Source organism: Heterodontus francisci, chromosome 5, assembly GCF_036365525.1.
Source record: "Heterodontus francisci isolate sHetFra1 chromosome 5, sHetFra1.hap1, whole genome shotgun sequence".
Lineage (NCBI taxonomy): Eukaryota > Metazoa > Chordata > Chondrichthyes > Heterodontiformes > Heterodontidae > Heterodontus > Heterodontus francisci.
Window position 1 is genome coordinate 12385479 of NC_090375.1, and position 72089 is coordinate 12457567.

Consider the following 72089-nt stretch of genomic DNA (forward strand, 5'->3'; position numbering starts at 1 on the left):
TTGAATTCAAATTCCACCTTCTGCTGTGGTGGGATTTGAACCCATATCCCCAGAGCAATACCTGGGTCTCTGGGTTACTAGTCCAGTGACAATACCAGTACGCCACTGCCTCCCCCCCCCCACCAATGTAGGAGTCTTCTCTCTTAAGGTTTAAGTGTCTTCAGTGGATCTGGAAATCAGTGAGAAAGCAAGAGAGAGGCTCTCTTCTTCCAAGTTCAGTTGCAATCTGCAGTCTGACCCAAGCTTGCTTGTGAGCAGTTCAAAACCAGACCTGAACCAGCAGGTTAGTCATGTGACTCACTTTAACGAATTCCTGCATTTACGGATTTCAAAGCTCTCGGAGGGGGCGGGTGTAATGCTGTCTCTTACACCGACAAGATGTGGATCACCATTGCCTGTGAGGAGTTTGCATATTCTCCCTGTGACCGCGTGGGTTTCTGCCGGGTGCTCCGGTTTCCTCCCACAGCCAAAGACTTGCAGGTTGATAGGTAAATTGGCCATTGTAAACTGCCCCTAGTGTAGGTAGGTGGTAGGAGGACGGTGGGAATGTGGTAGAGAATATGGGATTAATGTAGGATTAGTATAAATGGGTGGTTGTTGGTCGGCACAGACTCAGTGGGCCGAAGGGCCTGTTTCAGTGCTGTATCTCTATGACTCTATGACCATTGCCCAGCCCAATCTTTTAACTGAATCAGTGAGCAGTTCTCATTGTCTTTTCCTAGGCGACTGTCTTTTAGAATGTAAATTTTTTCCCAGCCGGTGCTGATCTCTTTAAACAAGTCATCTCCTCTTTCCAGCAACAGTTTAAAATTAATGTTCATGTGACAAAATTAATATGCCTCATTCTTGGCAGGTTGGGGGTGGGGGGTCTTCATGACAAGTAGAGAAATAATGAAAAAGGCTAATGGAATGCTGGCCGTTTTATCCAGAGGACTAGAATACAAGGGGATCAAAGTCATGCTTCAGCTATACAAAGCTCAGGTTAGACCACACCTGGAGTCACTGTTTTGGGCACTTTAGGAAGGATATATTGGACTTGGAGGGAGTGAAGCACAGATTAACCAGAATGATACCTGGATCCCAAGGGTTAAATTGGGAGCAGAGATTACACAAACTAGGAGTGCATTCCCCGAAATTTAAAAGGTTATTGGGTGATTCAATCGAAATTTTCAAGATATTAAGGAGAACAGATAGGTTAGATAGAGAGAAACTATATCCACTGGTTGAGTAGTCTAGAACAAGAGGGTCATAGTCTAGAAATTAGGACTGAATTTAGTAACCACTTCTACACATAATTTTCTAGTGGGAAGTAATTCCTGCATGATGTCTTAGACTGATGAATCATTATGCTGAATTAAAAAAAAAGATTTTTCCATGCAGATATACATTGAATAAGATTTTTTCCCATGAATCCATTTCTTGTTTCATCCCTTGGCAACTATACACTGAGTGGGTGTAAAATCTGCTTCTGGGCAGTTGGTAATAACCCTGTGGGAGGCTGCCAGGAACTGCCCAGACACAAGTGGGAGTTATTGTGATGAAAGGGTGTAAACAGGAGCTAAATGGGCGCTGTGCTAGTAAAACATGCCCGTTAGAAAGTCTGGTTTTAGCATGCAATTTTGGTCCTAATTGCTGATTAGCATAATTTGAACTTGCCTGGAGGTGGTAAAATAGACACCAGCAAGTGCTGATTAGACACAATTTTCATGGCGCAGTATACATGGTCATGCAGGCCCCACCTGCCAAGAATGAGGCACATTAATTTCGCCACATGGACATTAAATTTCAAATTGTTGCTGAGAAGAGAAGGCCGGTGACAAGGGGTGGCCAGGCCCCTGGCTGGAAAGACATTTTTGCATATTAACAGACAGTGTTTGGAACAAAGGAGCTATACCCTGCTCCAATGCAATCCACAAACAGACATGGTCAAATCAGTTAGTCACATGACTAACCTGCGTGGCAGTCTGGGTTTTTTTCTGAATTGTACAGTTTGAACTGAGAGTCGGCAGAAAGCTGTTTGCTCCTGGATTGAAAAGACCTCTCCTGGCTGGCTCACCACAGCCTCTAAAATAAAAACAAGATACTGCGGATGCTGGAAATCTGAAATAAAAACAAGAAATGCTGGAACCACTCAGCAGGTCTGGCAGCATCTGTGGAAAGAGAAGCAGAGTTAACGTTTCGGGTCAGTGACCCTTCATCGATGAAGGGTCACTGACCCGAAACATTAACTCTGCTTCTCTTTCCACAGATGCTGCCAGACCTGCTGAGTGGTTCCAGCATTTCTTGTTTTTATATCACCACAGCCTCTCCTGTCTGCTCCCATCTTTTTCACGGAATTCCAAAACCCACTGAAGACACAACCTCCAAGAGAGAAAAGTCTCCTACATTGAACAAGGTTTAAGAAGAATACTGGGCCCCAACGAAAAGCAAGATCTACCTACAATCAAAGACTCTACAGTAGAGGCCTGCTACCCGAACCCGACGGAACCCGACGACATGTGTCGGCTTCGGGTCGGGTCGGGCCCATCTTCCGGGGCCGGCTTTCGGGCTCGGGTCGGGTCTGTCCGAGTCCAGATGGAGTCGGGTAGGCTCGGGCCAGACACACACGGTAAGTGCTCTGCTGGTAAGTATTAAAATTTTTTTTTAAAACTTATCATTGCTGGGAGTCCGGGACGAAACTGAGTCTGCGCAGTGAGTGAGTGACGTCGCTATGACATCTCATGCATGCGCTGCAGCTTCTTGCAGGTTCGATGTCAGGAAGGCAAGTAAATGGATGGTCGGGTTGGGCTTGGGTCGGATCGAGTTGTGGCGGGTTCAGGTCGGGCCGGGCTCGGTGCAAAATCGGAGGGACTCGGGCTGGGTCGGGCTCGGGTCCGCTGTGGTTCGGTCAGGTTCGGTTCGGGTTCTTTTTCCCGACCTAAAGCAGGCCTCTACTCTACAGCGAGCTCTAAGCACAGTTACAAAAAACCCTCATCAGAGATTGCCTCAAACTCTTGCACTTTATTTTTTCTTCTGCTCTTTCTGTCCCTATCTGCATGTGTGTATCGCATTTGCATGCTAGCGTGGGCATGTCGTGTATCCGTAGGCATTAAACGAATTAGAGTTTAAGTTTAATAAATTTCCATCAGTCATCTTTAAACCTAAGAAAACCTGTTTGTGCTGATTTCTTTGCCTTATAATTGGAAAGTGGTGAACAAGGATTCACCAAGGGGGAGCTAAAAACAGTGTATTTAAAATTAAACCCTGTTACAGTAAGAGCAGGTGAAGGCTGAAAAGGAACCCTCGGCCTCTTTCTCACCCGGTCGTAACAGGAAATTTGGGGACTCATCTGGGAATGACCCACAGACAAATGAGGGAAATTGGAAGTGGGAAATCAAATTGTTCCAAAGCAAAAAAAAAAGCAAGATTTCAATACAGGTTTTCTTGTGGTTGTGTGTGCTTGAATACTAACATGTCTGCAGCTAAAGCTGGTAGCTCTCCAAGCCAGTGTGAAGTAACTTGGGATAAGTTAAAAGCACTGTCTATGGAGGAGCTGAGAAGAATGGCTGAGGACTGTGGGATCACTGTACTTGGCAAGGCTAGGAAGTCTGAACTCCTAAGGCTAATGGCCAACCATTTTTCCCTTGAATCTGAAGAAGCAGAAACAGGGTTAGAAGCAGACCCAGACAGGGTATTGCTAGCAAAGATACAATTGGAACAGAGGAAACTTGAATTTGAGAAGAGGGAGAGAGAAAGAATATTCCGGAAGGGATGTGAAGAGAGAGAGTTGAAGCGGCTTGAGTTAACTAGGGGGTGACAGAGTAACCCCCGTGAAAGCATGGCCAATATGGAGGAACGTAATTCAGGGCTGGGTACAGAATTGTTAAAACTAGCTCAATTCATTCCAAGATTCAATGAGGAAGATGTAGAAATATTTTTTGTGTCCTTTGAGAAACTGGCAAAGCAGCTAAAATGGCGAGCTAAGACCTGGCCTCTTTTACTACAAAGCAAGCTAACTGCAAAGGCCCATGAGGTTTATTCCCTGTTGCCAGATGAGAGTTCATCAAATTATGAATTGACAAAAATGCTATCCTCGGGGCATATGAATTAGTACCCAAAGCCTATTGCCAAAAGTTCAGAATCCTCAAGAAGCAAGCTCATCAAACTTGTCTGGAGTTTGAAAAAAGTAAGCAGCTGACTTTTGACCAGTGGCTGAGGGCTCTTAAAGTACAGTTCAGCTGTGAGAATCTCAGGGAAGTAGTTCTGTTAGAGGAATTTAAAAACTCTCTCCCACTCTCCACAAAGACCCATGTAGAGGAGCAGTGGGTCCAGAGAGCCCGGCAAGCGGCCGTTCTAGCTGATGAGTTTGCTTTAATATATAAGTTGGTTTCCCAGAGAATAACCTTTCCTAATCACCCCCAACAAATCCAAAAAGGACAAAGGGTGAGAAGGTGATAGAAGCCAAAGCAGTCCTGGGAGAGAAAGGAAAGCAGGAGACACAGGGGGCCCTCCTTCAGCCAAAACGGAAGGTGCTGTGAGCGAGAGGGAGACCCAGAGGCCTGTGTGCTTCCATTGTAATAAAGCAGGGCATTTAAAAGTTGACTGCTTGAAACTAAAGGGAAAACCTCTAGGGTTAATCAGGGCACCCCGCTCAGTGAAGACAGGACCCTGATGGAAAGCACAGCAGAACAAGCTGAGGCTTTAACTACAGTAAGAGTGAGACCCAGGAAGCTTATGGCTGAAAGTGCAGGAAAAGCTAACAGGATTCCTGAGGGTTATCAGGGTTTTGTGTCTGAAGGGAGAGTAACTCCATGCCCTTCGAGTGGGGCAAGCAAGCCCAAAGTAATTGTCAGGGACACATGGGCCACTAGATTCCTTTTACTGGGAAAAGGCCTGACCTTTCCCCCAGAGAGTGCAGTGAACACCAAAATGGTGGTGAATGGCATTGTGGGGCAGTGTATGCCTGTACCTGTACACCGGGTGCACCTGGAGTGCGACCTAGTTTCGGGACCGGTGACCATAGGAATGGTCCCTAGTTTGCCTGTGGACGGGGTTGACCTGCTCCTAGGTAATGATCTGGCGGGGTTGAAGGTGGTAGCCTCCTCAGTAGCGAAAGAAAGACTGCGGGAGGTCAGAGAGAGACAGGGCAGTGGCAGGAGAAGGACCCCTGCAGTTTGTCTGAATGTGTAATGGCTCAGGCCATGATCAAACCAGCTCCCCCAGAGGAGACTGAATTGGCACTGCAGGCAGATGACCATGAGGTCTGCCTGTCCAAGACTTTCTTTGGAAAGTTAGGAGATCCAGGGAATTAATAAAATGGATTTTCCCTAGCTAAGGCACAGCAAGCCGACCTAGTATTGTGAGAGTTAGCACAGGCTGCTCAGTCTGAAAGTGAAGCAGAGGGAGTCCCTGATTGCTACTATTTAAAGAATGAGGTACTGATGAGGAAATGGAGTTCTCCTCACAGACCTGAGAGCAAGGAGTGTGCAGTAGTTCACCAGTTAGTGGTGCCGCAGAGATCCCGGAGAGAAATATTAAGAAGGGCCCACAAGACTACAAGTGGCTGTTTTTGCCGGTATACGAAAGACCAAAGCCTACATAAGACAGCAGTTTGACTGGCCAAAACTCCACAAAGATGTGGTGGAGTACTGCAGGAGTTGCCACATGTGCCAGGTTGAGGGGAATCTACAGTGAAACCTGCATCCCTAAGTCCTGTACCGGTGTTAGGAGGACCCTCCAGCAGAGGGCTGGTGAACTGCAAGGGACCCCCGCTGAGAACAATGGGGGCAGACAGGAACAAGGCTGGCAAAAGTTTAGAAAGAGAAGTGGAAAAGGTGACCAAGAGGGCAGGTTAAAGGACGATGAATCCCGGATGAAAACCCCTGCTGTTTGGTCAGTCAACCCCAAAAATTGTGAAAAGTTAGACCCCACATCCGTCTACGTAAATGCAGACACTAGAAGCACCCCACCAGAGTTGCTAACAGCATTTACAGGAACCTGCAAAGACAAAGAAAGACCTCTAAGGGGCAGAGAAACAGTGAGGGTAATGCCTCACCTAGTTGAAGTACCACAGGGGACTGCAGTAGAGTCTGCGCAAATACCTGCAGGTAGGAGTGTCCTCTGGTACAAAGGGGAGATTAGCAAAGAATCCCCCCTGCCCCACAGTCAGAAAAAAAAGCAAACCACCCATCCCCTGAAGTTAAAAGCCTTTGCATGACTCAGCAAAGCACTGAAAAAGAGTTCAGGATAGGCCCGCCCACTATTGACTCTTTTTTTTAAAAATTACTTCAGCAGGAACAAAGACCCTAGGTAGCCATGTAAATGGGCAAAGGAAGAGAAACATCCCCTCCAAAAATAGAACCACATGTTTATTGGGATGCCAAACAGGGGGCAATTAAAGCAGCACTGGCACCAAGAGAAGACAGACTGTTGGATTAAAGAATGAATGGGAATGAATGAGAGAAATGCATGGTGTTTTCTGTATCTTACATTTTTCTCGACCCTTTTAATGAAATGCGCCTTTTCTCAAATTGCATTTCATTTCCCTGGGTGTGGAGGTGTCATGCAGGCCCCCACCTGTTAAGAATGAGGCACATTAATTTCGCCACATGGACATTAAATTTCAAATTGTTGTTGGGAAGACGAGAAGGCCTGTGGCAAGGGATGGCCAGGCCCCTGGCTGGAAAGACATTTTTGCATATTAACAGACAGTGTTTGGGAACAAAGGAGCTGCTCCAATGCAATCCATAAACAGACATGGTCAGAGCAGTTAGTCACTGCATGGCAGTCTGGGTTTTTTTCTGAATTGTACAGTTTGAACTGAGACTCTGCAGAAAGCTGTTTGCTCCTGGATTGAAAAGACATCTCCTGGCTGGCTCAGCACAGCCTCTCCTGTCTGCTCCCATCTCTTTCTCACAGAACTCCAAGACCCACTGAAGACACATGAACCCCAAGAGAGAAAAGTGTCCGACAGTGAACAAGGTTTAAAAAGAATATCGGGCCCCAACGAAAAGCAAGATCTACCTATAATCAAGAACCCTACGGCAAGCTCGAAGCACAGTAACAAAAAACCTCTTCAGATATTGGCCCAAATTTTTCCACTTTTATTTTTTCTTCTGCTCTTTTCTGTCTCTATTTGCATGCGTGTATCGCGTATGCATGCTAGCGTGGGCGTGTCGTATATCCGTAGGCGCCAATCAAATTAGAGTTCAAGTTTAAGTTCAATAAATTTCAACTTTTCTTCTTTAAACCTAAGAAAGCCTGTTTGTGCTGGTTTCTTTGCCTTATAATTGGAAAGCGGTGAACAAGGATTCACCAAGGGGGAGCTAAAAACACGGTGTGTTTAAACTTAAACCTTGTTACAGTAAGACCAGGTGAAGGCTGATAGGGACCCCCAGTCCTCTTTCTCACCTGGTCGTAACACAAGAGAATATTTGTCTTTTTATATTTTTCTATATATAATAGTTATATATAAAAAATATGTTATATAAAAAAAAGAGGTATTTCCAGCATTTTCTATTTATTACGGAGGTGGAAGTAGGTGAGCTTGGTGATGGAGAGATTATGGTCCCTATAATATTTATTGTTGCAGGGAGTTAAACTGTGACCCAGCATATAAACATTCTCATCAGCTCACAGCATTGGTTTTATGAAGGGCCTCTAAAGCAGATGGTACTGTTCTCCACAGTGCTTAGGACAAGGCCATTTAATCCTCAAGAATGTTCCACCATTCAATGAGATCATGGGCTGATCCACGACCTAGCTCCATATACCCGCCTTTGTCCCATATCCCTTAAATCTCTTTGGTTAACAAAAATCTGTCATTCTCAGATTTAAAATTATCAATTGTTGTTTGCAGAAGGAAATTCCAAAGTTCTACCACCCTTGTGTGTGAAGTGTTTCTTAATTTCACTCCTGAAAGGTCTGGCTCTAATTTTTAGACTCTACCCCCTAGTCCTAGATTCCCCAACCAGCAGAAATAGTTTCTCTCTATCTACCTTATCAGTTCCCCTTAATATCTTGAAAAATTTGATCAAATCAGCCCTTAACCTTCCAAAGTTCAGGGAATCCAACCCTAGTTTGTTTAAACTCTCCTGGTAAATTAACCCTTGGAGTACTGGTATAATTCTGGTAAATCTACACTGCACTCCCTCCAAGGCCAATATATCCTTCCTAAGATGTAGTGCCCAGAACCGCTCACAGTAACTCCAGGTGTGGTCTAACCAGGACTTCGTATAGCTGAAGCATGACTTCTACCCCCTTTGGTTCTAGCCCTCGAGATACAAAGGCCAGTCTAGACTAAAAAGATTGTGTTCATCTGGGGCCTGTAAAGTTTTTTGATACCTTGATGCGGCTTGCCTGATCCTTCTTGTCTCAGCTTCCTTAATGTCCCCTTGCAACTCAGAAGCTTAATTCCGAATAGCAGTCCAGTTACCCTCCTCTATATTCCCTCCAAAACCATTGTTGCTGCTTAGAGCTCATACCAGTCGTTCTTTTGTTTTTTATTAATGCATTTGCACCAATAACTGGTGCAAAGACTGACAGGAACAGGAGGAGGCAATTCAGCTTTGTCAGCCTGTTCTGCCATTCAATTAGATTATGAATGCACTGACTTAACTCTTATCTATCTTCCTTGGTTCCGCAGCCTTTGGTCTAACCTTGCTGAACAAAAATCTACCAATCTCAGTTTTGAAATTTTCAACTGACCCCCAGCCTCAACAGCTTTTTTGGGGGAAGAGAGTTCCAGATCTTCACTACCTTGATGCCAGGTATATAAAACAAAGACAATTTGTGAAATGCAATAAACTTCCACATCCACAAATTGATTAAGTTCAGTTCAGTTTTGGGCACTGGAGTCTGAAGCCTTAAGCTATGGGTTTGAAACCTGGCTATGTCAGGGACTCATCAAAGTAAATTAAATCATTAGAGTAAATGATGCAGAAGGAATAGTTCAGAGACTGATGGACTGAATTAATATGTCACTGAACAATTACAGTTATGCTTTATTGTGAGGAAAGCATGTTGAGAAACATTTCACATTAACAGAATTTAAACCATAGACTCGTACAACATAGGAGGAGGCCATTCTTCCCATTGTGATTGTGCAAGCTCTTTGAAAGAGCTATCCAATTAGTCCCACTCCCCTCCTCTTTCCCCTCTGTCCCTTGATGCAGAGCTCGATACACACATAAGGAAAGCAGCTACCACCTTTGGCCGACTCGCAAAACATGTATGGGAAAACACCAAGCTGACCCTTAGGACCGAGCTGATGGTTTATAAGGCCTGTGCTCTCAGCACCTTGCTGTATGGCTGTGAAACACGGGCGATTTACAGCTACCAGGAAAAGAAGCTCAATAATTTCCGTCTTCGCTGTCTGTGGTGCATTATGGGTATATCCTGGCAGGACAAAATCACAAATGCGGCAGTCCGCACAAAGGCAGAGCTCCCAAGTGTGTTGGCACTAATCAAACAGAGGCGGCTTCGATGGATCAGGCACGTCCACAGGATGGAGGACGGTCACATACCCAAGGACTTTCTGTATGGTGAGGTAGCCGGGGCCAGACGACCAGTGGGGCGGCGAAAGCTCTGCTTCAAGGATGCTTGCAAGTGTGACACGAAGGCCCTAAATGTCGACTATCGCACCCGGGAGTTATTAACTGGCGAAAGAGGGAAATGGCGACTCATCCTGTGGACTGGTGTGCACTACCACGATGACCAGTTGCTGCAGCAGTTTGGCAACAGATGCCAACGTCAAAAACAACAACTCACGGCGTCACTTGTCAGCTTCATGTGCGGTACTTATGGCAGAACCTGCCTCTCAAGGATTGGCCTTCACAGCCATCAGCAAAGGTGGACCAAGAGAAGACATCCCACCGAAATGGATTGTTTGCTGCGTGTCCGTCATCTTTCATAGATGGAAGGATGCCAACCTGCTGTTTCCTGAAAATTTCTCCTTTTCAAGTATTTATCTAAATCCCTTTTGAAAGTTACGACTGAATCTCTTTCCACTGCCTTTTCAATTAATAATTGAAATCATTAGGTTTCTACAACACACTCCAGATCTGTGATGCCACCACTGGTGGAAACAGTTCATTTTCTAACATCTCGGTATTTGCATGATACTACAATAACAGGGTTGGTGACCAATCATGGCAATTGGTCTCTTATTAAATTAGTCTAAAACTGAAAGATTTGGGAGCCATCGGCCCAAAGTCACATGTTCCTCTTAATGCACTTACCATATGTTATATCTCCTGAAATGTGGTGTTACAGCTATGAGCTAGCAATTGGTTTCATCAAAATTCTTTTCAAAGTTTTACTTTTTGTTTTATTTTTCTCTTCTCTCAGAGATGTTGCACCAAGATCCATACTGAAACTTTGGAACCTTTCCCTTAGTTAAGCTCACTAATGCTGGATACCACCCAGAGATAAAAGCTTTACACTTTAACTATGCACTGACATTCTGCACATCTTCATCATTAATAAATCTTATGATGGCCCAACAAATAGACAAAGAACAGTACAGCACAGGAACAGGCCATTCGGCCCTCCAAGCCTGCGCCGATCTTGATGCCTGCTTAAACTAAAACCTTCTGCACTTCCGGGGACCGTTTCCCTCTATTCCCATCCTACTCATGTATTTGTCAAGATGCCTCTTAAACTTCGCTATCGTACCTGCTTCCACCACCTCCCCCGGCAGCAAGTTCCAGGCACTCACCACCCTCTGTGTAAAGAACTAGCCTCGCACATCCCCTCTAAACTTTGCCCCTCTCATCTTAAACCTATGTCCCCTAGTAACTGACTCTTCCACCCTGGGCGGTGGGGGGGGGGGGGGGGGGGAAAAGAGAGACAGAAGGTAAGAGAGGGAGATCCTCGCTCATAGATCCCCACAGGAGGTGAGGAGTGGAAAGAACTACTGAGCCTTCCAAGAGAGACTCCCTCTCCCACCACTCCCCAACCTGTATATCCCCACTGAAGGGAGACTCCCATGAAGGGGAGATACGGTACTTTCCGAAAGAGACCCCCATTGGTGGGGGCAGGTCTGACATCTGGATAGCCCAGTCTCCCCGAGGGGTCCTAAATCAGGCGCCCTAAATCAACCGTCCATGCAAGGAGCTGTACGCCCTTCATAGGCAACCACTCTGAATGCCTGAAAAATGGCTTGACTCAATCTTGGGTCAGACATTCTTTAGGTGCACTTGGGAGATTGGTTGATGAAATTGGGCCTCGCTTTTTTTTATTCATTCATGGGATGTGGGCGTCGATGGCTAGGCCAGCATTTATTGCCCATCCCTAATTGCCCTTGAGTTAGTGGTAGTGAGCTGCCTTCTTGAACCGCTGCAGTCCATGTGCATTAGGTACATCCACAGTGCTGTTAGGAAGGGAGTTCCAGGATTTTGACCCAGTAACAGTGAAGGAACGGCGATATAGTTCCAAGTCAGGATGGTATGTGACTTGGAGGGGAACTTGCAGGTGTTGGTGTTTCCATGCATCTGCTGCCCTTGTCCTTCTAGTTGGTCGAGGTCGCGGGTTTGGAAGGTGCTGTCTAATGAGCCTTGGTGCTTTACTGTAGTGCATCTTGTAGATGGTACACACTGCTGCCACTGTGTGTTGGTGGTGGAGGGAGTGAATGTTTGTAGATGGGGTGCCAATCAAGCGGGCTGCTTTGTTCTGGATGGTGTCGAGCTTCTTGAGTGTTGTTGGAGCGGCACCCATCCAGGCAAGTGGAGAGTATTCCATCACACTCCTGACTAGTGCCTTGCAGATGGTGGACAGGCTTTGGGGAGTCAGGAGGTGTGTTACTCGCTGCAGGATTCCTAGCCTCTGACCTGTTCTTGAACTGGTCCAGTTCAGTTTCTGGTCAATGGTAGCCCCTAGGATGGGGGATTCAGCAATGGTAATGCCATTGAATGACAAAGGGAGATGGTTAGATTCTCTCTTGTTGGAGATGGTCTTTGCCTGGCACTTGTGTGGCGATAATGTTACTTGCCAGTTATCTGGCCAAGCCTGGATATTGTCCAGGTCTTGCTGCATTTCTACACGGACTGTTTCAGTATCTGAGGGGTCGCGAAAGCTATGCCCACACAGGGCAGTAATATAGTTTTTGTAAAGAGCTCTGAGATTAAATGAGCCAGTAATGAGGTGTAGAAACCAATTTATATTGCTTTATGTTTGAAAAAAAAAGCAACTTATGTTATTATAACAAATCTCTTGATTTTTAAGAGTTTATCTTCTGAATTATGATATGATGGGGTTGATATTACTACTTCAATAAGATCATGGATGATCCTTACCTCAACTCCACTGTTCTGCACTATCCCCATATCACTTGATTGCTTTATTGCCCAAACATATATTGATCTCAGCCTTAAATATATTCAACGGCTGACCATCCACAGCTCTCTGGGATAGACAATTCTAAAGGTTCACAACCATCTGAGTGAAGAGATTTCTCCTCATCTCAGTCCCAAATGACTGACCCCTTATCCTGAGACTGTAACCCCTAGTTCAAGCCTCTTCATACAGGCGAAAGCAGCTTCACAGTATTTATTCTGTCAAGCCCTCGACAAACTTTATACGTTGCAATGAAACAACCTCTCATTCTTCCCAAAGCAACAGAATATCGGCTGATTCTGCTCTAGTCACCACAGCATTTATGTGTAGGGCCCTACCAAATTCACGGCCGTGTAAAACGCATCATGGACCATGAAATTTGGGCCCTCCCTCCCTGAAATCGGCCATTTTGCAAACTTGGTGTGTTTTATTCATTGGCACAAGGCTCAACTTGCTAAATGGAAGATGAGGGAGGGCTTCCAGTGCAGTTTTGAGAGAAACAGTTTCACGTGTTAGCAGACAAGTGAGAATGACAGAATGAGCAAATCAGAAACAGCCAGAACCATTAGTTCAGCACATTGCATGGCGACCCACAGCACATGGGCGGCACAGTGGCGCAGTGGTTAGCACTGCAGCCTCACAGCTCCAGGAACCCGGGTTCGATCCTGGGTACTGCCTGTGTGGAGTTTGCAAGTTCTCCCTGTGTCTGCGTGGGTTTTCTCCGGGTGCTCCGGTTTCCTCCCACAAGCCAAAAGACTTGCAGGTTGGTAGGTAAATTGGCCATTAAAAATTGTCACTAGTATAGGTAGGTGGTAGGGAAATATAGGGACAGGTGGGGATGTTTGGTAGGAATATGGGATTAGTGTAGGATTAGTATAAATGGGTGGTTGATGGTCGGCACAGACTCAGTGGGCCGAAGGGCCTGTTTCAGTGCTGTATCTCTAATCTAATCTAATCTAAACATTCAGTAAAAGAATTTGGAAGCCAAATTCTGCATGCTGATGGTGGTATACTGTTTTGTACAAGCTGCGATGTTTCATTGGATCACACATGAGAGACAATGGCTCAGGGCCACTTAGAGTCTGAAAGCCATCTCAACAGAAAGAGAGCATCCAACACCGCACTGCTGGAAAACAAACACGCAAAAAAACAAGCAACGATTACATCTCTCTTTAAGAAGTTGACAGAAAGTTCAGAAAATCGTCAGTTAGTTACAACTGGAACTTGTGGATGCTTTTGCAAGTGCCAACATACCATTGGAAAAACTTGATCACCCAAAGCTGCGACAATTCATTCAACATAATGTGCAAAATGATGGTTGCTTGCCAAGTGCAAATAAACTATAATAGGACTACCTACTGAAGGTTTTTACTACACACTGTGAGAAGATGAAATCTCAGATTAACGCGTGAGAGTCTCCATGCTCACATTCAACCACTGACTTCAGTGAGTAAAGAATGTGCCCTGTTTATAGTCAGCTCTTTACAATTATTTTTGAATATACAATAAATACCAGTTGAAACCAGAAAACTCCCTTGTCTTTTTTTGTGTTTTAAATCGATCATTTTCATGGTTTGTTGTAACACCGTGAAATTTACAATTTAAATACGTGAAGTTGTGACATTCACGATTCTTAAAATTCCGTGACGATGAAATCTGTAAAATTTGACCGCGAGTTTGGTAGGACCCCATTTATGTGGCTGGTCCAGTTGAGACAATGAAAGCCCCCGGGGATGCTTCCTCTCCATGGGCCATTTTATTGCTGTGCTGTCTTACTGAGTGGTTGTGGATGCACCCGATTCAGCCAGGAGTCTTGTTGTGATACATATATATTTCTCGTTGACCGCCATGTCAATATTGGCTGGCCAGGACGTGGGGAACTACCTCTGGGTGACAGTTTGGGAGCAGGCAGCTTGCTGCATCTATATTAGTGAAGCCTGTCCATTAAACTGGACTGGGTTTCTGGTAGAACTCCAATGTGGCAGCCCTGTAGATTACACTGGTTGCCTACCCAAGGCTTAAAATCCCACCCTCCCCATTAGTAAAATGGAATCAGAGTTGTCATGCTTCCATTCTTTCTTAAAGCAGTTTAGATTTTGTCACTAACACAAACTTGCATTTATATAGTATCTTGAAGGTAGTAAACCATCCCAAGCACTTCACAGGAACATTATCAAACAAAATTTGACACTGAGCCACACAGGGAGATATTAATACAGGTGACTAAAAGCTTGGTGAATGGAGCGTCTTAAAGGGGATGCACCACACGTTTGATGATGGTGCTTTGCCAATCATTTGCCAAACATACAGTTATATTTGGGACTTAACAGAAACTAGTGGGTTTCAGGATCACACATAATAAGCACAAGGTCACAGACCTGAAACGTTAACTCTGCTTCTCTCTCCACAGATGCTGCCAGACCTGCTGAGTGTTTTCCAGCACTTTTTGTTTTTATTTCGGATTTCTAGCATCTGCAGTATTTTGTTTTTATTCGGAATCACACAAATGTTCTCATGCTTAAACATGATATGTTGTCAGCAAACTATATTTTGGATATAAATTCAAAACAGTAATGACGAGACAAGTGTACACCAGATAGTCACACCTCAAAAAGTTAGTCTGCCCCTTGCTGAATATTGTCAAGGGGAGCCACACACCAATAAAATCATGGCTGGTGCATTGTTGTAATCTAATAAGGATGGGGTAATCAGTGTTATTACTTTAAGTTGCATTTGTATAGCACCTTTCACAACCTCAGGATGTCTCAATGTGCTGAGCATGGAAGCTAAGCTGTGCTCTGCGCGGTCCTACAAACAGCAATGGGAAAATGAGCAGACAAGTTGTTTGAGTGATAAATATTGGCCCAGACACTGGGGACACTCCTGTCCTTCTTCCAGATTATACTATAAGATCTTTTAAATCCACTTGAGAGGGCAGATGGGGCCTCGGTTTAATGTCTCATCTGACACTGCAGCACTCTCTCAGTACTCTGCTGGGAATGTGTCAGCCTAGTGTTTGTGCTCGAGTCTCTGGAGTGGACCTTGACCTTGAATCCACAACCTTCTTTATCAGAAGCAAGAGTGATTCCATTAAACCACAACCTGCACCTAGAAAATTAGAAGATGTACTTTAAAATAGACAAGCTTCCACCTTCAGGACACTTTCCACACAGCAGGATTACCACTAATCTTATTAGAACCACACGTCCCTCTCCTAGGTGGTTTAGTTTTGATTAATAGTCACTCCTTGAAATCCAAACCCCGCACAAATATGAACATACGAACATAAGTATTAGGAGCAGGAGTAGACCACATAGCCCATCGAGCCTGCTCCTCCATTCAATACGATCATGGCTGATCTTGGGCTTCAATTCCACTTTCCCGCCTGCTCGCCATATCCCTTGATTCCCTGAGAGACAAAAATTCTGTCTATCCCAGCCTCAAATATATTCAACAATGGAACATCCACACCCTCTGGGGTGGAGAATTCCAAAGATCCACAACCCTTTGAGGGAAGAAAATTGTTTCTCATCTCAGTCCTGAATGATCGTCCCCTTACCCTGAGACAATGTCTCCATGTTCAAGATTCACCAGCCATGGGAAACAACCTCTTAGTGTCTACCCTATCGAGCCCCTTCAGAATCTTGTAAGTTTCAATGGGATTGCCTCTCATGCTTCCAAATTCCAGAGAGTATAGGCCCCATTTACTCATCTGGCATAAAGTTTCAGTGCACAGATATACCAAATGCTGTCACCTTGTGAATTGTGTTTGACCCTGCACCTTTTTTTTTCCAGTTTGATAACCCTGTATTATTTCAACAGTAGCATCCAATCAACAGATATCCTTCAAACAAAAATATGACCATTAGCTTCTGGCGCTGTCAATCCAAATATTAGGACTGATAGACTTTAAAACTCTGCTAAAGTGTGCAAAAGAGCATTTGTGAAGAGTACATCATATCTGACTATTCTAGTTGAATACCATTAACATGGTGATAGGAGAATGTCTTTGAGTGTTGTCTAAATGGACTTCCAGAAGGCATTTGATAAGTTTCTGCACAAGAGATAGCCAAATTAAAAGTGCACAAAATCGGGTTGGTAATTGGTTGAGAGGTAGGAGAGAGAGAGTAGGAATTAAAGGAACATACACTGATTGGCAGGATGTGACAAGTGGTGTTTGTCAGGGATCTGCACTAGGGCCTCAGCTTTTCACCATATACAGCAATGATATGGATGAAGGCAGTAGAGAGTTGTGTGTCCAAGTTTGCAGATGGCACCAAGTTAGGTGGCACTGAAAATTGTGTAGAAGGAAGCAGAAAGGGACATAGACAGATTAAGTGAGCGGGCAAAACTGTGCCAGACAGAGTTCAATGTGGCAAAGTGTGAGGTCACCCACTTTGGATTCAAGAAAGTAAAATTGGAATAGTTTCTAAATGGCGGGAGACCAGGGGTGGAGCAAAACAAGTTGTGTCCATATACACATCACTAAAAGTTAGTGGTACAAAACACAATCAAAAAAAGTTTACGGAATGCTGACCTTTATCTCAAGGTGACTGGAAGACAGAGGGGTGGAAACCATGCTTCAGTTCTACAAAGCCTTGGTTGGACTCCATCCAGAATACAGCATTCAGTTTGGTCACTGCACTTTCGAAAAGATGTATTGGCTTAGGAGGGGAGTACAGCACAGGTTCACCAGAATGTTACTGGGGCTAAAAGGATTAAATTATCAGGGCAGATTGCATAGACTATGCTTGTATTCCCTTGAGTTTAGAAAGCTGAGGGCTGATCTAATTCAGGAGTTTAAAATGATAAAGGAATTCAATGAGATAGATACAGAGAAACTATTTCCTCTGGTGGAGGAATCTAGAACAAGGGGGCAGAATCTGAAAATTAGAGCGAGGCCATTCTGGGGTGATGTCAGGAAGGGTAGTGGAACTCTCTCCCCCCAAAAGCATGCCGGAAAAATTGACACTTTTAAGGTTGGGATTTTTGGATTTTTGTTGAGTTAGGATGTGAAGGGAATTGCATCAAAGGTGGGTAAAATGTTGTTAAGCAACAGATCTGTGACTCAGTGGGTAACACTCTCACTTTTTAGTCAGAGGGTTGTGAGTTCAATTCCCACTCCAGGACTTGAGCACAAAAATCTATGCTATCTCTACCGTGAGGGAAAAGGTGCCTGCCAAACTTATGGGACTAAAGGCAGACAAGCCGCCTGGACCTGATGGCCTGCATCCATGGGTTTTAAAAGAAGTGGTTGCAGAGATAGTGGAGGCTTTGGTCGTAATATACCAAAACTCACTGGATTCCGGTCGGGTACCAGCGGATTGGAAAACCGCTAATGTGACACCCCTATTCAAGAAAGGAGGGAGACAGAAAGCAGGAAACTATAGACCAGTTAGCTTAACATCAGTCATTGGGAAAATGCTTGAGTCGATTATTAAGGAAGAAATAGCAGGACATTTAGAAAAACAGAATGCAATCAAACAGAGTCAACATGGTTTTATGAAAGGGAAGTCATGTTTGACAAATTTGTTAGAGTTCTTTAAGGATATAACAAGCAGAGTGGATAAAGGGGACCTGATAGATGTAGTGTATTTGGATTTTCAGATAAGGTGTCACATAAAAGGTTATTGCACAAAATAAGAGCTCAGGGTATTGGGGGTAATGTGTTGGCACGGATTGAGGATTGGCTAACACACAGAAGGCAGAGAGTCAGGATCAATGGGTCTTTTTCTGGTTGGAAAGCCGTAACTAGTGGGGTGCCACAAGGATCGGTCCTAGGGCCTCAGCTATTTACTTTCTGACTTGGAGGAAGGGACAGGGTGTCGAGTATCCAAATTTGCTGACGATACAAAAATTGGTGGGAAGGCATGTTGTGATGAGGACACAAAGAATCTGCAAAGGGATATAGATAGGTTAAGTGAGTGGGCAAAAACTTGGCAGATGGAGTTCAATGTGGGAAAGTGTGAGGTCATCCACTTTGGTAGGAAGAATAAAAAGGCAGATTATTATTTAGATGGAAAAAGACTACAAAATACTGCAGTACAGAGGGATCTGGAATGAGTTGAGACGTCGCTCTTGGCTGACATACGTTGTCCAGGCCTCGCTGCCATAGAGCAAGGTACTGAGGACACAGGCTTGATACACTTGGACTTTTGTGTTCCGTGTCAGTGTGCCATTTTCTCACACCCTCTTGGCCAGTCTGGACAGAGCAGTGGAAGCTGTTCCCATGCGCTTGTTGATTTCTGCATCGAGAGACAGGTTACTGGTGATAGCGGAGCCTAGGTAGGTGAACTCTTGAACCACTTCCAGAGCGTGGTCGCCGATATTGATGGATGGAGCATTTCTGACTTCCTGTCCCATGATTTTGTTTGGTTAGGCCAAATTCGTTGCAGGCAGCCGCAATCCTGTCGATGAGTCTCTGCAGACACTCTTCAGTGTGAGATGTTAATGCAGCATCGTCAGCAAAGAGGAGTTCCCTGATGAGGACTTTCCGTACTTTGACCTTCGCTCTAAGACGGGCAAGGTTGAACAACCTGCCCCCTGATTTTGTGTGGAGGAAAATTCCTTCTTCCGAAGACTTGAACGCATGTGAGAGCAGCAGGGAGAAGAAGATCCCAAACAGTGTAGATGCGAGAACACAGCCCTGTTTCACACCACTCAGGATAGGAAAGGGGTCTGATGAGGTGCAGCTATGCTGAACTGTGCCTTTCATATTGTCATGGAATGAGGTGATGATACTTAGTAGCTTTGGTGGACATCCGAACTTTGCTAGTAGTCTGAAGAGACCACGTCTGCTGACAAGGTCAAAGGCTTTGGTGAGATCTATGAAAGCAACATAGAGGGGCATCTGTTGTTTGCGGCATTTCTCCTGTATCTGACGAAGGGAGAACAGCATGTCAATGGTGGATCACTCTGCTCGAAAGCCACACTGTGCCTCAGGGTAGACACGCTCAGCCAGCTTCTGGAGCCTGTTTAAAGTGACTCGAGCGAAGGCTTTCCCCACTATGCTGAGCAGGGAGATTCCATGGTAGTTGTTGCAATCATCGCGGTCACCTTTGTTCTTATAGAGGGTGATGATATTGGCATTGTGACGCCGACGTCTCAACGCATTCCATCTTCGCTGCCTCCGGAGAATCCTTGGCATCAGGTGGCAGGACCGTATCTCCAACACAGAAGTCCACGAGGCGGGCAACATCCCCAGCATATACACCCTACTGAGCCAGCGACGCTTGAGATGGCTTGGCCATGTGAGCTGCATGGAAGATGGCAGGATCCCCAAAGACACATTGTACAGCGAGCTCGTCACCAGACCCACTGGCCGTCCATGACTCCGCTTTAAAGACGTCTGCAAACGCAACATGAAGTCCTGTGACATTGATCACAAGTCGTGGGAGTCAGTTGCCAGCAATTGCCAGAGCTGGCAGACAGCCATAAAGGCGGGGCTAAAGTGTGGCGAGTCGAAGAGACTTGGCTGTTGGTGGGATAAAAGACGGAAGCGCAAGGGGAAAACCAACTGTGTAACAGCCCCGACAACCAATTTTATCTGCAGCACCTGTGGAAGAGTCTGTCACTCTAGAATTGTCCTTTATAGCCACTCCAGGCACTGCTTCACAAACCACTGACCACCTCTAGGCGTTTACCCATTGTCTCTCGAGACAAGGAGGCCAAAGAAGAAGAAGAGTGATCTGGGTGTTCTTGTACATGAAACACAAAAAGTTAGCATGCAGGTGCAGCAAGTAATTAGGAAGGCAAATGGAATTTTGGCCTTTATTGCTAGGGGTTAAAAATGGGGAAGTCTTGTAACAACTGTACAGGGTGTTGGTGAGACCACACCTGGAATACTGCGTACAGTTTTGGCTCCCGTATTTAAGGAAGGATATACTAGCATTGGAGGCAGTTCAGAAAAGGTTCACAAGGCTGATTCCTGGGATGAAAATGTTGTCTTATCAAGAATGGCTAAACAGGTTAGGCTTTTATTTATGGGAGTTTAGAAGAATGAGAGGTGATCTTATTGAAACACAAGATTCTAAGGGGGCTTAACAGGGTAGATGTTGAGAATATGTTTCCACTGGTGGGGGAATCTCGAACTAGGGGATATAGTTACAGAATAAGGGATCACACATTTAAAACTAAGATACAAAGGAATTTCTTCTCTCAGAGGGTGGTGAATCTCTGGAATTCTGTACCTCAGGGAGTTCTCTAAATGTATTTAAGGAGGAGGTAGATAGATTTTTGAAATATCAGGGAGATGAGGGTTATGCGGAGCTGGCCCAAAAGAGGAGTTGAGGCCTGGGACAGATCAGCCATGATCTTATTGAAAGGTGGGGCAAGCTTGAGGGGCTGAATGGCCTACTCCTGCTCCTATTTCTTATGTTCTTATGACTCTCCCTGTGCCGTACTGAGGAGGTGCTGCCTTTTGGATGTGGATGTTAAACTTTGGCCCTGCCTGCCCTCTCAGGTGGATGTAAAAGATTCCATGGTGCTATTTTGAAGAAGAGCAGGGGAGTTCTCCCTGGTGTCCTGGCCAATATTTATCTCTCAATCAATATCACAAACATATTATCCGGTCATTATCACATTTCTGTTTGTGGGAGCTTGCTGTGTGCAAATTGGCTGCTTCCTTTCCTACATTAAACGGTTCCTGCACTTCAAAAGTGCTTCATTAGCTATGAATTGCTTTTGGATGTCCTGTGATTGCAAAAGGTGCTTTTTAAAAAAATTCATTTGTGAGATGTGTGTGTCCGCTGCAGTCCATCTGGTGCGGGTACAGTGCTAACAGTGCTGTCAGGAAGGGAGTTCCAGGATTTTGACCCAGCGACAGTGAAGGAACGGCGATATAGTTCCAAGTCAGGATGGTGTGTGACTTGGAGGGGAACTTGCAGGTGGTGGTGTTCCCATGCATCTGCTGCCCTTGCCCTTCTAGGTGGTAGAGTTCATGGGTTTGGAAGATGCTGTCTAAGGAGCCTTGGTGAGTTGTTGCAGTGCATCTTGTAGATGGTACACACTGCTGCCACTGCGCGTCGGTGGTGCAGGGAGTGAATTTTGAAGGTGGTGGATGGGGTGCCAATCAAGTGGGCTGCTTTCTGTTGGATGATGTCAAGCTTCTTGAGTGTTGTTGGAGCTGCACCCATCCAGGCAAGTGGAGAGTTTTCCGTCACAGTCCTGACTTGTGCCTTATAGACGGTGGACAGGCTTTGGAGTCAGGAGGTGAGTTACTTCCCACAGAATTCCCAGTCTCTGACCTGCTCTTGTAGCCATAATATTTACATGGCTAGTCTAGTTAAGTTTCTGAACAATGGTAACCCCCAGGATGTTAATAGTGGGGGATTCAGTGATGGTAAGGTCATTGAATGCAAGATGGCTAGATTCTCTCTTGTTGGAGATGGTTATTGCCTGGCACTTGTGTTGCGCGAATGTTACTTGCGACTTACCAGGCCAAGCCTGAACGTTTTGTCCAGGTCTTGCTGCATGTGGGCATGGCCTGCTTCAGTATCGGAGGAATCATGAATGGTGCTGAACATTGTGCAATCATCAGCGATCATCCCCACTTCTGACCTTGTGATGCAGGGAAGGTCATTGATGAAGCAGCTGAAGATGGTTAGGTCTAGGACACTAACCTGATAAAATCCTGCAGCATTTTCCTGGGGCTGAGATGATTGGCTTTCAGCAACCACAACCATCTTCATTTGTGTTTGGTATGACTCCAACCAGTGGAGAGCTTTCCCCCTGATTCCCATTGACTTCAATTCTTTCTCAGTCAAGATCTAACTGAATACTGGGCCCGGCTCGAGACGTTGAATGGTCTACTCCTGTTCCCTCTGACCTCTCTTTTTTGGTTTGGCGTGTTTGTATTAAAATTCACATAAACAATCCTTTCCTATTGTTTATTTGCCAAGGTTTTAAAAAACAGTGAACAGCAATGGAAAATGCATAACAACAAATTGGACAATGGGAAGCATGTAATAACATTGGGTAATATTGGTTATATCACAAGACATTTTATGTTAGCTGCAAGGAGAGACAGCGAACTACTTTGTCCTTATCGTTAATTATCAAGCCAGTTGTGTTGAATCCTTTTTTTGTTGCTCAACAATCACTTACATAAAAATTTACATCACATCAATGTCACTGTTTTGTTTTTCAGGTGCTTTAATGATAAAAGGATTCACTCGGAAAGATACGGAGAAACTGGCCGAGGAATCCAGATCAAGGAAGCAGAATCTTATAAGAGTGGAAAATGGATGGAACGGCTGAATGTGATTCCCAAAACACTGGTAAATCCCTCAAATACTAAAGACCAAAAATAGCATTTGACTTATTGAAGGCACCAAATGGTTCTGGGCCAGAATATTTAATTGGTATTAAATAGTTATCAGCAAATCCTATTACTTTCTTTAGTCACAGGGATTTGATATTTCTTATGAGCTCTGTAGTGGCAGTCAGTATTGTTTTCTTTGTGGGATCTTGCCATGCGCAAATTGGCTGTCGTTTTTCCTACATTGCAATGGTGACTACACTTCAAAAAGTACTTCATTGGCTGTGAAATGCTTTGGGACATCCTGTTTGGGATGTCTTGCGGTCATGAATGATGCCATAGAAATGCAAGTTTTGTTTAGAAATGTAATTCTTGATTTGTTCTGCTCGATCACACACTAAACAATACCCCGATCACAGACTACAGTGGGATGATTCAAGTTAGTAGTGGGTGGGCTTGTTAAAGTTATGTGATACACACATGTAGAGCTGTTCAGATTTTAAATTTTGACTGCATTCCAAAGATTAATTGATGCATAAAAAAGTCGAGATCAGCTATTTGGAAGCATTGTCAGAATGAAAAGGCATTTTCTAACCAATCCCCTGTAGCCTAACTTAATATAATAGAAAGGCACAACACAGAAGGAGACCATTAAATCCATCATGCCTCTGCTAGCTCTTTAAATGAGCTAAACTATTAATCCCACCACCCCCCCACCCCCGCTCTTTCTTCATAATCCTGCAAATTTTCCCCCTTTAGTTAGTTATTAAAATGAATGTTTATTTTTTTAATGGATTTATCCAAAGGAAATGGGACATGAATTGTTTCCTTTTATATTTACCAGTTTGATCTATGCCAGACGATTAATTCAAAATATATTTGATTGTTTTCCTATATTTCTCTCTCTCTCTCTCCTTGAAATCACACAGTCTTAGTAAGACACGTCACCAAAACTTACTTTTTCATCTTTACAATGTAGGAACTGTTTTCCTCCATCTAGTTGGATGATTAAAGTATAGGTGAGGAAATAAAATGCATTCCTCCAGCAGCATTAGCAGGAGAAAAAGGTGCTAAAATAATTGATTTTTTTAAAAATGAAGAACATGATTTCAGGAGCGCTAAAGGGGTGTATTGATCTTTCATTATTAATGGCACAAATGCTTTGCAGTGATCATTCCGTGAGGAAATCAGAGTGCTACAAGAAAGGTACAATGGTAGATGCAAACCAGACGTTTTCTGCTATGAAAATGGATACCAGAATGCACACAGCAACACACACACACACGTTAAACTACTAATAGCACATTGTGCAAAAACACACCAAAGTGTTGTTTAGCCAGCTGCAAACACACCGCTGGAAGCAAATCATAAAGGAACTAGAAAGCCATGATAAAAGGGCGATGCCTTGCAGTTGTGTGTGAATCTATTATTAACATTGCTCCCCGAACTCCAACTTGCAGCATGAAAACCTTCATTTAGATTGGCAGTAAGTGGCAGATTGTTGCTCACCTATCGTTCAAATAATCACAACCCCCTTGTGGGTCCCATCAGGTGACCTCGAACTGTTTTGACAAGGAATGTATAACAGCAGCGGATTTCCTTTCTTTAAGGTAGTTGGCAAGAACCAGAGGTGAGATGAGGGGATTTTTAAAAAAAAAATACAGCAGTGAGTTGTTGTGATCTGGAACGCGCTGCCCGAAAGGGCGGTGGAAACAGATTCAAAAGGGAATTGGATAAATGAAGTAAATTCACAGAGCTGTGGGGTAAGAGCAGGGGAGTGGAACTAATTGAATCGCTCTTTCAAAGAGCTGGCACAGGCACGATGGGCTGAATGGCCTCCTTCAGTGCAGAATCATTCTATGATTCCTCAACAAATCAGCCATCTGCTATAAATGAACAGAAAAAGAACTTGCATTTTATATAACGCATCCCAAAGTGCTTTACAGCCAGAGAGGTACTGTTTGAAGTGTAGCCACTGTTGTAATGTAGAAAAGTTGGCAGCCAATTTGCACATAGCAAGCTCCCATAAACAGCGATGTGATAATGACCAGATAATCTGTTTTAGTGATGTTGGTTAAGAGATAAAACACAATGGAAAACTCCCCTGCTGTTCTTCAAAGCAGTGCCATGGAAACTTTTACATCCACCTGAAAGGGCAGACAGGGCCTCAGTTTAATGTCTTACCTGAAAGAAGGCACCTTCAACAGTGCAGTACTCCCTCAGTCCTACACTGGAGTGCCAGCCTAGATATTTGTGCTGAAGCTCTGCAGTGGGACTTGACCCCAAAACCTTTTGACTCAGAGGCAAGAGTGCTACCCACTGAATGGTGTGATAACTAAATAGCAGAAAATGCTGGAATTACTGAGTAGGCCAGACAGTTGTCTATGGAGAGATGTTTCCACAGATGCTGCCAGACTTGCTGAGTATTTCCAGCATTTTCTGTTTTTATTTAAGATTCCCAGCATATGCAGAACGTTGCTTTTGTCAGCTGCTATGGTTGGATTAAGAGCCCTTGTTCTACAATCAGCAATAAACTTTTAAAAAAGACAAATCACTACAATCTTTGGAGGGAGAATGTCCACTTTCATTGAAAGGAGTGAAGAGCTGAGACAAATGCAACAAAGACACGGAGTTCCTCCCTCTTGTACCTTGCAAAAGCCAAACCGAGTGTTGGCACATCCGTTTTATATTTGCTATACATCTGCGTACCATATGTAGGCACATATTAAATAAAACTGCTGCCCATGGCCGAACTTGCACCATGCCCCATTCACCTTTCACCCGTGCTTGCAGACCTACATTGGCTTCTGGCCATTGATTCGAAAGTTCTCATCCTTGACCTCAAATCCCTCCATGGCCTCGCCCCTCCCTGTCTCTGTAATCACCTCCAGCCCCACAACCCTTTGAGATCTCTGCCCTCCTCCAATTCTGGCCTCTTGCGCATCCCTGATTTTAATCGCTCCACCATTGGCGGCCGTGCCTTCAGTTACTAGTCCTTAAGCCCTGGAATCCCCTCCCTAAACCTCTCCGCCTCTCTCTCTTCCTTCAAGATGCTCCTTAAAACCTCCCTCTTTGACCAAGCTTTTGGTCACCTGTCCTAATGTCTCATGGAATCACAGAACCATGGGATGCTTTCAGCACAGAAGGAGGCCATTCGGCCCATCGTGCCTGTGCCAGCTCTCTGCACGTGCAACTCACCCAGTTCCACTCTTCTCCATAGCCCTGCAAATTGTTTCTCATCAGATGTGGCTTGGCATCAAATTTTGTTTGATAAATGCCTCCCTGAAGTGCCTTGGGGCGTTTTATTATGTTAAAGGCACTATATAAATGCATAGCTATATAGTATAGAATACAGCAATAATATTATTGAAGCTATAAGTTTCCTTTATTTTGTGTTCCTTTGCAAGGGAACAGGTTTGTTTGTTTACACTGGGACAGCCCTGATCGTTAATTTAGAAACAGGAACGGATTTGATGCATTTTAATGGAATATTATGGGTCTGGGAGAAGACAGACAAAGGTTACAGCCTGCAGAACAAACACTGTTCACGTCCCCTGGGGATTTATTCCGCTCGCAGCTACATTAATCTCTGCTCTTTCCGCCGCAGTTTAATATTCGGTCCCGTTTGTACAGTCCACATAGGCGCAAAAAAAAAACTTTACTCACTGTGTGAGAATGAAGAGATTTTAACTGGATTTGCATTCCATCACTAACTCCTGCCACTTCATTTCACCAGCTAAAAAAATCTGTTCCCTTTGTCCTCTTAACTGTTCCCCATTAATAAAAAAAAAAGCCCAGAGAGGGGAAAGACCGTTCAGCCCATCGAACGTACTGCACCATTCAATCAGATCGCTGCTGATCGGCAATGGGACACATCTCTGTCTGAACCGATTTATTTATTTTTATTTGTGCGGACAGCTATTCAAAAGAGCCAGCACAGGCACGATGGGCCGAATGATCTCCTTGCTGCCCTCGACAATTCTATGATGATAAAGGAAAGTCAACAAGAGCTTTTAACCCAAGCTGTGACTTGTACAAACACAAATATCTCAGGATTCACCAAGAAAGCCGGGCTGGGGAAGATGCTGCATACACACACACACACACACACACAGTAAGTAGTTTTTATAAACTGGTATTTCTAAAATAAGATAAACGTGCAGACACAAGAGGGCAAATGAAATATTTCAGTCAATATGGTAACTACAAAGAGATTATTGAGTGGATGGGTATCGACATGCGTGGAAAAGTACCTCCTGTTAACAATTAACCCCACAGGCATTAAATGTGCCTCGACAATAGCCTCTTTCATCAAACAGGATCTGGGGCAGTTTGAAATGGAGACTGGCACCGTTCAAAAATAATTCCATGGCGGAGGCAGCCGGTGGACCCCACCGCAAGCACGGAATGTTTTCACTTTACAAAGGTCGGTGCGGGCTGGTGTTGGGTTTCACAGACACACACACACAGGGCCCTGAGAGAGCAGGGGAAAGGCACAGGGAGGAGGGGAAGGGATAGGAGAGAAAACAAGAGAGAGAGAGAGAGAGGGAAAAGAGAGGACGGGGAAAGAGAGGGCAAGAAAAGCAAGGGAAGGGGAACTGCGGAGAGAAAACAAGAGGGAGGGAAAAGGAAAGAGAAGGAAGGGAGAACGGGGTGGGGGCGAGAGGGAAGGATGGGAGGTTCAGGACAAGGCTTGATAAAGCAAGGCAGCTCCCTTGAATGCAGCAAAGCTCTGGTCGAGGATGTGAGTCAGTGATAGCCCCCCCTGTTCCTCTGGCTCTGTATGTGTGTGTGGGGTGTGGGTGGGAATCTCCAGGGGTGTTTGTGGGGGGTGGGTTATTGATGAGAAGTTATCAATGGCAGGGAGATTCCTTCCCCCCACCCACCCCCCAGCTCTCCCTCTAGGATGTGATGCAGGGGGAGAGGGCAGTCTGTCTGTCTGTCTGTCTATCTCCTGTCTGTCTCTCTGTCTATCTCCTGTCTGTCTCTCTGTGGTGCTCAGATCCGACTGCTTGGCACATGCGTGAAAGCAGGCAGCGTCCCCCAAAGTCCCAGCAACACACAAATCAAAACACACACACACACACACAGAGGCTCTCTCTCTCTTCTGCCTTCTCTTCCTCCTCCTGCACACACACCAATACAGCCTTACCTGGAACATCAGCTTGTGTTGCAGCCGCTTCTCGCTCTTGCAGCCTTGCTCTGCTCTGCTCGAAACACGGGAGAGAACTGCAACGGCCCGTCTTCCAATAGCTGGCTTAAGGTAGGCAAAAAGAGAGAGAGAGAGAAATAGTTGCTCTAGGGCTTTTAAACCCCCCAAGGCAAGGATCAGGATACAATTAGCTCATTGCAGCTTCTCGCGCCTAACCCAATCTGCAAAGTAAAGTTACATTTAATTAACTGTGCACCCAGGTGCAGCACGGATTTCTCTCCATTTCTTTTGTTCTCTGTGTGTTTTTGTGTGTTCCTTTTTTTTAAAAGATGTTTTATTTCACAATCACGTTGGTATTTCAGTTCCAGCGATTTTTTTTTTTCTCTCGCTGTGCAACAGTCAGCCCCAACTTGCTCATTACACCCACCCTCCGTCTCTCTACAGAAAGCTGATTTTAATCGTTATGATTAGTTTTGATGTGATGTTTCCTGCGGGCGATTTCTCTGCAAATGGATCGAGCGTTTCTTTGCCAGGAGAGAGGAGGAGGGGCAGGGAGAGTGAGGGAGAGGAGGGCGGAAAGGAAGAAAAAGAGGGCAGCGGAGATTGGAGAGAAGGGGGGGGGGAGAGGGAGAGAGCAGGAGGCAGGTGAGAGAGGGAGGACGGGAGGGAGGGAGGGGAGAGAGAAGGAGGGACGGAAGGGGAGAAAAGTAGGGCAGAGAGGGAGAAAAGGACAGAGGGAGGGGAGAGAGGGATGTCCCAGCGGGTGACCCCAGGACTATCAATGAGAGCTTGCCAACTTGTTGATGGGATTGTGTTGCATTTCCTGATCACTAGTTGGATGTATCTTTGGCCTGTTTGAAAAAAAATAATGAAGCAACATAGCTTCCCCAGTGGCCTTATTTCACAACTGATTGGCAAAAAATAACCATCTCCCCTTTTGGACTGTCCTTGCCAAGTAAAGGTTATCGCCTGGGGTGGTACATAGCAACTGGGGAACCAGACAATGTTTTATTATTTATCCTTTAAGGCAAGAGGTTGGGGTGGAGGGTGGATCTACCCTGCATTGCCCTCTTGCAGGAAATAACGACCACAGCCAAAGGCAATAATACAATAAAATAAATGTAAAGTTTAGGAGCCTCGCCTTGTCAAAAGTATCAGATCTCAAGGCTTGCAGCCATGCCGTTGGGTGCTGCCTTCTAATCCATTAGGCACATTGCTGTCATAAACTGAACGGGAGTGAAACCTTATCCATGTTTGTGTTCTTGTGGAGTGGAGCAGCTTTAAGTTGCCAGCAATAAAAGGAGAATTGCAAAAATGCCCCAAAAATATACAATGAATTAAGGAAGTATTTACACCACAGAAACAGGCCATTTAGCCCAACAAATCCATGCTGGTGTTTATGCTTCACACAAGCCTCCTGCAACCCCTTTTCATCGCATCTCATCAATATATCCTATTCCTTTCTCCCTCGTGTACCTCAGCATCTGAACTATTCACCTTAACTACTTCATGTGGTAGTGAGATCCACGTTCTCTCACCAGCCTCTGTTTCCCCAGAATTCGCTATTCAATTTATTGGTGACTATCTTATATTTATGGCCCCCTAGTTTTGCACCCCTCCACCATATCTTCTCTGCATTCGCCCTGTCAAATTCTTTCCTAATCTTGCCTCTGCATTTCTCCAATCTTAACCTCTTGTGCATCCCTGATTTTCATTGCTACACCATTGGTGGCCGTGCCTTCAGCTACCTGGATCTTGAGCTTTGGAATTCCAGCCCTAAACCTCTCCGCCTCTCTCTCCTTCTTTAAGAGGCTCCTTAAAACTACCCCTTTGACCAAGCTTTTGGTCACCTCTCCTAATATTGCCCTGTTAAATTTCAGAGTCATAGAGAGATCCAGCACTGAAACAGGCCCTTCGGCCCACTGAGTCTGTGCCGACCATCAACCACCCATTTATACTAATCCTACATTAATCCCATATTCCTTACCACATCCCCACCATTCTCCTACCACCTACCTACACTAGGGGCAATTTACAATGGCCAATTTACCTATCAACCTGCAAGTCTTTGGCTGTGGGAGGAAACTGGAGCACCCGGAGGAAACCCACGCGGTCACAGGGAGAACTTACAAACTCCACACAGGCAGTACCCAGAACTGAACCCGGGTCGCTGGAGCTGTGAGGCTGCGGTGCTAACCACTGCGTCGCCCTTAAGGCTCCTGTGAAGCACTTTGTACTGTGTTAAAGGTATTATTATAAATGCAAGTAGTTGTTGAATATTCAAACAATGTGATTATGAAGGACAGAGAATACAATGAACATGCGTTTATTGGCATTTAACAGGCATTTAATCTGACTCGCAATTCTTAGTAAAAGGATAAAAAGATAAAACTGCTTTTCAAAATCTGTATTTTAAAAAAAAATCCTTCATTTAATTTACTGCTAGAATATACCAGATGATTCTTCAGTATGTTGCTGGAATCCTTGCTTTATGGCCACTCCCAGCAACAGCATCACAACTGCCTATAAATAAAACTTGACAACAATGGAATCAGGCAGTGAGGAGATTATAGGCACTGCCTACTGTGGCTCCTCCACTGTGTCATTTTGGAATTAGATCATAGGTGGGCACGTCAGTAACCATGCATCTGCTGTGAATGTGTTGTGGAAAGTGCATTATTTGTGATTTCTTGGTGAGTGTTCAACAAGTTAGCACAACGTTATCTATTGCATTGTCAGCTGTGGCTCAATGGGTAGCATTCTTGCCTGAACCAGTAAGGTTGTGGGTTCTAGGTCCCACTTGAGTGACATGAGAACGAAATGTATGCTGGTACTCCCAGTGCCAGTATGGAGGGAGAGCTACAGTGTTGCATGTGCTGTATTTTGAGTGAGATGTTAAGCTGAGACTGTGTCTGCCTTCTCAGGTGGAGATGAAAGATTCCATGGCACTATTTGAAGAAGGGCCAGGGAGTGGGAATGCAAGTTGTGAGCAGGATGCAGAGGCTTCAAGGGGATTTAGACAGGCTAAGTGAGTGGGCAAGAACATGGCAGATGGAATATAATGTGGAAAAATGTGACATTATCCACTTTGGTAGGAGGAACAAAAATGCAGAGTATTTCTTAACTGGTGAGAGATTGGGAACACACAAGAAATAGGAGCAGGAGTAGACCAAATGGCCCATTGAGCCTGCTCCGCCATTCAGTACGATCATGGCTGATCTTCTACCTCAACTCCACTTTCCTGCCTACTCTCCATATCCCTGATTCCCTGAAAGACCAAAAATACGTCGATCTCAGCCCTAAATATATCCAACGATGGAGAATCAAAAACCCTCTGGAATAGAGAACTCCAAAGACTCACAACCCTCTAAGTAAAGAAACCTCCTCTGAGTTCCAAAGGAAATATTGATGTGCAAAGGGACCTGGATCTCCTTGTTCATAAGTCACTGAAAACTACCATGCAGGTGCATCAAGCAATTAGGAAGACAAATGGTATGTTGGCCTTTATTGCAAGAGGATTTGAGTACAGGTGTAAAGACATCCTGCTGAAATTGTATAGAGCCTTGGTGAGACTGCACCTCAAGTATCGTGTATAGTTTTGGTCTCCTTACCTAAGGAAGGATATACTTGCCATGGAGGAAATGCATTGAATGTTCACCAGATTGATCCCTGGGATGGTGGGATTATCCTTTGAGGAGAGATTGAGGAAACTGGGCCCGATATTTGCTAGAGTTTGGAAGAATGAGAGGTGATCTCATTGAAGCATACAAAATTCTTACAGGGCTCGACAGGGTGGTTGCAGGAAGGATGCTTCCTCTGGTTAAGGTCTAGGACTTTTTAAAAATTCATTCATGGGATGTGGGAGTCACTGGCAAGGCCAGCATTTATTGCCCATCCCTAATTGCCATCGCGAAGGTGGTGGTGAGCTGCCTTCTTGAACCGCTGCAGTCCATGTGGGGTAGGTACACCCACAGAGCTGTTGGGAAGGGAATTCCAGGATTCTGACCCAGCGACAGTGGAAGAACGGCGATATAGTTCCAATTCAGGATGGTGTGTGACTTGGAGAGGAGCTTGCAGGTGGTGGTGTTCCCATGCATTTGCTGCCCTTGTCCTTCTAGTTGGTAGAGCTCGAGACTTGAAAGGTGCTGGTCTAAGGAGCCTTGGTGCATTGCTGAAGTGCATCTTGTAGATGGTACACACGGCTGCCACTGTGCGACGGTGGTGGAGGGAGTGAATGTTTGTGGATGGGGTGACAATCAAGCGGGCTGCTTTGTCCTGGATGGTGTCGAGCTTCTTGAGTGTTGTTGGAGCTGCACCCATCCAGGCAAGTGGAGAGTATTCCATCACTCTCCTGACTTGTGCCTTGTCGATGGTGGACAGACCTTGGGGAGTCAGGAGGTGAGTTACCTGCCATAGGATTCCTAGCCTCTGACCTGTTCTTGTAGCCGCATTATTTATTTGGCTACTCCAGTTCGGTTTCTGGTCAATGGTGACCCCCAGGCTGTTGATAGTGGGGCATTCAGCTATCGTAATGCCATTGAATGTCAAGGGGAGTTAGTTTCTCTTTTTGTTGGAGATGGTCATTGCCTGGCACTTGTGTGGCGCAAATGTTACTTGCCACTTATCAGCCCAAACCTGGCTTAATCCAGGTCTTGCTGCATTTCTACACGGACTGCTTCAGTTTATGAGGAGCCGCAAATGGTGCTGAACATTGTACAATCATCGGTGAACATCCCCACTTCTGACCTTATGATTGAAGGAAGGTCATTGATGAAGCAGCTGAAGATGGTTGGCCCTGAGGAACTCCTGCAGTGATGTCCTGGAGCTCAGATGATTGACCTCCAACAACCACAACCATCTTTGTGCTAGGTATGACTCCAACCAGCGGAGAGTTTTCCCCCCTGATTCCCACTGACGTCATTTATGCTAGGGCTCCTTGATGCCATACTCGGTCAAATGCTGTCTTGATGTCAAAGGTAGTCACTCTCACCTCACCTCTTGAGTTCAGCTCTTTTGTCCATGTTTGAACCAAGGCTGTAATGAGGTCAGGAGGTTTCCTTGCCCATGTTTGGCCTGATGCCATGAGACTTCATGGGGTCCGGAGTCGATGTTGAGGACTCCCAGGGCAACTCCTGACTGTATACCACTGTGCTGCAACCTCTACTGGGTCTGTCCTGCCGCTGGGACAGGACATACCCAGGGATGGTGATGGCAGTGTCTGGGACACAGTCTCAGAATAAGAGGTAGGCCATTTAGGACTGAGATGAGGAGGAATTTCTTCACTCAGAGGAGGTGAATGTTTGGAATTCTCTACCCCAAAGGGCTGTGGAGGCTCAGTCATTGAGTATATTCAAGACAGAGATTGATAGATTTCTGGACATTAAAGATATCAAGGGATATTGGGATTGTGTCGGGAATGGCGTTGAAGTAGAAAATCAGCCATGATCTTGATGAATGGTGGAGAAGGCTCGAGGAGCTAAATGGCCTACTCCTGCTCCTATTTCCTATGTTTCTATGTTCTCCCTGGTGTCCTGACCAATATTTACCCTCAACCATCACCACTAAACTAAATGATCCATTCCAACTGTTACGACCACGGCAGGAGCAACGCACTGTTGATTCAGTCCCGTCACTCCACAGGTCCCAGCTTATTATTAAGCTTTCACACCCAATCGGAAAACAGCCAAATTAAACACTCTAGTAACCCCTGAATGAAACAGACCAAACCAGGTATCTTTAGACAACAACAAATTAACTATTTATTGAAAAAAACTAACTCTTAAACTATTAAGATAAACCTATGTCTCAACACCTTATAACTTATTTTAATCTAACCCCCCCCATTCCCATACATACACTCAAAAACTAGCAGTTAACCAGATTAAAAGAGGAATTTTAAAAAATTAGCTGTCTCTTAAGAATAAATAAAATAAGAAAGTCTTTATGGATTACATTCCTGATGGACGAGGTCTTCTAATGTGGATTTGATGAAAAAGTTCTTCAAAAGATAGGCATTCAACTCTTCAGCTGCAGCAAACATTAAACAGTTCTTTGAATGATGAGCACAGCAATTCAAACGCTTTTCTTCTTTACTCAGGAAATTAACTTGGCTTGTAACACCTTGTAGAATTTTTGCTGAGAGAAAATAAACAGCTCCTTTTTCTTCAGTTCGCCTTGCTGTAAAGTCTCTCAAAACTAACTGGTTCAAACCGGTTTTTGCCAGTTCCACACACTGCCGAATGTAAACATTACCATGTGACCTCTTTCTCTCCTGCTGTTGCCCAGGATAACAAAAATGTAGCTGCGGCACACTGTGTCTCAGAAATTCCAGAATGTTCTCTCCCTTAAAGGTGCACTGTTTTTAACAGGGTCTGAAAGGCACATACACTGTTTTTAATCTGTGGAGAAAAATAATTACAAGTCCGTGACAATACTCTTGCTGCTATTTGTGGAGCTTGCTGTCTGCAAATTGGCTGCTGTGTTACAAGAGTGCAATTCAAAAGTATTTCATTGGTTGCAAAGAGCTTTGGGAGGTTTAAGGTCTTGGAAGGTGCTATATAAATGCTAACTATCCTTTTTTGTTTTTAAACAGATTGTGCAGAGTTCTGTGAATTCCATATGGGAAGTACATTATTTCATTTGACTTCGTTTGTGATCAGACAAGGTGGAACAGACAATCATATTACATTGATAGATCAAAAATGACTGGCTGGTCCACCAAACTTGAATCACACCTCATGATGGCCAGAGCATCATGACTAGACAATTCCTGTCCTCCCCAAACCCCTCAACCCCCAGCCATGTAACCTCCTGGGAGAGACAAAAAACAGAGGAAAATCCAACGCCAATAAGGGATAGAAATTTCTCTCCGACCCCCCTCAGGAGTGTAAGAGTGCAATCTTTAGGAACTTAAGATCATAGGAAGGAGCATAGGAACAGGACAAGGCCATTCAGCCTCTCAAGTCTGTTCGACCATTGAATTAGATCATGGCTGGTCTGTCTCTGAATTCTGTCACATAAACAGAAAATGCCAGAAACACTCTGCAGGTCAGGCAGCATTTGTGGAGAGAAAAGCAGAGATAATGTTTCAGGTCGATGTCCTTTCATCAGAACTGGCAAAGGTTATAAATGTAATTCTGTCTATGAATTCTGTCTATTTGCTAGTGCTGAGATACAGTTGGAAAGTGAAGATATCGGGTTCACCTTTACCACTGTATATGGGTTTGGTTGCATAGTGGTTATGTTACTGAGCTAGTTATCTTGATGCCATATCTGGAGTTCAAATCTCACAACCGGAAATGGGGAATTTAAAATTTGGCTAATCAGTTAAAATAAATCTGGAATAAAAAGCTATTATCAGTAACGGTGACCATGAACCTACCAGGTTTTCATAATCAATGTTCCCTCTAATTTTTGTTTGGAGTGCACGGGCGATTTGTTCAAGTGTGCAGCCCCTTTAAATTTCTTTGGACAGCTGCGCGTACGAGGTAATTTAAAGGGGACAACTTGTGTGTGACCAGTGTGGGAACTCTGGGGCCATGGCCGTACAGCTTAGAGGGAACACTGGTCCTTCACCAATGTCCTTTAGGGAAGGAAATCTGCCATCCTTACCTGGTCTGGGCTAGACCCACAGCAATGTGGTTGACGCTTAACTGAACTGGCCTAACAAGCCACTCAGTTGTCAAGAAGGCAGCTCACCACCACCTTCTCAAAGAGCAATTAGGGATGGGCAACAAATGCTGGAGACAATAATGCCCACATCCTGTGAAAGAACAAAAAAAATTAAGTGGTGCCGAGGATGAATGGGATTGACACTCTCTGGCGATACAGTCAGGTGTAATAGAATTGTAAAAGAATAGGTCATTGGGTCAAAATTGAGTGGGGTTAAGGAGAATTGTTTATTTTGGTCATACTTATTTTTGCAGAAGTGGGCTGGCTATAACTTAATACTGTCCTTGGAAGCTGTTTCAGTTGTGAACTCAGCTTGGGTGGTGGCAGTGCAGTAAAATAGTTGTGATCACCCTTTATAACAATAAAATTAAAGCAAATGAACTATAAAATAGCAATTTGGAAACAACATAATACAAAGAACAAGAATGCCTGGCAGGAAATAATAGCCCAGCAGTTTTTGGCTTCACATTCAAAAGCTCTGAAAACTATATCACACAAGGAAACATTTAAAGCTTGTGTGAAGTTGCTTTTTCACTATTTTAATGGAGGCACTAACCAGTTTAAACTAAGGGGGTTAATGACTCTGCTTAGTGTTTTGCACAAACATGCTAAGTACTAAGTATCACAACGTCACATTGTGACGATCTTTTCAACAGAAAAGATTTGGGAAAATGTTAAAGTTAGGGCTTTGGAAAAGTATTGTGTCTCGTAATAGAGGAAGCAGGGAGCTATATCATGTAGCCTGACATCAGTAGTCGGGAAAATGCTGGAATCTATTATGAAGGACGTGGAAACAGAGCATTTGGAAAATCACTGTGATTAGGCAAAGTCAGCATGGTTTTATGAAAGGGAAATCATTTTTGACAAATTTGTTAGAATTTTTTGAGATTGTAACTAGCAGGGTAGATGAAGCAGAATCATGGATGTAGTTAGTATTTTGGGATTTTCAAAAGGCATTCGATAAGGTGCCACACAATTGGTTGTCACACAAGATTAGGACATGGATTGAGTTTTGGTTAACAGACAGAAAACATAGAGTAGGAATAAATGGGTCAATTTCGGATTGGCAGATTTTAATTAGTGGGGTGCTGCAAGGATCAGTGTTCGGGGTTCAGTTATTCACAATCTGTATCAGTGACCTAGATGAGGGGACTGAGGGTAATACATATTTTTTGTCACTGGGTCAAAATCTTGGAACTCCCTTCCTAACAGCACTGTGGGTGTACCTATCCCACATGGACGGCAGCGGTTCAAGAAGGTGACTCACCACCACTTTCTCAGGGGCAATTAGGGATGGGCAATAAATGCTGACCTAGCCACTGTGTTTTGAGCTCCCCCTTGGTGAATCCTTGTTCACAGCTTTCCAAGGCAAATAAATTAGCAAAAACAGGCTTTCTTAGGTTTAAAGAAGAAAAGTGACATTTATTAAAACTTGAATTCTAATTCGGTTAATGCCTACAGATGCAGCAAGCATGCATAGGGGATACGCATATGCAAATAGAAACAGAAAAGAGCAGAAGAAAAATAGTGGAGAGGTTTGAGGCAATCTCTGAAGAGGGGTTTTTGTCACTGTGCTTCGAGCGTGCTGTAGAGTCCTTGATTATAGGTAGATCTTGCTTTTCGTTGGGGGCCCAGTATTCTTCTTAAACCTTGTGCGCTGTAGGAGACTTTCTCTCTCTCGAGGTTCATATGTCTTCAGTAGATTCTGAAGCTGGTGAGAATGAGATGAGAACAGACAGGAGAGAGGTCTTTTCCAGTCCAGGAGCAAACAACTTTCTGTCTTCAAACACTGTTTCTCCAATTTAAAACTCCCCTAGTTGGCCACCGATGGTCATGTGACTGACTGCATTGACCAGGTCTCTTCTGTGTATTGGGAGCATCTTAGCAGCCAACCTGGAATGCTAGCTTCCCCACCTTCAACGTCTGGTAGTCAAAAGCCCATTGCGCATTAAATTGGAGCAGGGAGTGGCCCCTTTGTCCTTTCTAAGTACTGTTACTATGCAAATGTCTTTCCAGTCAAGGGTCTGTCTTTTTTAAAGCAAGTTCTTTCTTTACTGCAGTAACAGTTTAAAAAATCGAAATTCATGTGCCTCATTCTTGGCAGGTGGGGGCCTGAAAGACATGTCATTGAAGCGGATTAAATTCTTAAAAGCTTCACAGGGTAGATGCTGAGAAAATGTTTCTGGCTGGAGAGTCTGGAACACAGCGTCACAGGAGTCAGCAATTTAAGGAGCAATTTCTTCACTCAGAGAGTTGTGAATCATTGGAATTCTGTACTGCAGGAAGCTGTGGATGCTCAGTCGTTGAGTATATTCAAGGCTGAGAGCGATAGATATTTGAGCACTAAGGGAATGAAGGAATATGGGAATTGTGGGTGGGAAAGTGGAATCGAGGTAGAAGTTCAGCTATGATCTTTTTGAATGGTGGAGCAGGTTCAAGGGGCTTGCTCTTATGCAAGTGAAAAGAAAACGGCCCCTGAAACCTGTTCCACCATTCAATTAGATCACATTGATCTGTATCTGAACTCTGCCTTGGTTTCCTAACCCTAATCTAACAAAAATCCGTCAATCTCCGTTTATAAATTTTCAATTGAGCCCCAGCCTCAACAACCTTTTAGGGTAGTTCCGAATTTCCAGTACCTTTTATGTGAAGGAGTGCGTCCTGACATCACCCCTGAATGATGTAGCTCCAATTTTAAGGTTATGCCTCTTTCTTCTGGACTCTCCCACTCGAGGAAATAGTTTCTCTCTATCGACTATCAAATCCATTAATCATCTTAAACACCTCAATTAGATCACCCCTTAATCTTCTATATTCAATGGAATACAAGCTTACTCTCATAAATTGTAAATAATGGGCACTTGGGTGAGGTAGTAGAGTCAGAGTAGAGTGAGGGGAGACTTGATTGAAGTGTATAAGATCCTGAACGGTGTCATCAAAGTGGACGTGGAAAGGATGTTTCCTCCTGTGGGTGAGTCCAGAACTAGGGGGCACTGTTTTAAAATTAGGGGACGCCCTTTTAGGACAGAGATGAGGAGAAATTTTTTCTGTCAGAGGATTGTGCGACTTTGGAACTCTCTGCCTCAGAAGGTGGTGGAGGCGGGGTCATTAAATACTTTTGAGGCGGAGGTAGATAGATTCTTGTTAGTCAAGGGAATCAAAGGTTATCGGGGTAGATGGGAATGTGGAATTCGAGACACAAGCAGATCAGCCATGATTTTATTGAATGGCGGAGCAGTTTCGAGGGGCTGAATGGCCTACTTCTGCTCCTAATTCGTATGTTCGTATATTTATCCCTCAATCAACATCACTAAAAACAGATAACCTGGCCATTAACACATTGCTGTTTATGGGCTCTTGCTGTGCACATGCTGGTTGCTGCATTTGCTACATTGTAACAGTCAGTACACTTCAAAAGTACTTAATTGGCTGTAAAGCACTTTGGGACATCCTGAGGTCATGAAAGGTGCGTTAATAATGCAAGTCTTTCTTTCTTCTCATAGAATCGTGCAGCACAGATAGAGGCCATACAGCCCATCTTGACTCTTTGAAAGAGTTATCCAATTTGTCACACTCCCCTGCTCTTTCCCCATAGCCCTGAAAATTGGTCTCCTTTAAGTATTTATCCAATTCCCTTTTGAATCTGCTTCCTTCCAGGCAGTGCATTCCAGATCAACCTGACTTGCTGTGTAAATTTTTTACTCATCTCACTTCTGGTTCGTTTGCCAGTTATTTTAAATCTGTGTCCTCTGGTTACCGATCCTTCTGCCACTAGAAAGTTTTCTCCTTATTTACTCTATCGAAACCCTTCATGATTTGAACACCTCCATCAAATCTCCCCTTAACCTTCTAAGCAGAATGACCCCAGCTTTTCCAGTCTCTTTGCATAACTGAAGTCTCTCATCCCTGGTAGCATTTTCCTCTGCAGCCTCTCCAAGGCCTTGACATCTTTTCTGAAAGTGCAGTGACCAAAATTGGCCACAATACTCCTGCTGAGGTCTAACCAGTGTTTTATAAAGGTTTAGCGTAACAATTGTACCGTCTGCTGAAGCAGTAGCCCAGATATTCCCACTAGACTTAAAGTTTCCACAGCATGAAGCTCTCAAGCTATTGGATCCATCCAACCCAACTCCGATGAGACCTGTCGCCTCAGGGAGTCTGCAGTTGGCATATCAAGCAGTGAAAAAGGCCACGCTCACAAGTGGTAACATTATCACCACTCAATCTTTAGACAGAGGACATCAACTTTCAACAGTTTGTAAAGTTCTCTTGAGCACAAGGACTCAAAGGTGGCACCAATGAGAGTTCCACACATCAATGCTAAGGCCTACAGAAACATAAAGGATTTATAGTTGATTACTGTACAGGTTCTGTCTGACCATAAAAACATCACTTGTCACCATTAGCCAGGAAAACAATCGTAATACCTTCATTATGCACCAGATTACAGTGCCCAGGAGAAACATTAGTGAATGGTTTTTGGGAGATCGGGCTATTCTCTAAATCCCCACTGAGAAACTTGCTAACAGCCGAGACGAACCTTGCCCTAAATGCCTCAGCATCAGTTTACTGTTCCTCAGATACCATCTCCACATTCAAAAGAAAACTGGCACATTGAAGGAACCATGTAAAACAGCAATGCTAATTTTCAATGCCTTGAGTGGTACTTCAAATGAGGATGTGGCATTTCACAACATAGATTTGGGCCTTGTTTGGTGAGCCTTATAAGAAATAGAAGGAACAGTTTTACCTTCACCTTCCTCCTGATACCAGAAAACCCCTGCCTCATTTAGATCCAGGTGCAAGGTTACCCGAGTGATTGGTTTGACTCAGTCAGTCATTGCTTTCCACACATTTTTCTCTTGTATGTTTGCCAGAAGTTGGCTTTCAGTCCCACTTACGGTCGTCATCTTTTTTTATTTGTTCATGGGATGATGTGGGTGTCGCTGGTCAGGTCAGCATTAATTGCCTGTCCCTAATTGCCCTTGAGAGGGTAGTGGTGAGCTGCCTTCTTGAACCGCTACAGTCCATGTAGGGTAGGTACACCCACAGTGCTGTTAGGAAGGGAGTTCCAGGATTTTGACCCAGCGACAGTGAAGGAACGGCGATATAGTTCAAGTCAGGATGCTGTGTGACTTGGAGGGGATCTTGCAGGTGGTGGCGTTCCCATGCGTCTGCTGCCCTTGTCCTTCTAGGTGGTAGAGGTTGTGGGTTTGGAAGGTGCTGTTGCATGAGGCTTGGTGATTTGGGAGTGAATGTTGAAGGGAGGGGAGGGGGTACCAATCAAGCGGGCTGCTTTGACCTGGATGGTGTCGATCTTCTTGAATGTTATTGGAGCTGCACCCATCCAGGCAAGTGGAGAGTATTCCATCACACTCCTGATTTGTGCCTTGTAGATGGTGGACAGGCTTTTGTGAGTCAAGAGGTGAGTTACTCACTGCAGAATTCCCAGCCTCTGACCTGCTCTTGTAGCCACAGTATTTATATGGATGGTCCAGTTAAGTTTCTGGGCATTGGTAACCCCCAGGATGCTGATGGTGGGGGATTGTCCGGTAGATGCCAGTGTTGTAGCTGTACTGGAACAGTTTGGCTAGAGGTACGGCAAGTTCAGGTGCACTACAGCCGGGATGTTGCTGGGGCCCATACTCTTCACTGTATGCAGTACATTCAGCTATTTCTTGAATCTCAGGAGGAGGCTGAGATGGATCATTCACTCGGCACTTCTGGCTGAAGATAGTTGCAAATGCTTCATCCTTGTCTTTGGTACTCAAGTGCTGGGCTTTGCCATCATTGAGGATGGGGATGATAGTGCAGCCTCTTCCTCTGGTTAGTTGTTTAATTGTCCACCACTATTCACCTCCTGAATAGTTGCACATCCTGCAACTTTTCAACATCAACAATATGGCTCAGTGGACCACATGCTTACCTCTGAGTTGTAAGGTTGTGGGTTCAGATCCTATTCCAGAGACTTGAGCATAAAATCTAGCCTGATACTCCCAATGTAGCACTGAGGGAGTGTTGTACTGTTGGATGAGACATTAAACTGAGGCTCTTCATCCTCCCAAGGATGCTATAGGTCCCATCGGCATTATCTCAAAGTGCAGAGGTTTCTTCTTGCCATCCTGGCCAATATTTATCCCTCAAGCAACATCAGTGTAAAAATAAAATCTGGCCATTATCACATTGCTATCTGCGGGAGCTTGCTGTGCACAAATTAGCTGCTGTGTTTCCTACATTACGACAGTAACTACACTTCAAATGTACTTCATTGGCTGTAAAACAGATGCTAAGGAAGCGCAGGTTCTTGCCTGTCAGCATCAAGCACTTTCTGACAGTTGTGGTATGCACCCATTGTTTTGTTTGATGATCTTTGGGATGGAGGGACAGGGAAAAACTTACAAAACCTTTCTTCGGGCAATGGGGTGGGTTGAGTAGATGATGCCCAATTGGTGGAAAGAGCTTGTTTTATGGATGAAATGGCCTTTGCTCATTCCTGGGTTTCCTAATGTCTCTGTGACACAAAATAAAACATCACCTGCCACAGCAGTGTGAATTATTTTCCTTTCCCACACCATATTCAGTTTAGTAGGAAATACTGGTGATATTTACAATGTGAATCCATGATAAGTAAGAAATGTGAAATAAAAACAGGAATTGCTGGAAACACTCAGCAAGTCAGGCAGCATTGGTGGGATGAGAAACGGAGTTAATGTTTCGGGTCACTGATCTTTCATTCGAGCAGATGAATTTAAAGGTCCTGCACATTGAAATGAACAGGCTGTACACAACAAAAATAATTTAGAGGGGACAATGGTCTCTACTCCCCTAGAAAAGATAGGGGCGATGCGAGTTCCGTCAACTTTACCATCCAATGCCTAGAGTGAATTCACATAGTAATAAATATATAGATACAAGGAATAACATAGCATACTGGCTCAGAATTTTCTGGGAAAATCATGACAAGGTAAATCTGCTCACCATTATTGTGTAAATAACCCAGCAACTTGTGGTGAGGAAGAGATACCCATGAGTAGCGAATCCCCCTACATTTCCTACAATATAACAGTGATCACACTTCAAAAGTGCTTAATTGGCTATATAACAATTTGGAATGTCCTGACGTCATTGAAGGCACTGTATTAATGCAAGTCTTTCTTCCTTTTAAGTTGCTGGACGATTTGTGCCACTCTGCTGTTACCCTCGCGGAAATAGTAGCTTGTCTCAACCCTCCTGTGAGTCTCAAGCAATCGCTGCATTTGCACAATAATTACCCTTTGAATTCGCTGCAGAAAGTTAGGGCTGGTATTTAGCGACGTAAGGACCCTGTTAATGAGGTGATAAATGTTCCTGCAGTGTTCCCCTCCAATCCAGAAAGAGAACAATCTGCAAAGTCTCATTCCTGCAGTTCGTAAATTGTTCCTCGAGATTTCTTAAATTTTACATTTTTTTCTTACTTTTCCTTTCTTTCTTAATCCAATCTTTCTTTCCCTCTCTTTATTTCTCTTTCTCTACCCGATTTGACTCTATTTCACCCGAGTTCCTTCTCCCTCGTTCACTGTTTCTTAATCCCTAAAGCTCATTGGTTAAGGAGATAAACAGTTGGTCCCGCCGTTCGCTGAGGCCCCAGATGCCCAATTGCCCCACGCTGTTCTGTTGTCGGCTCAAACGCCCAGCAAGTTACAGTGTGAGTGAGGGACAAAAAATTAACAAACGGGGCATGTTGTTGGATGCCCCACTCCAGCAAATTCTGGGCTAACATTACTTGTTTCAACATACTTTGTCAGAAGTTCTATTATAAGTTCAAAAATATATCTGATTGCTCCCTAAGCTGAGTTCTTTGCCAACTGAGCTAAGGTTTGGACTCAAACCCCTCCATAAGTGCCTCCTACCTTGTGTGGGGAGTTGCCAACTCTGCCTGGAAGTATTCCTGGAGATCTCATACATGACCTCCTGCCTACAACCACTTACCCCCAAGCAGACATCCTTTATTCTCCCTCATCACCAATGCTTTTTTTTTAAACTAATAAACAACAATGTTCACTGAATATGAAAAAAACATTTTTTAATGCCCCTATGTTTTTTGTTCTCTGATTTGCTTGTATTCGTGACCAGGAGATCCATCTTTAATTTCTGGAGACCACAGGATAATTCTAGATTGTTGGCAACCCTAACCTTATATCTTCCTGATGAAATTAGCAACAGGAAGGAATATATTACAATGATAAATCACCAAATGGGACACTAATGTCAAAGCCCAGGACATGAAGCCTGGCTGCACCTAATCAGAATTTTCATAATTATAGACGTCAAGGCCAATCTTCCTTCTTATTTAACTTATAGCCTCAAAGTATCTTGAATATAAGAGACCTGAGCACAAAATTGAGGCTGGCACTCTCAGCGGCAGTACTAAAGGAGTGCTGCACTGTCAATGGTTTCCATCTTGCGGATGAATCATTAAACTGAGGCCCCGGTTGCCCTCTTGGGTGGATGCAAAAGATCCTATGGCATAATTGTGAAGGAAGAGTTTTCCCAATGTCCTGAACAATATTTATCACTCAACCAACATCACACAACGGGTTATCTGCTGTTTGGTCGCTAGCTGTGCACAAATTGGCTGCCGCATTTCCTACAACAGTGACTACACTTCAAAACTACCTTGTTGACTGTAAAGCACTTTGGGATGCTCTAAGGTCATGAAAGATGCTATATAAATGCAAGTCTTTCTTTATTGTAATGCTCTCTAAACCAGAATCAAGCTTATTGATACACTGCGTTTTGTTCCCGAGAGGTTTACTGTTTACGTTACAGTATCCAATTACTAAAGCACAGACAGACCTTCAAGGCATGAATCTAGACAGACCATGGTAGTGTTGCGACCAGGTGAGAAAGAGGTCTAGGGTTCCCTTTTCGCCTTCACCTGGTTTTACAGTAACAGGGTTTAATTTTAAGCACACGTGTTTCTAGCTCCCCCTTGGTGAATCCTTGTTCACCGCTTTCCAATTGTAAGGCAAAGAAACCAGCACAAACACAGGTTTTCTTAGGTTTAAAGAAGGAAAGTTGAAATGTAATAAACTTGAACTTAAACTCTAATTCAGTTGACGTCAACAGATACACGACACGCCCATGCGAGCATGCATACACGATACACCCATGCAAATAGAGACAGAAAAGAGCAGAAGAAAAATAAAGTGGAAAAGTTTGAGGCAATATCTGAAGAGTTTTTGTTACGGTTCTTTGAGCTCACTGTTGAGTCCCTGATTGTAGGTAGATCTTGCTTTTCGTTGGGTCCCAGTATTCTTCATAAACCTTGTTCACTGTAGGAGACTTTTATCTCTTGGGGTTCATGTGTCTTCAGTGGATTCAGAGGCTTGTGAGAAAGAGATGGGAGCAGACAGGAGAGATCTTCTCAGTCCAGGGGCAAACAGAGACTCTCAGTTCAAACTGTACAATTCAGAAAAAACCTAGGTTGCCAAGCAGATTAGTCATGTGACTAACTGGTCTGACCATGTCTTGGATTGTATCACCTTAGCAGTCTCTGGAATGTTCCTCTTACACACAATACCTGGTGATCAAGGTCCATTGTGGGTTGAATGTGTCAGGGAATGGTCCTTTGTCCTTCCAATCACTGTCTGTTCATATGCAAATGTCTTTTCCAGCCATGGCTGATCTGTTTAACAAGTCCTTTCTTCATCCAGTAAAAGTTTAAAATCAATGTTCATGACAAAATTAATGTGCCACATTCTTGGCAGCTGTGGGGCCTAGCATGACACCTCCACACCCAGTGGAATGAAATGTGATTTGAGAAAAACACATTTCATTAAAAGGGTAGAGAGAAAATATAAGATACAGAAAAAAAAAACATGCATTTCTCTCATTCATTCACAAATGCTAAAACTTAATAAAATCGTCCCTTTTTTGGCATCCCAATAAACATGCGGTTCTTTTTTGGGGAAGGTTCTCTTCTGTTTGCCCATTTCTATGGTTGCCTCGGGTCTTTGTTCCTGTTCAGGTAATTTTTTTTTCAGGATACTCAGTAATGGGCGGGTCTATCTTGAATCTCTTTCAGTGCTTTGCTGAGTCATGCAAAGGCATTTGACCTTGGGGAATGGGTGGTTCTGTTTGGTTCTAACCGTGGGGGCGGATTCTTTGCTAATCTGCCCTTTGTCCCAGAGGACACACCTACCTGAAGGTATTTGTGCAGACTCTACTGCACTCCCCTATGGCACTTCAACTAGGTGAGGTATCACCCTCACGGTTTCTCTGCCCCTAGAGGTCTTTCTTTGTCTCTGCAGGTTCTGTAAATGCTGTTAGCAACTCTGGTGGGATGCCTCTAGTGTCTGCATTTGCATAGGAGGATGTGAGGTCTAACTTTTCACATTTTTCGGGGTTGGCTGACCGGACAGTCAGGGTTTTCATCTGGGATTCCTCCTGGACTTCCTTTAACCACTTTTTCCCCTTCCCTTTCTAAACTTTTGCCAGCCGTGTGCCTGCCTGTCCCCTTTTGTTCTCGGCAGGGGCCCCTTACAGTTCACCAGCCCTCTGCTGGAGGGTCCTCCTAACACCGGTACAGGACTTAGGGGTGCAGGTTTCACTGTAGGTTGGGGTTCCCCCTCAACCTGGCACATGTGGCAACTCCTGCAGTACTCCACCACATCTTTGTGGAGTTTTGGCCAGTCAAACTGCTGTCTTATGCGGGCTTTGGTCTTTCGTATACTGGCATGTACAACCACTGTAGTCTCGTGGGCCCTTCTTAATATTTCTCTCCGGTACCTCTGCGGCACCTCTAACTGGTGAACTATTGTCCACTCCTTGCTCTCAGGTTTGTGAGGAGAACTCAATTTCCTCATCAGTACCTCATTCTTTAAGTAGTAGCAATCAGGGACTCCCTCTGCTTCACTATCAGACTGGGCAACCTTTGCTAACTCTCACAATACTGGGTCAGCTCGCTGACCCTCAGCGAGGGAAAATCCATTTAATTCATTCCCTGGGTTTCCTAACTTTCCAAAGAAAGTCTCAGACAGGCAGACCTCATGGTCATCTGCCTGCAATGCCAATTCAGCCTTCTCTGGGGGAGCCGGTTTGATCTTGGCCTGAGCCATTGCACATTCAGGGATTCTGCAGGGCTCCGTCTCCTGCCATGGCCCTGCCTCTCCCTGACCTCTTGTGGTATTTCTTTCACTAGGGGGGCTACCACCTTCACCCCTGCCAGATCATTACCTAGGAGCAGGTCAACCCCGTCCACAGGCAAACCAGGAACAATCCCTATGGTCACCGGTCCCGAAACTAGGTCGCACTCCAGGTGCACCCGGTGTACAGGTACAGGCATACACTGCCCCACAATACCATTCACCACCATTTTGGTGTTCACTGCACTCTCTGGGGGAAAGGTCAGGCCTTTTCCCAGTAAAAGGGATCTAGTGGCTCCTGTGTCCCTGATAATTACTATGGGCTTTCTTGCCCCACTCGAGGGGCCTTATTCTTGGCAGGTGGGGGCCTGACATGACAGTAGTCTTTAATCTTTGAAGAAAGACACCTGCTGAAGCTTAAAGAAACATTTTTTTCCTCTTCAATTTTGTAACTCACTCCCAACCAAAGGAGCATAATATCCATCAGAGGAGGTGAGCTGAGTGTAGATATTTCCACAGCCTCTGTAAGTGTTGTTCCTTAGGCAACCTTGTAGAGTATGTAGTATAGCAATCAGAAGGTGAAGCCTCTGCTCATGTTTACTCCCACTTGTTGGCTAGGAAACTCATAATTATTCAGTTCAAGATCCAAAGGAGTGTGATGGAATACTCTCCACTTGCCTGGATGGGTGCAACTCCAACAACACTCAAGAAGCTCGACACCATCCAGGACAAAGCAGCCCGCTTGACTGGCACCCCATCCACCACCTTCAACATTCACTCCCTTCACCACTGGTGCACAGTGGCAGCAGTGTGTATCGTCTACAAGATGCACCTCAGAAAGTCGTTTGCCAGCACATTCCAAACCCGCGACCTCTACTACCTAGACGAACCAGACGCATGGGAACATCACCTGCAAGTTCCCCTCCAAGTCACTGCCACCTTTTCAAGGGCAATTAGGGATGGGCAATAAATGCTGGCCTTGCCAGCGACGCTGACATCCCAGAAAGAATAAAAAAGAAAAAATCTCTGACATATCTGAGCTCCTCCAACTCTGGTCTATTGCGCCTCCCCCATTTCCTTCACTTCACTGTGGGCGGCCACACCTTCTAGTCCCTAACTCTGGAATAAGATTGAAAGAAATCGGAGCAGGAGTAGGCAATGTAGCCCTTCAAGCCTTCAATAAGATGATTACTGACCTTCTACATCAACTCCACTTCCCTGCCCTATTCACATATCACTTGGTGTCCAGACATTTCCCTTAGTAAGAGAAGAAACACTTGCATTTATATTATGCCTTTCACGACCATAGGATGTCCCAAAGCGCATTACAGCTAATGAAGTACTTTTGAAGTGTAGTCACTGTTGTAACGTAGGAAGTGCGGCAGCCAATTTGAGCACAGCAAGCTCCCACAAAACATCAATGGGATAATGACCAGGTAAACATTTTAGACATGTTGATTGAGAGGTAAATATTGGCCAGGAGATCTGGGATAGCTCCTCTACTCTTTTTCAAAATAGTGCAACGGGGCCTCGATTTAACATCTTAACATCTTATCCAAACGATGGCACCTCCGACAGTGCAGCTCCCTCTCTGGAGTGTCAGCTTAGCTTTTTGTGCTGAAGTCCTGGAGTGGGACTTGAAGCAACCAGCTCTGACTCCAAACGTACGCTCCGTAAATCTCTCTGATAATCCAGCTGAAATCGACAAGGGTGAATGTCAGGTGAGGCTGGGCATCAATCTTAGTGTTTGTCCACCAATCTCACTCAGCCTATGGTGAACCAAAGAAATGTGCTGGAACACTAGTTCCACGCTTAAAATTTTAAAATCAGGATTATTGTCCCTAATTCCTCTTTAGTTTTAGAGATACAGCACTGAAACAGGCCCTTCGGCCCACCGAGTCTGTGCCGACCATCAACCACCCATTTATACTAATCCTACACTAATCCCATATTCCTACCACATCCCCACCTGTCCCTAGATTTCCCTACCACCTACCTATACTAGGGGCAATTTATAATGGCCAATTTACCTACCAACCTGCAAGTCTTTTGGCTGTGGGAGGAAACCGGAGCACCCGGAGGAAACCCACGCAGACACAGGGAGAACTTGCAAACTCCACACAGGCAGTACCCAGAATTGAACACGGGTCGCTGGAGCTGTGAGGCTGCGGTGCTAACCACTGCGCCACTGTGCCGCCCATACATGTTCTTCTACCATCGAATGACCTTACTGATCCTCCACACTGGGAAAACTAGAGGCCATCAATATAAGATAGTCATTTATAAATGCAATAGGGAATTCAGGAGAAACTTCTTTACCCAGAGAGTGGTGAGAATGTGGAACTCGCTAGCACAGGGAGTGGTTGTGGTGAACAGTATAGATGCATTTAAGGGGAAGGTAGATAAACACATGAGGAAGAAAGAAATAGAAGGATATGTTGATGGGATGAGATGAGGTAGGGTAGGAGGAGGCTCATTTGGACCAGTTGGGCCGAATGGCCTATTTGTGTGCTGTAAACTCCATATAATTTCTCTTGGTCCCGTTCTTTTTTCAGCACTGAATGCGGCCATTCATACTTGATGTTCAAAATTCTTGCAAAGTGTTATTGTTAAGTCATCCTCAATTTATGCACAGTATAATTCATACAGAATCTTCCCCTCATTTATCCACAGATATTCACTCGTGTCCATGTCGTTGTCAACACAACTGGAAAGCGTGATTACCTCATCGGAGAAGCTGTACTGGTCAAAGATTCTGATCGTTCAGCAACAAGAACAACGACTTGCACTCATATAAAACCTTTAATGTAGTAAAGCATGCGCGGGAGCTTCACAGCAGCATTATCAAACCGATATTTAGCACCGAGCCACATATATTAGGACGGGTGATCAAAAGCTTGGTCAAAGAGGTAGGTTTTAAAGAGCATCTTAAAGGAGGAGAAAGAGAGATAGAGAGGCGGAGAGGTTTAGGGAGGGAATTGCAGAGCTTAGGGCCCAGGCAGCTGAATGCACAGCCGTCAGTGGTGGAACGATTAAAATAGAGGATGCATAAGAGGCAGAGAATTGTTGGAATGCTGAAGTCTTGGCGTCTTCTGGGGCTGGAGGAGGTTATAGAGATGGGGAGGGCGACACCACTTATCATCTACAAAACCGATGTGGGAAACGCACTCCTGACTGTAATATCAGGTAATGGGAATCTGCATTTGGTTGGATTCTCCACCAAGCCATTATAGGTTAGAGACGTACATTGAGCAGTGTACACAGGACTTGTTCCTTCATTTTCACTCTATAATTGGTGCATGTGGGATACAATTTTAACCCCATACCTTGGAGATTAAGTGAACCTGTGGAAGCGTTAAAATATAGTTGGTAGGGGACCTGAGCACTCTGCAAAATTGTTTGGCAGTATGGGATCCAGCAGGTCATTTTGGTTCAGGATTACACTGCCAGGGAAGCGGTGGTAATGTCACTGGACTAGTAATCCAGATGCCTAGGCTAATGCACTGGGTCATGGGTTCGAATCCCACCGTAGCAGATGGTGAAATTTGAATTCAATTAATAAATCTTGAATTAAAAACTAGTCTAATGGTGACCATGAAACCATTGTCAATTGTTGTAAAAACCCATCTGGTTCACTAATGTCCTTTAGGGAGGGAAATTTGCTGTCCTTACCTGATCTGGCCTACATGTGACTCCAGACCCACACTCAGTTGCATCCAACCACTATGAAGTCTAATGAAAGGCATAAAAATGCACAGATCATCTGGCATCAACCTAGGCACTGGAAACGACAATGGCAAACCCAGCCCTGTCAACCCTGCAAACCCTACTAATATCTGGGGGCTTGTGCCAAAATTGGGAGAACTATCACACAGACTAGTCAAGCAACAACCTGACATAGTCTTACTCACAGAATCATACCTTGCAGAAAATGTCACAGACACCACCATCACTATTCCTGGGTATGTCCTGTGCCACTGTCAGAACTGACCCACCAGAGATGGTGGTCCAGTGGTATACAGTCAGGAGGGAGTCCTCAATCTTGACTCCAGACCCCATGATGTCTGATGGCATCAGGTCAAAGATGGGCAAGGAAACCTCCTGCTGATGACCACCTACCCTGCACCCGCCCGCCCCGAGTGATGAATCAGTACTCTTCCATGTTGACCACTAACTGCAAGAAGCACTAAGGGTAGCAAGGGGACAGAATGTACTCTGGGTGGGGGTCTTCAATGACCATCACCAAGAGTGACTCGGTAGCACCACAGCTGAGTCCTAAAGCACATAGCTGCTATACTGTGGCAGGTGGTGAGGAAACCAACAAGAGGGAAAAATCTACTTGACCTCGACCTCACCAATCTACCTGTCGCAGATGCATCTGTCCATGACTGTATTGGTAGGAGTGACCACCACACAGTCCTTGTGGAGATTAAGTCCCATTTTCACATTGAGGATATCCACCATCGTGTTATATCTGAAACTAGGGTCTTAAATCTAAACAAGGTACAATTATGAAGGTATGAGGAGCAAGTTGGCCTTGGTGGAACTGAAAAGTACGTTAAAAGATTTGACGGTAGGTAGGCAATGGCTAGTATTTAAAGAATTAATGAATGGTTTTCAAAAAGCGTACATTCCTTTAAGGCAAAAGAACCCAATAGGGAAAGTGAGTCAGCTGTGGCTAACAAGGGAAGTTTTAGATAGTATTAGATCAAAGTGGGAGGCTTTTAAAGTTGCCAAAAAAAGTCGTAAACCGGAGGATTGGGAGTATTTTAGAATCCAACAAAGGAGGACCAAGAAATTGATAAAGAAAGACAGAATAGAATATGAATGTAAATTAGCAAGAAATATAAATATGGATTGTAAAAGCTTTGATAGGTATGTAAAAAGGAAAAAATTGGCAAAGACAAACGTGGTCCATTGCAGGCAGAGACAGGAGAATTTATAATGGGAAATAGAGAAGTGGCAGAGAAGCTAAATGATTACTTTGTGTCTGTCTTCATGGAGGAAGATACAAGATGTTTCCCCGAAATAATTGAGATCCAAGGGTTTAGTGGGAATGAAGAACTGAAAGAAATGAGGATTAGTAAAAAAGCAGTATTGGAGAAATTAATGGGACTGAAAGTTGACAAATCCCTGAGACCTGATGATCTTCACCCTAGAGTGTTGAAAGAGATGGCTACAATGATAGTGCGTGCATTGATGATCATTTTTCAAAATTCTATAAATTCTACAAAGATGCCTGCAGATTGGAAGGTTGCAAATGTAACCCCACTGCTTAAGGAAGGAGAGAGAGAGAAAACGGGGAACTACAGACCTGTTAGCCTGATATTGATAGTAGGGAAAATACTAGACTCTATCATAAAGAATATGATTACTGGACACTTAGAAAATAATGATCTGATTGGGCAGAGTCAACATGGATTTATGAGGGGGAAATCATGTTTGACAAACTTGTTAGAGTTTTTTGAGGATGTTACTAGCAGAATGGATAAGGGGGAGCCAGTGGATATGGTGTATTTGGACTTTCAAAAGCCTTTTGATAAAGTCCTACATAGGAGGTTACTAAGCAGAATTAAAGCGGATGGGATTGGGGGTAATATACTGTCATGGATTGAGGATTGGATAACAGGCAGAAAACAGAGAGTAGGAATGGATGGGTCATTCTCAGGTTGGCAGGCTGTGACCAGTGGGGTACCGCAAGGATCAGTGCTTGGGCCTCAGCTGTTCACAATCTATATCAATGATTTGGATGTGGGGGCCAATTGTAATATTTCCAAGTTTGCAGATGGCACAAAACTTGGTGGGAATGTGAGTTGTGAGAAGGATGCAAAGTGGCTTCAAGGGGATTTGGACAGGCTGAGTGAGTGGGCAAGAACATGGCAGATGGAATATAATGTGGGTAAGTGTGAGGTTATCCACTTTGGTAGGAGGAACGGAGGTGCAGAGTATTTCTTAAGTGGCGAGAGATTGAAAAGTGTTGATATCCAAAGGGACCTAGGTGCCCTTGTTCTTAAGTCACTGAAAGCTAGCATGCAGGTGCAGCAAGCAATTCAGAAGGCAAATGGTATGTTAGCCTTTATCGCAAGAGGATTTGAGTACAGGAACAAAATAGTCATGCTGTAATTGCATAGAGCATTGGTGAAGCCCCACCTGGAATATTGTGTGCAGTTTTGGTCCCCTTGACTGAGGAAGAGGAAGGATATACTGAGGAAGGAAGGGAGTGCAGCAGAGGTTCACCAGACTGATTCCTGGGATGGTGGGATAGCCAATGAGGAGAGATTGAGGAGACTGGGCCTGTATTCTCTGGGATTTAGAAGAATGAGAAGCGATCTTATAGAAACTTACAAAATTCTTAAAGGGATAGACAGGTTAGATGCAAAAAGGATGTTTCCCCTGACTTTGGGGTATAGAACCAGGGGACGCAATCTCAGAATAAAGGGCCAGGAATTTGGGACTGAGATGAGGACAAACTTCTTCATTCAGAGGATGGTGAATCTTTGGAATTCTTTGGCCCAGAGGGTGGTGGAAGCTCAGTAACTGAGTAAGTTCAAGACAGAGATCACTAGATTTCTAGTTACTAATGACATCAAGGGACATAGGGATAGTGCAGGAATATGACATTGAGGTAGACAATCAGCCATGATCGAGAATGGTGGAGAAGGCTCAAAGGGCTGAATAGCCTATTCCTGCTCCTATGTTCCAATGTGTGGCACTACCACCGTGCTAAATATGATAGATTTCAAACAGATCTAGCAACTCAAAACTGGGCATCCTTAAGGCGCTGTGGGCCATCAGCAACAGCAGAATTGTACTCAACCACAATCTGTAACCTCATGGCCCGGCATTTCCCCCACTCTACCATGAATATCAAGCCAGGAGACCAACCCTGGTTCAATGAAGAGTGCAGGAGGGCATGCCAGGAGCAGCACCCGGCATATCTCAAAATGAGGTCAACCCGATGAAGCTACAACAAAGGACTACTTACATGCCAAACAGCAGAAGCAGCATGTGATAGACAGGGTTAAGCAATCCCACAACCAACGGATCATATCTAAGCTCTGCAGTCCTGCCACATCCAGACGTGAATGGTGGTGGACAATTAACTAACTGGAGGAGGAGGCTCCACAAATATCTTCATCCTCAACGATGGGGGAGCCCAGCACATCAGTGCAAAAGACAAGGCTGAAACATTTGGACCCATCTTCAGCCAGAAGTGCCAAGTGGGTGATCCATCCCAGCCTCCTCCTGAAGTCCCCAGCATCACAGATCTTCAGCCAATCTTATTCACGTCAGATGGTATCAAGAAACGGCTTAAGGCGCTGGATACTGCAAAGGCGATGAGCCCCGACAACATTCCGGCAATATTACTGAAGACATGTGCTACAGAACTAGCCACACCCCTAGCCAAGCTGTTCCAGTACAGCTACAACACTGGCATCTACCTGGCAATGTGGAAAATTGCCCAGGTATGTCCTGTACACAAAAAGTAGGGCAAATCCAACCTGGCCAATTACGGCCCTCTCAGTCTACTCTCGATCATCAGCAAAGTAGCGGAAGGGGTCGTTGATAGTGCTATCAAGTGGCACTTGCTCAGCAATAACCTGCTCAGTAACACTCAGTTTGGGTTCCACCACGGCTACTCAGTTCCTGACATCATTACAACCTTTGTCCAAACATGGACAAAAGAACTTAACTCCAGAGGTGAGGTGAGACTGACTGCCCTTGACATCAAGGCAGCATTTGACCAAGTATGGCATCAAGGAGTCCTAGCAAACCTGGAGTCAGTGGGAATCAGGGGGAAAACTCTCCACTGGTTGGAGTCATACCTAGCACAAAGGAAGATGGTTGCGGTTGTTGGAGGTCAATCATCTCAGTCTCAGGACATCACTGCAGGAGTTCCTCAGGGTCCATCTTCAGCTGCTTCATCAATGACCTTCCCTCCATCATAAGGTCAGAAGTGGGGATGTTCGCTGATGATTGCACAATGTTCAGCATCATTTGTGACTCCTCAGATACTGAGGTAGCCCGTGTCCAGATGCAGCAAGACCTGGACAACATCCAGGCTTGGGCTGATAAGTGGCAAGTAACATTTGTGCCATACAAGCGCCAGGCAATGACCATCTCCAACAAGAGAGAATCTAACCATCTCCCCTTAATGTTCAATGGCATTACCATCACTGAATCCCCCACTATCAACATCCTTGGGGTCACCATTGACCAGAAACTGAACTAGACCAGCCACATAAATACTGTGGCTACAAAAGCAGGTCAGAAACTGGGAATTCTGTGGAACGTAACTCACTTCTTGTCTCCCCAATGCCTATCCACCATCTACAAGGCACAAGTCACCCGGGTTCGATTCCGGGTACTGCCTGTGTGGAGTTTGCAAGTTCTCCCTGTGTCTGCGTGGGTTTTCTCCGGGTGCTCCAAAAGACTTGCAGGTTGATAGTTAAATTGGCCATTATAAATTGTCACCAGTATAGGTAGGTGGTAGGGAAATATAGGGACAGGTGGGGATGTTTGTTGGGAATATGGGATTAGTGTAGGATTAGTATAAATGGGTGGTTGATGTTCGGCACAGACTCGGTGGGCCGAAGGGCCTGTTTCAGTGCTGTATCTCTAATCTAATCTAATCTAAGTCAGGAGTTCTATGGAATACACTCCACTTGCCTGGATGGGTGCAGCACCAACAACACTGAAGAAGCTCGACACCTCCAGGACAAAGCAGCCTACTTGATTGGCACCCCATCCACCACATTCAACATTCACTCCCTTCACCACCAATGCACAGTGGCAGCAGTGTGTACCATCTACAAGATGCACTGCAGCAACTCACCAAGGCTCCTTCAACAGCACCTTCAAACCCATGACCTCTACCACCTAGAATGTCAAGGGAAGCAGATGCATGGAAACACCATCACCTTCAAGTTCCCCTCCAAGTCACATACCATCCTGACTTGGAATGATATCGCCGTTCCTTCACTGTCGCTGGGTCAGATCCTGGAACTCCCTTCCTAACAGCATGGTAGGAGTACCTATACCACATAGACTGCATTAGTTCAAGAAGGTGGCTCACCACCACCTTCTCAAGGGCAATTAGGGATGGGCAGATGATGCTGGTCTTGCCACTGATGCGCACATCCTGTGAATGAATAAAAATAATGTGTAACCCCAGGCCGCAGCTGATTGGATGCATGTTATAAGCTCCTTCTGATTTCATTTCTACTTCACCTGTGGTGACATGATACCAGGATGGTATGTTGCCTCCCTGGTGCAAGGGTCATTGGTATCACAGGGCATTTTGGAAGACGAGGGTGCACAGCCAGATGTCGTGGTCCACATTGGTACCAACGATATAGGAAGAAAGAGGGATGAGGTCCTGCAGGCTGATTTTAGGGATGAGATTAACAAGCAGGACCTCAAAGGTAGCAATGTCCGGATTACTCCCAAGGCCACGTGCTAGTGAGTATAGAAATAGGAAAATACACCAGATGAATGTGTGGTTGGAGTGATGGTGCAGGAGGGAGGGCCTCAGATTTTTGGGGCATTGGGGTACTGGGGACGGCGGGACCTGTACAAGCCTGCACCTCAACAGGACTGGGACAAATATCCTTGCGGAAAGGTTTGCAAGTGCTGTTGGGGATGGTTCGAACTAGCTTGGCAGGGGGATGGGAACCTGAGTGCAGTCTTAGGACAATTTCAGAGCAGGGAACAGGAGGCAGAAAATTAGCAAGTGACTTTGAAAGTCAGAAGAAGCAAAGGTTAAAAAGTGAGCAGCACAGGAATGTGGCAGTGTTAAAGGGTATTTCTTTAAATGCGAGGAGTATAGTAAATAAAGCCAATGAGCTGAGGGCACAGATAGACACATGGCAAAATGATATCATTGCTATAACTGAAACTTGGCTTAAGGAGGGGCAAGAATGGCAGCTCAACATCCCTGAATATAGTTTTCAGGCGAGATCGGGAGATAAAAAAGGAGGGGGTGTACCATTATTAGTTAAGGAATCAATAACAGCTTTGAGGAGGGATGAAATGCTAAATGAATCATCAAATGAGGCCTGGAGCTCAGAAATAAAAATGCAGCCATACTACTAGGAATGTACCATAGATCCCCAAATAGAGAGGGAGTTAGAGGAACAAATATGTAGGCAAATTTATAAGTGCAAAAACTATAGGAAAGTAATAGTTGGGGTTTTCAACTACTCCAATATCAACTGGAATACAAACAGTGTGAAGGGCACAGATGGGACAAAATTCTTGAACTGCGTTCAAGAGAACTTTTTTAGCCAACACGTTAGAAGGCCAATGAGAGAGGGTGTAATTCTACATTTAGTCTTCTGTAATGAAGCTGGGCAAGTGGATGAAGTAACAGTGAGTGACCATTTTGGAGATAATGACAATAACACAGTTAGTTTTAGCATAATCATGGAAAAGGATAAAGATAAAACAGGAGTAAAAGTTCTAAATTGGGGGAAGGCAAATTTTACGAAACTGAGAGGTGACCTGGCGAAAGTGGACTGGATACAGCTACTTGAAGGAAAATCAGTGGCAAACCAGTGGGAGGCATTCAAAAGCGAGATACTACAGGCAGAATGTAGGCATGTCCCCACAAAGATAAAGGGTGGTACTGCCAAATCTAGAGCCCCTTGGTTATCTAGTAGCTTACAGGGTAGGTTAAAGGAGAAAAAGAAAGCTTATGACAATCATAAAACTTTAGAAAGCATAGAAGAGTATAGAAAGTGCAGCGAAGTAAAAAAGGAAATTAGAAAAGCAAAGATAGGTCATGAAAAATTATTGGCAGGTAAAATCAAGGAAAACCCAAAGATGTTTTATCTGTACATTAAGAGTAAGGGTAGGGCCTACCAGAAATGTACAAAGGAACATATGCATGGATGCAGAAGATGTGGGCTTAATGAGTTTTTTGCCTCTGTCTTCAGAAAGGAGAGGGTTGATGTAGACATTGTAGTTAAAAAGGTGGAGTGAGAAATATTAGATACAATAAGAGTAATGAGAGAGGAAGTACTGGAGGGTCTGACATCCTTGAAAGTGGATAAATCGCCAGGGCCGGATGGATTGCATCCCAGGTTGTTAAAGGAAGCCAGGGAGGAAATAATGGATGTGCTGAGGATCATCTTCAAATCCTCACTAGATAGAGGAGAGGTACCAGACGATTGGAGGTCTGCGACCATTGTACCATTGTTTAAAAAGGGTGCGAGGGATAGGCCAAATAATTATAGGCCGGTCAGTCTGACCTCGGTGGGGGGTAAATGGTTAGAATCTATTCTGAGGAACAGGATAAACTGCCACATAGAAAGGCACGGATCAATCAGGGATAGTCAATATGGATTTGTTAAGGTAAGGTCATGTCTTACTAATTAATTGAGTTTTTTGAGGAAGTAACAAGGAGGATTGATGAGGGTAGTGCAGTGGATGTGGTCTACATGAATTTTAGTAAGGCATTTGACAAGGTCCCACATGGCAGTCTGGTCAGTAAAATGAAAGCCCATGGGATACAGGGGAATGTGGTAGGTTGGATTCAGAATTGGCTCAGGGCCAGGAAACAAAGTTTAGTAGTCGATGGGTGTTGTTGCGAATGGAAAGCTGTTTCCATTGGCGTTCCACAGGGCTCAGTGTTGGGTCCCTTGCTGTTTGTGGTATATATTAATGATTTGGACTTGAATGTGGGAGGCACGATTGGGAAATTGGCCGTGTAGTTGATAGTGAAGAGGATAGCAGTAGACTCCAGAAAGATATCAATGGTTTAGTTGAGTGGGCGGAAAAGTGGCAAATGGAATTCAATCCAGAGAAGTGTGAGGTAATGCATTTGGGAAGGGCAAATAAAGCAAGGGAATACACAATAAACGGGAGGATATTGAGAGGGGTAGAAGAAGTGAGAGACCATGGAGTGAATGTCCACAGGTCCCTGAAGGTGACAGGACAGGTAGATAGAGTGGTGAAGAAGGCATATGGAATGCTTTCCTTTAATAGCCGAGGTATAGAATACAAAAGCAGGGATGTAATACAGGAACTGTTTAAAATGCTGGTTAGGCCACAGTTGGAGTATTGCGTACAGTTCTGGTCACCACATTACAGAAAGGACATAATTGTTCTTCAGCAAGTACAGAGGACATTTACAAGAATGTTGCCAGGGCTCAAAAGCTGCAGCTATGAGGAAAGATTGGATTGGCTAGGGTTGTTTTCTTTAGAACAGAGGAGGCTGAGGGGTGACTTAATAGAGGTGTACAAAATTGTGAGGGGCATAGTCAGGAAGGACCTGTTTCCCCTAATGGAGAGGTCAATTATTAGGGGGCACAGATTTAAGGTGACGGGTAGAAGGATTAGAGAGGACATGAGGAACAACTTTTTTCACCCAGAGGGTGTCTGGAATTCACTGCCAGGAATGGTGGAAGCAGAAACCCTCAATTCTTTTAAAAGGTACCTGGATCGGCACCTGAAGTGCTGTAACCTGCAAGGCTATGGACCAGGTGCTGGAAGGTGGAATTAGATTGGGCGGCTAGGTTTTTCGGCTGGCACGGACATGACGGGCTGAATGGCCTCCTTCTGTGCCGTAATTTTTCTTTGGTTTCTATGGTGTCAGCAGTGACTCAGTTGGCAACACTCTCACCTCCGTGTCAGAAGGTTGTGGGTTCAATTTTCACCTCAGGGATTTTAGCACAAGAATCAAAGCTGATACTCCAATGCAATAATGAGGGAGTGCAGCACTGTTGGATGAGGCATTAAAATGAGGCCTTGTCTTCTCTCTCATGATCTTATGGCACTATTTTGACGAAGGGCAGGGCATTCTCCCTGGGGGTCAACATTTATACCTTAACATCCCAAAAGCAGATGATCTCATCGTTACCACATTGCTGGCTGTGGGAGCTTGCTGTGCCCACATTGGCTGCTGTGTTTCCTACATTACAACAGCAACTACACTACAAAAGCACTTAATTGACTGTAAAATGCTTTGGAACATCCTGTGTTTGTGAAAGATGCTATATAAATGCAAGTCTTTCTTCCTTTGAAGTCAATGTTCAGTGGAAGGGAAAATTAAGAGTGTTGAATATTGGCGGTAATTCCGCTGTTGCCCATTGTTATGGTCAAGTGAGGAGGGTGTGAAGGGATTCCCTCTTTTCCCTCTCCTTGTTAGACCACAACAGGTTTAATTCTTTCTGAAAGTGGAAGTACTGGCCAATTCAGTAGCTGTTTGATTACTTACCTACTATGATCATAACAAGAACCAATCAGATAGGTTTACTTGAGTTAACAAAGCAAGATGTTAACTTTATTGTACCTAAACTGAACTAAAATAATAAACAGCGCACCAACTTTCACTCACACACACACTTTGGAGGTTTACACACATAAATAGGTTACAGAGTGGGGAAAGGTAGATTGGTTGAGTTAGAGTCCATAAAAAAGGTATACAGTCTGTGGCGTTTGGTGATTCGGCTGGTTTTTAGCTGAATTTGGTGGTCTTGAGGCTTTTAGTTTGAAGACATAGATGACTGGTTCGTTGAGTCTCTTGCAGACAGCATTATGGATGACTTCCTCCAAACGGGGTTTCTGATTGTAGCCGGTATATGCAAAGGTGATCATTCAACAAGCAGGATTTGAATGCTTTCAAGCTGGAATGGAGAGAGAGAGAGAGAGAGACTCCCACTTAGGTCTGCTCATGTCAGAGTCCAGTTGCTTCTCCTTTGCTGCAGAGAAACCACCATCTTAAAACCACAGATGGGGAGGGGCTTGTCACATGACAGTCACTCAGTAATTCAATCATAGTATTTCTCTTTCTGGCTAAAAGAAAAGAGAACAAACAGTTCCCTTAAACTTCCTGGGTCTTGGTTCTAGTTGGAAAATGCACAGACACTTCGTCTCCCTCCTCACAGTCCTTTGCAATGTCGGTGATCATCTTAAGCGAATAGGATGACTTTGCTGGCAGTTTGTCTTTTAAAAATGTCTTTTAAGTATAATATAAATTCAGATCTCCAGCCAGTGAACCTAAGAAAATTATTATTCAACAAACACATTGGCGTAACAGCCATCTTCTGCCAATGCCTAAAATCTATCCCTACTTGGCATCTTAGCACCACTCCTGGCAATGCAGTTCTGGTGGAAAATTGCTTCATGTTCATTGGATACACTGCCTAATACTTCAATAAGCTGCAACTTATCAATAGAATAGTTTGCATCTATGTAAATTTTAGGCTGAAAAGCATTGTGGCAAAAAATTAACCGCAGATTTGATAGTGCTGAAACTAATCAGAAAATTCACTAAGTGGATGAAAATGAAAAATGCCAGTTAGTGAATGTGTCAGTTTAGACACAATTTATTGTGACTTTGGAGAATCATCATCCTCATGTTCAACTTCCACCATGGCCTCTCCCTTCCCTAGCTCTGTGAACTCCTCCAGCACTACAACATTCCAAGACCTCCACCCTCCTCTTAATCTGGCCTCTTGCGCATTTGTAATCCGTTCCCCCATTAGCGGTCATGCCTTCAGCTGTTTACAACCTAAGCTCTGGAATTAGTATCATAGAGTCATTTACAGCATAGAAGGAGGCCATTCGGCCCATCGAGTCTGTGCCGGCTCTCCAAGGAGCAATCCGGTCAGTCCCACTAACCTGCTCAATCCCTGTAGCTCTGCGAGACTATTTCCTTCAAGTGCCCATCCAATTTCTTTTTGAAATCATTGATTGTTTCTGCTTCCACCACCCTCGTGGGCAGCGAGTTCCAGCTCATTACCACGCGCTGCGTAAAAACGTTCTACCTCCCATCCCCACTGCATCTCTTGCCCAAAACCTTCAATCTGTGTCCCCTAGTTCTTGAACCATTTGTTAATGGGAAGTTTTACCTTGTCTAACTTATCATAAGCCTGTCATAATCTTGTACACCTCTATCAAATCTCCCCTAATCTCCTTTGCTCGAGGGAGAACAACCCCAGCTTTTCCAACCTAATCTTGTAACTGAAATCTCCCATCTATGAATACATGATTAATTGGAAAATACTGAGAAGTGTAGAGGAAGTGAGGGACCTTGGAGTGAATCCCTGAAAGTCGATAAGGTGGTTAATAAGGCATATGGAATCCTTTTTTTTATTAGCCGAGGTATAGAACACAAGAGCAGGGAGGTTATGCTGGAACTGTATAACTCATTGGTTAGGCCACAACTTGGGTCCTGTGTGCAGTTCTGGTCACCTCATTACAGAAAGGATGTAATTGCACTAGAGAGGGTACAGAGGAGATTTACGAGGATGTTGCCAGGATTGGAAAAATGCAGCGATGAGGAAAGATTGGATAGGCTGGGGTTGTTCTCCTTGGAACAGAGAAGACTGAGGGGAGATCTGATTGGAATGTACAAAGTTTTGAGGGGCCTGGATAGAGTGGAGGAGAAGGGTCAATTCACCTTAGCAGAGAGATCAGTGACGAGGGGGCTTAGATTTAAAGTGATTGGTAGAAAAATTAGAGAGGAGACGAGGAAAACCTTTTTCACCCAGAGGGTGGTGATGGTCTGAAACTCATTGCCTGAAAGGGTAGTTGAGGCAGAAACCCTCAACTCATTTAAAAGGAGTCTGGATATGCACCTCAAGTGCTGTAATCTTCTGGGCTACGGACCAAATGCTGGAAGGTGGGATTAGAATAGGTGGATCGTTTTTCGGCCGGCACAGACACGATGGGCCAAGTGGCCTCTTTCTGTGCCTTAAACTTTCTATGATTCTGTGTTTCTATCTCTGGAACCATTCTGGTAAATCTCCTCTGCACCCTCTCAAGGATCCTTCTTAAAGTGTGGTGACCAGAACGGAATGCAATACTCCAGTTGGGGCCTAACCAGAGCTTTATAGTAGTTCAGAAAAACCTCCCTGCTTTTGTACTCAATACCACTATTTATGAACCCAAGATCCCATATGCTTTGCTAACCACTCTCTCAATAGGTCCTACCACCTTCAAAGATCAATGCACATGCACTCCCAGGTCCCTATGGTCCTGCAACTCTTTAGAACCGTGCCATTTATTCTATATTGCCTCACCTTATCCCTTCTGCCAAAATGCATCAGCTCACACAGGTCTGTATTAAGTTCCTTCTTCCACCTCTCTGCCCATTCTGTCAGCCTATCTATGTCCTGTTGCAGGTGGTTCGTATCATCCTCACTGTTTGCCACTCCTCCAAGTTTGGTTTCATCGGCAAATTTTGAAATTCTACTCTGTATTCCAAGATCCAAGTCATTTGTACATCGCAAAAAAATTCCTCCCCAAACCTCTCCACCTCTCGCTCCTTCTTTAGGACACTCCCTAAAAGCTATGTCTTTGACTAACCTTTTGGCCACCAGTTTTATTTATTCATTTCATGGGATGAGAGCGTCGTGGGCAAGGCCAGTAATTATTGCCCATCCCTAATTGCCCTTGAGAAGCTGGTGGTGAGCTGCCTTCTTGAGCCACTGCAGTCCATGTGGGATAGGTACACACACAGTGCTGTTCGGAAGGGAGTTCCAGGATTTTGACCCAGTGACAGTGAAGAAAGTCAGGATGGTGTGTGAGTTGGAGAAACATTTGAAGGTGGTGCTGTTCCCATGCATCTGCTGCCCTTGTCCTTCTAGGCGGTAGAGGTGGTGGGTTTAGAAGGTGCTGTCGGAGGAGTCTTGGTGAGTTACTGCAGTGCATCGGTAGATGGTACACACTGCTTCCACTGTGCATCGGTGGTGGAGGAAGTGAATGTTGATGGTGGTGGATGGGATGCCATCAAGCGGGCTGCTTTGTCCTGGAGGATGTCGAGCTTCATGAGTGTTGTTGGAGCTGCATCCATCCAGGCAAGTAGAGAGTATTCCATCACACTCCTGACTTGTGCCTTGTAGATGATGGATGGTCTTTTGGGAGTCAGGAGGTTGAGATGAATTGAACACTATTGAGGATGCAAGTCACATCCCAGTATTAGCTGTAAGTCAGGAATTGGAAGGGAGGGAGGAACTCAAGAAAATTGCAATCACCAGGGAAGTGGTACTGAACAAATTGTTGGAGCTGTGGGCTGACAAGTCCCTGGGTACTGATGAACTTCATCCTAGGGTGTTAAAAGAAATGGCTAGTGAGATAGTGTTAGTTTTCATTTTACAAAATTCCCTCGATTTGGGGAAAGTTCCATTGGATTGGAAAATAGTGACTAATTCCTTTATTCAAAAAGGGAGGGAGACAGAAAGCTGGAAACTACAGACCAGTTAGCTTAACATCTGTCTTAGGGAAAATGTTAGAAGCTATTATTAAAAATGTTATAGCAGGGCATTTAGAAAAATTCAAGGTAATCAGGCAGAGTCAACATGGTTTTGTGAAAGGGAAATCATGTTTAACCAACTTATTGGAGTTCTTTGAGGGAGTTACATATTCTTTGGATAAAGGGGAAAAGGTGGATGTATTGTACTTAGATTTCCAGAAGGCATTTGATAAGCTGCCACATCAAAGATTATTGTGGAAAATAAAAGCTCATGGTGTAGGGGGTACCATTTTGGCATGGATAGAAGATTGGCTAGCTAACAGGAAACAGAGAGTAGGCATAAATGGGTCATTTTCTGGTTGGCAAGATGTAATGAGTGGTGTGCCACAGGGATCTGTGCTGGAGCCTCAACTTTTTACAATTTATATAAATGACTTAGATGAAGGGACCGAAGGTATGGTTGCTAAATTTTCTGATGACACAAAGATAGATAGGCAAGTAAGTTGTGAAGAGGACATAAGGAGGCTACAAATGGATATAGATAGGTTAAGTGAGTGGGCAAAGACCTGGCAAATGGAATATAATGAGGGAAAGTGTGAAATTGTCCACTTTGGCAGGAAGAATAAAAAAGAAGCATATTATCTAAATGGTGAGAGATTACAGAGCTCTGAGATGCAGAGGGATCTGGGTGTCCTAGTGCATGAATCACAAAAGATTAGTATGCAGGTACAGCACGTAATTAGGAAAGCTAATAGAATGTTATTGTTTATCGCAAGGGGAATTGAATACAAAAGTAGGGAGGTTATGCTTCAGCTATACAGGGCATTTGTGAGACCACGTCTGGAGTACTGTGTATAGTACTGGTCTCCTTATTTAAGGAAGGATATAACTGCGTTGGAGGCTGTACAGAGAAGATTTACTAGAGTAATACCTGGAATGGACGGGCTGTCTTACGAGGAAAGATTGGACAGGCTAGGCTTGTATCCGTTGGAATTTAGAAAAGTAAGAGGTGACTTGATTGAAACTTATAAGATCCTGAGAGGTCTTGACAGGGTGGATGTGGAAAGGATGTTTCCCCTTGTCGGAAAATCTTGAACTAGGCGTCATTGCTTAAAAATAAGGGGTCGCCCATTCAAGACAGAGATGAGGAGAAATTTTTTCTCAAGAGGGTTGTGAGTCTTTGGAATTCTTTTCCTCAAAAAGCTGTGGAAGCAGAGTCTTTGAATATTTTAAGGCAGAAGTAGATAGATTCTTGATAAGCAAGGGGGTGAAAGGTTATCGGGCGGTAGGTGGAAATGTGGAGTAATCAATTCAGTCATGAGCTTATTGAATGGCAGAGCAGGCTCGAAGGGCCGAGTGGCCTACTCCTGCTCCTAATTCGTATGTTTGTATGGTCATATGTTACTCGCCGCAGGGTTCTTAGCCTCTGACCTAATAATTCCTTCTTTAGCATGGTGTCTATTTGTGTATGGTGACACTCCTGTGAAGAGCCTTGGGATGCTTTCCTGTCAGATTCGCCCAAATCTCATGAAAATGAATTTTTAAAAAACTGTGTTAAAGGTGCTATATAAATGCAAGTTGTTCTTGTTGTTACGATAATAAAAAGACTGAAAATATCAGAGGTGGTGGTTATACATATCTTTTTGTATTTATCCAGCTAATTAATTTAATTTTGAGTTCTGTTTAAAAGTCAAGCTTTCACCGAGTATCGTTCTCACAGAGTTTAACAGCAGGTTTGTGTTGCGCTTAACACCAGAAACATTTGTAATTTACACCCCTGCTCCATCATTAACTTGACTAGGACTTATGACCTGAAAATAAACATTGTTACTATCTTGAGAACTGGGGCAGGGAAGCTTTTTTTAATACCACAGTCAGGTTTTTCATTATAGATGTCAAAAATGATCTTTGCTAATGCAATTATAAAGTTTATTAATCATAAGTATCTGTGGGACATGTTAGCAACGTGAGCCTCTCCTATCTTTTTGCAGAATTCAGCCAACGTTTCAGGAATTGGCTTAGCAATCACTGAAAGTCTTGCACGACAACAACAACAAAAACTTGCATTTGTATAGCGCCTTTAATGCAGTAAAATGCCCCAAGGGACTTTATAGGAGCAGTTGTCAAACAGCATTTGACACCTAGCCACTTAAGGAAATATTAGGACAGGTGCCACACAAGTGCCAGGCATTGACCATCTCAAACAAGACAGAATCTAACCATCTCCCCTTGACATTCAATGGCATTAACATCACTGAATCCCCCCACTGTCGACATCCTGGGGTGTACCATTGACCAGAAACTGAACTGAACCAGCCACATAAATACTGTGGCTACAAGAGCAGGTCTGAGGCTGGGAATTCTGTGGCAAGTAACTCACCTCCTGAATCCCCAAAGCCTGTCCACCATCTACAAGACACAAGTCAGGAGTGTGATGGAATACTCTCCACTTGCCTGGATGGGTGCAGCTCCAACAACACTCAAGAAGCTCGACACCATCCAGGACAAAGCAGCCTGTTTGATTGGCATCCCATCCACCACCTTCAACATTCACTCCCTTCACCGATGCACAGTGACAGCCGTGTGTACCATCTACAAGATGCACTGCAGCAACTCACCAAGGCTCCTTCAGCAGCACCTTCCACACCTGTGACCTCTACCAACTAGAAGGACAAGGGCAGCAAATGCATGGGAACACCGCCACCTGCAAGTTCCCCTCTAAGTGACACACCATCCTGACTTGGAACTATTTTGCCGTTTCTTCACTGTCGTTGAGTCGAAATCCTGGAACTCTCTTCCTAACAGCACTGTGTGTGTACCTACATTCCAAGGACTGCAGTGGTTCAAGAAGGCAGCTCACCACCACCTTCTCAAGGGCAATTAGGGATGGACAATAAATGCTGGCCTAGCCTGCGATGCCACATCCCATGAACAAGTACAAAAAAAGGTGCCCAAAAGCTTGATTAAAGAGGTAGGGTTTAAGAAGCGTCCTGAAAGGAGGAGAGAGAGAGGTTGAGAGGGCTAGGGAGCGAGTTCCAGAGCTTCGGGCCCAGTCTGCTGAAAGCATGGCCGCCAGTGATAGAGTGAAGAAAATCATTGGAAGCTCACGAGGCAGAAAACTAAAATGTGTGTAGAATAATTAAAATCCATAACAATAGCAACTGGCATTTATATAGCGCCTTTAATGTATTTCAACAGCCCTAGGTGCCTAATAACTGGATAAATCTCAAGAACAGCTACTAAACTATTATGGCCTATAAGTTTTAATGCTTCTTATTCCTTCATATCACTGTTGTGTTTAGCAACAGCATCGCAGAGAAGCTAAAACATCTTCAAAAAATAATTTTAAAAATGAAATCCACACACAAAGAAAAAAAATCGCCAAGTCTATCATAATATGATTTTGCTCAACATCTCGAGTCGTCAGCCTTGGGGCTTCTTAGTAATAGTTAATTTACAAGAGTTGGATGTGTAACAAGTCCTCAAATTAAAATCAGGACAAGTGAGCTATGAGTAGAAAAATATACTAACTCTTTGACAGTGATGCTATTGTTTGTAAATGTCACCAGGTGCCGCCTTGGAACATTTTACTTCATAGAATTATTATAAGAAAATCCTTGACAGAAGTTAACATTTACCTTCACTGTATGCTGAATGGAATATTTGCACATTTCAGTGCTTTGGTTGCCTGTTCCAGTCTTAATGCAGATGCACATGACTGTCTCTAACTTTCGGGACACTCTAGGCAATGTGTAAATGTTGGCCCCAAAAGCCTATAACACCAACCTGCATTTATATAGCACCTTTTAATGTAGTAAAACATCCGAGGCGCTTCACAGGAGCTTTATTAAACCATATTTGATACTGAGTCACATAAGGAGATATTAGGACACATGACCAAAAGCTTGGTCAAAGAGGTAGGTTTTAAGGAGCCGCTTAAAATTAGGGATAGAGAGGCGGAGAGGTTTAGGGAGGGAATTCCAGAGCTTAGGGCCCTGGCAGCTGAAGGCACGGCCACCAATGGTGAAGCAATTAAAACCAGTGATTTGCAAGATGCTAAAATTGGAGGAACGCAGGTATCCCGGAGGGTTGCTGGGCTACAGGGGATTAGAGATAGGGAGGGCGCCATGGAGAAATTTGAAAACAAGGATGAGAACTTTAAAATGCAAAAATATATTAATGAAACAGGATGCAAAGAATAATAGATTAAACATGGATAAAACTTCGAGAAACTTCACATAGAAAAGTACAGAGTCATTGGATGGAAGTTTCAGTCTGTATACAATAGGGGATACTGAGCACAGAGTGTGAAAACCACTTAGTAAGACAAATATTATCACAACAGAAGCAATTAAATTTACCGCATTACTGTGGCATAATATGTTTTTTGAAATTTCTAAATTTATGAAATATTTGTGTGCTATCAAAATGTGTATATTCACATAGAAAGATAGGAAGAACGTATTTTGAAAAATGGTGTACATATATTTTCTACTTACATAATTTGTAGAATCTTACAGTACAAAAAGAGGCCATTCAGCCCATCATGTCTGTGCTGGCACTTTGAAAGAGCGATCCAATTAGTCACACTCCCCTGTAAATCAGGTGGTGGTGTAGTGGTAATGTCACTGGACTAGTAATCCTGAGGCATAGGCTAATGCTGTGGGGACATGGCTTCAAATCCCACCACTGCCGATGGTGAAATTTGAAGTCAATTAATACATCTGAAACCATGGTCGATTGTTGTAAAAACCCATCTGATTCACTAATGTCCTTTAGGGAAGGAAATCTGCCATCCTTGTCTGGCCTACATGTGATTCCAGACCCACAGCAATGTGGTTGGTTGACTGTTAAATGGCCTAGCAAGCCACTCAGTTTAAGGGCAATTAGGGATGGGCAATAAATGCTGGCCTCGCCAGTGACACCCACATCCCATGAACAAATTAAGAAAAGAGAAACTTGGTGAAATTACAATCACCAGGGAAGCAGAACTGACCAAACTGATTAGTATAGATAGGCATTATGGTTGGCATGGACACGGTGGGCTGAAGAGCCTGTTTCTATGCTGTACAACTGTATGATGAAGCTGTTGGCTGACATGTCCCTGCATCTTGATGGGCTTCATCCTGGGGACTTAAAAGTGGTGGCTAATGAGGTAGTAGATGCATTGGTGTTAATTTTTCAAAATTCGCTAGTTTCTGGAAAGGTTCCATCAGACTGAAAAGTAGCAAATATAACACCTCTATTCAAAAAGCGGAGAGGCAGAAAACAGGTAACTATAGGTCAGTTGGCTTGACATCTGTTGTGGGGACGGTGCAGAATCGATCATTAAGGGGGCTATAGCTGGGCACTCAGAAAAGCTCAAGGTAATCAGGAATAGTCAGCGTGGTTTTGTGAAAGGAAAATCATGTTTCAAAATTTGTTGGAGTTCTTTGAAGGAGTAACATGCGCTGTGGATAAAGGGGAGCCTGTTGAAGTACTGTACTTGGATTTCATTTGACAAGATGCCACATAAAAGGTTATTGTGCAAAGTGGGAGCTCATGGTGTAGGAGGTAACATATTAGCATTGTTAGGACCAGGTGAGAAAGAGGTCTAGGGTTCCCTTTCAGCCTTCACCTGGTTTTACTGTAACAGGGTTTTATTTTTAAACACATTGTGTTTTTAGCTCCCTCTTGGTGAATCCTTGTTCATCACTTTCCAATTATAAGGCAAAGAAACCAACACAAACACAGGTTTTCTTCAGTTTAAGAAAGAAAAGTTGTAACTTATTAAACTTAAACTTAAGCTCTAATTCAGTTAACACCTACGGACACACGACACGCCCACACTAGCATGCATACACGATACACACAGCAAATAAAGACAGAAAAGATCAGAAGAAAAATAAAGTGGAAAATTTGAGGCAATATTTGAAGAGTATTTGTTATGGTTCTTCAAACTCACTGTGGTGTCCTTGATTATAGGTAGATCTTGCTTTTTGTTGGGGCCCAGTATTCTTCTTAAACCTTGTTCGATGTAGGAGACTTTTCTGTCTTGGGGTTCATGTGTCTTCAGTGGATTCAGAGGCTTGTGAGAAAGAGATGGGAGCAGACAGGAGAGATCTTCTCAGTCCAGGAGCAAAGAGCCACTCTCATTTCAAACTGTTTGTACAATTCAGGCAAAACCAGGTTGCCAAGCAGGTTAGTCACGTGACTAACTGGTCTGACCACGTCTTGGATTGTATCACCTAGTAGTCTCTGGAATGCTGCTCTTACACACTATACCTGGTGATCAAGGTCTATTGTGGGTTGAATGTGTCAGGGAATGGTCCTTTGTCCTTACAAGCACTGTCAGTTAATATGCAAATGTCTGTTCCAGCCATGGCTGATCTGTTTAACAAGTCCTTTCTTCACTCCAGTAACAGGTTAAAATCAATGTTCATGACAAAATTAATGTGCCTCATTCTTGGCTGGTGGGGGCCTAGTATGACATCTCCACACCCAATGGAATAAAATGCGATTTGAGAAAAGGCGCACTTCATTAAAAGGGTCGAGAGAAAATATAAGGTGCAGAAAAAAAACAGGCATTTCCCTCGTCATTCACAAATCTTAAAACTTATTAAAATCGCCCCTTGTTTGGCATCCCAATAAACATGTGGTTCTTTTCTGGGGAAGTTTCTCTTCCATCTGCCCATTTCAATGGCTACCTAGGGTCTTTGTTCCTGCTGAGATAATTTTTTTCCCAGGAGTGTCGGCAGTGGGCGGATCTATCCTGGATTCTCCTTCAGTGCTTTGTTGAGCCATGCAAAGGCTTTTGACTTAAACATAGAAACATAGAAAATAGGAGCAGGAGTAGGCCATTTGGCCCTTCAGGCTTGCTCCGCCATTCAAAAAAGATCATGGCTGACTGTCTAATTCAGTACCCTGTTCCCGCTTTCTCCTCAAATCCCTTGATAAATACCGTGGCTACAAGAGCAGGCCAGAGGCTAGGAATCCTGCAGCAAATAACTCACCTCCTGACTCCCCAAAGCCTGTCCACCCTCTACACCATCCACAAACACTCACTCCCTCCACCACTGACGCACAGTGGTGCAGTGATTAGCACTGCAGCCTCACAGCTCTAGTGACCTGGGTTCGGTTCTGGGTACTGCCTGTGTGGAGTTTGCAAGTTCTCCCTGTGACCGTGTGGGTTTCTGCCGGCTGCTCCAGTTTCCTCCCACAGCCAAAGACTTGCAGGTTGATAGATAAATTTGCCATTGAAAATTGTCCCTAGTGTAGGTAGGTGGTAGGAGAATTGAGGGAAGGTGGGGAATATGGGATTAATGTAGGATTAGCATAAATGGGTGGTTGATGTCTCAGTGCTGTATCTCTCTATGACTAATATACAAAAGATAGTAATTTACAAGGCACAAGTCAGGAGTGTGATGGAATATTCTCCACTTGCCTGGATGGGTGCAGCTCCAACAACACTCAAGAAGCTCGACACCATCCAGGGGAAAGCAACCTGCTTGATTGGCACCCCGTCCACAAACATTCACTCCCTCCACCACTGACGCACAGTGGCAGCAGTGTGTACCATCTACAAGATGCAATGCACCAAGGCACCTTCCAAACCCACGACCTCTACCAACTAGAAGGACAAGGGCAGCAAATGCATGGGAACACCACCACCTGCAAGTTCCCCTCCAAGTCACACACCACCCTGACTTGGAACTATATCGATTATCCTTCACTGTTACTGTGTGAAAATCCTGGAACTCCCTTCCTACAGCACTATGGGTGGACCCACACCTCACATGGTCTGCAGTAGTTCAAGAAGGCAGCTCACCACCACCTTCTCATGGGCAATTAGGGATGGGCAATAAATGCTGGTCTAGCCAGCGACGCCCGCATCCCATGAATGAATTTTAAAAAATTAAAAGGATCAGATCTAAGCTTTCAGTCCTGCCACATCCAGTCATGAATGGTGGTGGACAGTTAAATAACTGATAGGAGGAGGTGGCTCCACAAATATTCCCATCCTCAATGATGGGGGAGCCCAGCACCTTGGTGCAAAATACAAGGCTGAAGCATTTGCAACCATCTTCTGCCGGAAGTGCCGAGTGCATGATTCATCTCGGCCTCCTCCTGACGTCCCCAGCATCACAGGCGGTCTTCAAACAATCTGATTCACTGCATGTGATATTAAGAAACGACGGAAGCCACTGGATACTGCAAAGGCGATAGGCTGTCCACCTGCTAATAATGAGGCACATTGATTTTGTCATGAACATTGACTTTAAACTGTTACTGGAGTGAAGAAAGGACTTGTTAAACAGATCAGTTGTGGCTGGAAAAGATATTTGCATATTAACAGACTGTGATTGGAAGGACACAGGACCATTCCCTGAC